This window comes from Mesocricetus auratus, unplaced genomic scaffold, assembly GCF_017639785.1.
Source record: "Mesocricetus auratus isolate SY011 unplaced genomic scaffold, BCM_Maur_2.0 Super-Scaffold_100014, whole genome shotgun sequence".
Lineage (NCBI taxonomy): Eukaryota > Metazoa > Chordata > Mammalia > Rodentia > Cricetidae > Mesocricetus > Mesocricetus auratus.
In genome coordinates this window covers 27394932-27455879 of record NW_024429197.1, presented here as the reverse complement: position 1 = coordinate 27455879, position 60948 = coordinate 27394932, and the positions used below count along the sequence as shown (strand labels likewise).

The window sequence follows — 60948 nt, the reverse complement described above, 5'->3', positions numbered from 1 at the left end:
ATAAGGTGATTCAGCCAATGGGCTCTTTAGAGCCTGGAATTGACTTGCCTTCTCTATTACCTAAAGGATGGTCTATTACAGTGATTGATTTAAAAGTTTGCCATTTTACTATACCTTTGCAAGAACAGGATAAAGAAAAATTTGCCTCCACAGTGCCTACTTATTTTTTAGGGATGACATAGGTTAATTTTATTGGGGAGAAATCACTTATATGAGAAACCCATAACCCAGGGTCAGCACTCCAAGCATCCAATCTCAGCTGCCATCTGAGATCTGACAGGAACCAGAGAGAGCCCACCTGCCTCTCCTTCAGCCTTAATTCCACATGCCCCTACGTACCTGTGGCCACACCCAAACAGGCATAGTAAGTGCCACGGGTACTTAGTAAGATCTCTCCCTACAATTCCCCTTTTAGTCTAAAGAAAGGATTTAGACTTGATACAAAACTATGTACAGAGATGGCAAAAATCAAGTATGTGCTAGGAGAAGGAAAAGCACAAACATACACCCTTAATAGCTAAAGACAGTAAATCAACAAGAGCAAATGGCAAGAACTATGTATCCAGGTCTAGGGTAAAGGCATAACAGAGATTACTATAGAGCTGTTCTAATCTGGAAAGTTTAAGTCTTGTACTTAATTATTAGTCTTAAATATTTTACATTGGTATGGATTTTATATATTAATACAAATTTGAGGATATTTTTGTTATGATATATATATGTATGTGTTTCTACTATTGTTGAAGGTATTTTTATATACTGATACAAATTTACTTTTGTTAGAACATACCGTACCTACATTTCTACTCTTGTTTAAGGTATTGTACCTATTTAGCTTTTTCAAACATAATCTAAATTTCCAGGCCTTAGGCCTTGAAAGTTATTATTACAAACTATTTAGGATAATAAAGAAATTTGGATTAGTAGTTAATAACTTATTATAATCAAACTTGTAGTCATGTTAGGTATGTTTTCAAGGTCAAACAGATATATTTTAGAGATCTACAGAATATGATATTCAAGATGGTTAAATAACAAAAAATTTTGATGACAATGAGACATCTCTGGTTCTGGAAGCACCAGTCCACTTCATAAAAGATGATAGACATTGAAGAAAGTCCATATAGAACACATGGAGGTTACTTTATTTGTGGTGAAAGCTAGCCACTGGGCAAGAAACTGCCTTTCTCTAGATTTCTGGCAGTATGGTATCTGAAGTGCACAAGCAGGGAGCAAAAGAAAGTGACTGCTGAAATTTGCCAAAACAAGGTGAGAGAGTCCTTAAAATTTTCCCCTTCACATAAAAGTGTGTCAGATATTCTAGGCTTAAATTCTGAAGATGGATGTCCCAATGTTCAATGTTGTAGATGAACCTTGGGTGACTATCCAGGCAGACAGCTGATTCTGTCATTTCTCTAGCTTTGGAAGTTGATTGCTCTGTATTTCCTGTTTACTCAGATAAAATTATAACCTTCTCAGGTATATGATTCTGTTGAAGACTAGATAGTTATAGTTTTCCTGGTCATCAAATTCAGAAAAGAAAATCACAAAAGAGGTGTAGCATGTATAACATTGTGTGACATCAAAGATAGCTTTAGATTGTAATGCAAGTTATGATAGAAAGTGAATCGGTACAATGCTTTGGAACTTCAAAATAGAATAGATAATGGAATATTTCATCTGAATTTGTCAAATGCATATGGACTAGACACTATTAATGTAATTCCTGCTTATATATATTTGAATATGTGGTGATATCTTGCTTGTGCAGATAAAACTTGCCTGATGGTCAGAGAATGGAGCTTGCTAGCAGCTAACAATAGAGATCTGGAGGTCTATACAGACAGACAGGAAGTGAGGTAGTTTGGCAGAAACTGGATATAAGCAGGGAGAAACAGGAACTCGCTGTCTTGCCTGCTGAGATGCTCAGAAGGTAAGATGTGACAGTGGCTTGCTCCTTCTCTTTGGTTTCTCAGCATTTTCCTCTATATCTGACTCTGGGATTTTATTACTTACACCAATTAAGAACACCAGTTACATATACAGTTATTATACATATTGTATATAGTTTTACTATGTTGGCTAAAGTCTTCCTTTCTTTTTAGACAAAAGGGAAAAGGTATGATATTTTAACTGTGTTCTGACAAATAAGGCTTGCTTGTATTTAAGGGCAGAGCTATCTACTAAAATTAACTACAGAGATTTTAGAGGACTCTATACATATAGGACAGGGAGTAGTAAAGCAGGGCAGAGAGGGATCTTGGCCCTTTTGGAAGAAGAAATAGATCAGGTAGGAGAGGACAGGTAGCTTCTCTGCTTCTCTAATCCATAAGGTTCTTACACTAATATCTGACTCCTGATTTTTTATTGATAAAGAATATTTAGGTTAATGCTTCAAAATAGAAAATTCACTTTTCTTTACAGCTGAATAATATCATTATCCTTTTGTCAGTTGATAGACACAACCTAGTATACATTTATCTCCTGGCTATCATTGATAGGACAGCAATGAACATTAATGAGCAAGTATCTATTTAGTAGGATATCACATCCTTTTGGTGTATGCCTAAAAGTCCTACAGCTGGAACTTCTGGCAAATATATTTCTAGCTTCTTGAGTAACTCCCACACTGATTGTCACAATGGATGTACCAGTTTGTGCTCCCACTAGCAGTGAATAATAGTTTCCCTTTCACCATATCCACACTAATGTTCTAGTACCATTTGTTTTGTAGGTCTTAGTCATTGATTGCCTGTAGCAATTCATCTAACATTAGCACACTTATGAAACTTTCCATATCCTCATTGTCATGTCAGTCTTATTTAGGCAGTCATATTGTTATTTTATGAGTGCAGCTTTCCAGTCATGTATAAGAAACACTCTCTCACAGTAGGTATCTGGTTCTTTTACTCTTACTATACTCATTAACTATCACAGTCAATTATTTTTGTCCTTTTTGTTTCCTTTTTATCTTACTAACTAACACTTCAGGTTCTGTGTTGAAAAGAATTTATGAGAGTAGATATCCTTGCATTCTGTCTGGTTTTAGATGAAATGTATCAACTTTTTCTCCTTTAGTGTTATATTGTCTATGGCTTGTTGTATATTGTCTTTATTATGTCATGCTACATCCCTGTATTCTTGGTTCCCCAGGCCTTTTATCATGATGGGATGTTTCATTATGTTCAAGGCCTTTTCTGCATCTAATGACATGATCATTTGGTTTCTATCCATTTAGTCAGTCTACATGTTGATTTACATCTATTGATTTACATATGTTTAACCTTCCTGCATTTCTGAAATAAAGCAGACCTGTTTATGGTGGATTAGTTGTTTATGCATTCTTGACTTCAAATTGTAAATATTTCACTGGGATTTTAAAATCAATTTTCATGAAGGAGATTAACTATAATTCTTTTTTGGTTGGATTTTTGTCTTGTTTGGGCATTAAGGTAATACTAGCTTCATATAAAGAATTTTGATTTTCTTTTTCCTGTTTTATATAATAATTGGAGAAGTATTGGTGTTAGTTCAATGAAGGTCTGGTAGAATTCTGTGCTAAGTCCTTCTGGCCCTGAGTTGTATAATTTATATAATCAAAGGAAGTATTGACTAAATTAAACTGTATTTATATAAATTTTTATTTAAATTAAAAACAATCTTACTTTACATACCAATCCCAACTCCCTCTCCCTCTTGCCCTCCCTTCCCCCCAACCAGGCCCTCATTCTACCCCCATCTACTCCCCAGGGAGGGTAAGACCTCCCATGGGAGATCATCAAAGTCTGTCACATCATTTGGGGAAGAACCTAGGCCATGTATCTAGGCTGAGACGGTATCTCTCCATAGGGAATGGGCTCCCAAAGCCCATTTGTGCACTAGGGATAAATACTGATATCATACTTCCTCTCCCCACTACTCACTCAGTGATCAAGATGCAAGAAGGGGCAAAAAGACTACAAGCCTCAGAGCGATTAGATTATTAAAGAAAATCACAAATCACTACTTTGCCTACATACAACACACTTCACACACAAACTCACACCATCTGGGACATAGACACAAGACTGTACAAGAGAAAGCAAACCAAAATTTCATCATGGATAATTTGGAGGTTCCTTAAGTCTAACCTTTAATTAAATAGCTATTGGCAACTGATGGCTACTTTGTAAGGAGCGGCTGGTGAGAGACAGTTTCTTTATTAATGTGGCCCCAAGGAAGATTTCATGCTTCAGAGACACTCTGGCACCCCTATATATATACAGTCATCGCTAAATAGACTCAGTGAGAATGAATGAAAGAGGACAGAGGGAGAATATATGAAGTTGGAAGGATATTATTATAAGGTATTCAGTTGTGGGTGGTGGATAATCTGTGCAATATGTTCTTGAATTCCGTTTGCATGTATTACAATTTTGCTCCTCTGTTCATCAAAAATATTGACTTAAATATTTTCTTTTTTTATAAATTTTATTTAGCTTAGAAACAATTTTATTTTACATATCAATCCCAGTTCCCTCTCCCTCCCATCCTTTTCTTTGTTGTATCTTCGTCTGGTAAGGTTAATACTCCAATACAGGTTTCAAAAAGGAAATCTGAAAATGCTTCTTTCTTTCCTAGTTTCTAAATATATTAGATCTTCTTTTGAAGCCTGATGGGATTCTGTGTTGAATTTGTCTGGGCCTAAGATTTCTTTTTTAACTAGGAGATTTTTAATTACTGCTTTGATCTTATCAGGTATTATAGGTGTATGGGGGTATTTATTCTATATTGCTATAACTCATTGTGTGTGTGTGTGTGTGTGTGTGTGTACTTTTGTCTACATAGTCCACATTTCCTAGAAGAAAACTTACTGCTATTATTCTGATAAATGCCACAATGTTGATCTAACTCTTGATGAACTATTTCTATAATCATAAAATAAGCTTATCTCAAGCCTCGGGAGAGAAGCTAATATTTGCAGTAGATGGTGATTAACACATAGACCATCAACTGGCCACGGTGTAGAGAATAAGAGACAAGGAATATTCAGCCTTAAAAAAGACATCTAAACTCCTCCCCTCATCCCAAAGCTTAGGAATCGTGGAAGAATTGGATGAGTACATATTCCAGAGATGTTACATTAACACAAGGAAACAGTGTCTTCTGGACACAGAAGGACAGTTACATATATGAACTCTCAGTGGTCAAAACAGCACATGCAAAACCTATTCAAGTTCAAGCCACACCAAATCCCAGCATGGAGAAAGATGTTTGGTATGAAATTGCTCCCCATAGTTGAGAAGTCATTGACAAATGATAGCTGCTGTAAGAGGGAGAGGGGGGGTCTTCTATAACAGTGTAGTCCATGCCAAGACAACTGTACTAGGGTAGAAGACAGTACATCCAAAAATATTGAATAGCACAAATTTGTCTTAGTTTGTTTATTGGTTATAAATTATAAACTTAATACAAACCAAGACATATCATGGAAACAGGAATCCTAACTGAGAAAAGGTGTTCATAAGATTGGTCTGTAGACAAGAGTGTGGGACTGTCATAGTTAGTTATAGTTATTGATGTGATAGAACATTATGTGTTGTGACAACCCTGGGCATGTGGTAAGAAATCAAGCTGAACAAGCCATAAGGAGAAATGCAGGAAGCAGTTTTCTCTCCAAGGCTTCTGCTTTAGTTCCTGCCTCCAGGTTTCTGGTTTTGTTTTTATCATTGATGGAATATGACCTGAATTATAACTGAAATATACTATTTCCTCCCCTGTTGCTTTTGGTCTTGGTGTTTTATCACAGCAATAAAAATGTTTTTTTTAGATTTAGGACACAAAGTTGGTTGGGTAAAGAAGGGCAATGGATCTGGGAAGAACTGGGGGTTATGTATGCTCAAGCTACTTTTTACAAAAAAACTCAAAGAACTAATAAAATATATTTAAATCATTTATGTGTGTGCATTTATAACCACTTACACATGAATAATAAATTTACTGAGAGTTATATGACTTATTTGTGGAGATATAATTACATATTTGGTGAAATTTAATTTTATATGTGTGTATATAAGTTTCTAATGCACCAACATATATAGCTAGTCTATACTTATTTGTGGCATATATGTTAAATATTAATACATACTATATATATTAAAAGATATATAAACACACACTTAGGTATGTCATATATGCTTCCTAAATTTTCATAACTTTCCCTTATTTCTTTCTGAAACTCACAAACCTTTCTCCCAGTAGCTACTGCAAATTGCAGGAGTATTTTGAATTGACTGCTCTCATGTCATTCAGATAGAGTTACTCTGTCAGCCTGGAAAATCACTGTCCTCTTTTGCTTAACTGGACTAACTGGTTATTTTGCTTCAAGGTTATCTTCATTTATCATTAAGTGAATGACATTTCATGGAATGTTTCATCTGAACTTAAAGCCAGTTATTTGTGATTCTACAACTCCCTCTCCTTTCTTTGTATACATCTAGCATTCAAAGATCATTCATCATAGCTTTTCATTTGGCACTCAGTATATGACAGGTATGGATCAGGTTTAGTTTTTCTTCTTCTCTAGTCTTGCTAGTGTTTGAATAATACCAGATGCAGTCACTGAGCAAAACAAAGATCTCATTCGTGGGTTGATATATCAACCCCATAGGAACTTCCCTGGGAAAGAGACCTAAGTATCAGGCTTACAGAATCGTGGCGCCAGACTTTCAGGTTAGGAGAGAGAGCGTTGGTAGTTATTTTACCTGATCTCCATCTAACTCTGGCATGCTTGGTGGTTTCAGTAAAACTGCTAGAGCATTAGCAGGAACTCAGATAACTCAACTTATGCTTTCACAGGGAGAACAGAGCTGATTTGTGATCCTCAGATTCAGGTATGTAGGGGATTTGTTAAGTTTTTAGGCTATGGTTTTATATTTACAGATAATTTCTCTACCTTTTCTTCTTCCTTGTGCCTGCTGGAAGGAATACCTCCCTAGAAACAAGTGACAAAGACTTACACATAAGTATATTTAAGGATTAGTATCTTGGAGTTCAGAAAGATGGAGAGTTAGTAAGTTTTCTTAATAGATCACTTGAAAATGATTCTCACATTGAATCATAGTGGATACTGAGATCAAGTTCTGGAGTGTGGTTTGATTAGGGTTACAGAAAATGTATTCCTATGTCTAATATTTCTCAGTCTCATAAAATGGGACTTGTGCCCATCCCATGTTCTTCTCAACAAGAAAAACTTCTCTATTGTATCCAGTTATAATAAACAAAATCAGAAAGGGATATACCATGTGATATGTTCCTGTTGAGTTTTTACAAAGTGTCTTTAAGATCAATTTCTAAAATAGGCTAGCACAAAAAAAGACAAATACTTCATGTTCTTAGTCATACATGGAAATAAAAGTTTATTTCCTAGAAATAGCGACATAAGTAAGACTGGATCAGTGGCATTTAATGGACATGTTAGCATAAAAGGGAAACTTTCTAAGAGTTAAATGCCCAGAAAAGGAAATACAGAATACTAATGATTCCTGGGAGAAGGATAATTAGGCTCTAGCAGGAATGAGCAACGTTATTGGTTGTCCAATGCAGTGGTCAGTCTTGAAACCATGCACATACAAACCAGAAAAGATAACAAAGTATGCTATGTTTATATATATTTGCACATATATATGTGTATACATATATACATTTTCTTTATTAGTTTTGTTTTAAGTTATTATTGTATATTGCAAGGTAATAATGTTGATACATATATACATTTGTGTAAATATGCATATTCATATGTGCATGTGTGTATGTGTGTGTATGTATATGTGTAACAATAATAAAGACTATGGCTTGAGAATGGTGATATCAAAGAAGCTGTATGAGTGAGGGGAGAGGAAAAGGGGAATTAATATAATTCTATTTCATATGCAAAATAATTTTTAAAAGTTGATGTCATAGTAGAAAGCAGAATTATTGTCATTAAAAATCTAGAAAAGGGAAGGAGATGAGGAAGTGAGAGATATGTTCTTTTAAAATGTTTGAAAATACAATTATTTAGGAGAAATATTTCTAGTGGGACACGTATGATTATAAGACCTGCACGGAATTAGTGCCATCATTTGCCATTGTGGAAGCAGGAATAACTACAAAGACCTCATCCCACTCTGAGGTTTTATAGGAAGTAAATAATTGCTGAAGAGGAAAAGATACACTTTTTCAGTGGTGTGACCACTGGTGAGCCATGTTCCTGTAAACAAACCTTTACAATTGTCCTGTAAAATTTCCTAATTAAACTCAAAGGATTATCATATGATATTATAGCAGAAAGTTGTTGGAAAGAGGAAGGTTAGCAGGACTGGGAGTGCACAGGAGAGGGCAATGGTAGTGAATACAAAGTATATGCATGTATGGAAATGTTCTAATAGTATCCATTATACATAATTAATATATACTAACAAAATACAAAACAAGAACATAGAGGGAGATGGATCAGTAATTAAACGTATTTTTTCCTTTTGCAAAGGACTCAGGTTTAGTTCTGGCATCCATACTGTGGTCACAACCATGTTTAACTCCAGTTCTAGAAGATCAAACAACCACTTCTGACCTCTGTGGGCACCAGGAATGCAAGTGGTACATATATATATGCAGGTAAAACACACATACACACAAATAGATTGAGGAAACATAGCGTATGTATGTATATATATATATATTTCATTCAAAATTTAAGAAGCATATGTCATAAATATTTTGATTTTTCTTAAAATAATTTACTTAGTATTTTGGCCTTTGATCCAGCATTCAAATGTGATAGATTTTTATATCTGTCATACACACACATCAGGTACAATATTAGTGTTATAGTAAAATTGGAAATTGAATGGAAAGCTAAAATAAATCTAATTCAAATTTTCATCTAATATGTTTCATCACAGGTATAATGGGAGCTAAAGGGGTACTTGCCACACACTGTGTCATCTTGTACCTCCTTCAGATGGTGGCACTGAGTTCAGGTATGATTCTCTCACTTGCCTGAAGAGCCTTAACAATGTCAAACATGCCAGGAAAATCAAGGTATGGTACAAAGAACAGGGTATTTATATCATCGCCCCCAAAGTTTGAATGTAGCAGTGAAGTGAAGACATTTATAAGAGTATCCAGATTAGAGGAACAATTAATTATGTCTAATCAGCAAATATACTTTACTTCAGTTTGTTTCAGCTTCCAGGAAGAAAGTACAATGATAGAGATTGAAAACTTCCCTTGAGAACTCAATATTCATATTGAATGCACAGAATTTACATGTCACTTTTACACTGAGGAATTGGTACAGACTGCAGATACATATTAAAATTCATCTGAGTTAATACAGTAGGGGGAAAAGTAGAAGGAAGATGAAACAGACTTGGAAAAGGAGAATTTGACATTGTAGGGAAATCTGTGTAAAGCACGAATAGGTACAAATTACTTGAAGACATTGAAAAGAAAAGACAGACAATGATTGGTATAAAATGTTTAGAATATTATAGGAAAAGCTGATTTTCAAATGACAAATCTCACTCATTCACATTTACTTGGTCTCCACACTGATTAGGCTCATTCCTCATACTGGAGACTTCATTTGGTGGCAGGTATCTATTTGTGACTTTGTCACCCTTTCATTTAGACTGCCTTCATGTATGCATAAAGCAACTTTAGTGCTCTCCTACTGTACTGGGTTTCATATGGCCCCAGAAATGGGCCTCAGTTTTGGCTGCCCCTCCTTGTACTTCCTCCCCTTTCCTTCCTCTTGCCCTCCCTGTCCCTTATTGATCCTTCCATTACATCCCTGTCATCCATAGCTACATATTTCACTTTTCCTTCTTAGGGAAGTTCATCTCTAACCATTAATCCCTTAATTTATATATAACCTCTGTGGGTATGTGGATTGTAGCTTTCTTATTGAAGACATAAAACTAATATCCACATACAAGTCAATGCATACTATTTTTGTCTTTCTTGGTTTGGCTTACCTCACTCAAAATGTTTTTTCCTAGTTCCATCCATTTGCCTGTGAACTTCATTTCATTTTTTATTTTTTCTGCTACTTTAATTTTAAATAGCTTGCTTCATATGTCAATCCCATTTCCCTCTACCTCCTCTCCTCCCGCTACCCCCACTATCCCCCCAGCCTCCCACCCTATCCCCACTTCCTTCCACATAGGGGATAAGAAACAGAAGTATATACACCATTTTCCCTCGTGAACACCGATGCAAAAATACTCAATGAAATACTAGCAAATTGGATTCAAGAACATATCAGAAAAATCATCCACCATGATCAAGTAGGCTTCATCCCAGGAATGCAGGAATGGTTCAACATTAGAAAATCTATCAATGTAGTCCACCATATAAACAAACTACAAAAGAAAAACTATATGATCATCTCACTAGATGCTGAAAGAGCCTTTGACAAAATCCAGCACCCCTTCATGATAATGGTCCTAGAGAGATCAGGGATAACAAGAATATACCTGAACATGATAAAAGCAATATACAGTAAACCAACAGCTAATATCAAACTAAATGGAGATAAACTCAGCACAATTCCTCTAAAATCAGGAACAAGACAAGGCTGTCCACTCTCTTCATATCTCTTCAATATTGCACTTGAAGCTCTAGCTAGAGCAATAAGACGAGAAAAGGAGATCAAGGGGATACAAATAGGAAAAGAAGAAGCCAAGCTTTCACTATTTACAGATGATATGATAGTTTACATAAGTGACCCAAAAAACTGCAAGGGAACTCCTAGAGCTGATAAACACCTTCAGCAAAGTAGCAGGATACAAGGTTAACTCAAAAAAATAACTAGTCCTATTATATACAGATGATAAAGTGGCTAATAAAGAAATCAGAGAAACATCACACTTTACAATAGCCATAAACAGCATCAAATACCTGGGGATAACGTTAACAAAAGAAGTGAAATATCTGTATATCAAGAACTTTGAGTCTCTAAAGAAAGAAATCAAAGAGGATACCAGAAAATGGAAAGCAATTCCATGCTCTTGGATTGGTAGGATCAACATAACAAAAATGGCAATCTTGCCAAAAACAATTCACAGACCTTGAAAGAACAATAATCAACCTTATATGGCAAAACAAAAGACCCAGGATAGCCAAAACAACCTTATACAATAAAGGAACTTCAGGAGGCATCACTGTCCCTGACTTCAAGCTCTACTACAGAGCTATAGTCCTGAAAACAGCTTGGTATTGGCACAAAAATAGACAGGTAAACCAATGGAGTCAAATTGGAAACCCTTATTTTAATCCACACACCTATGAACCCTTGTTTTTTGACAAAGAAGCTAAAATTATACAATGAAAAAAAGAAAGCATCTTCAACAAATGGTGCTGGTATAACTGGATATTGGCATGTAGAAGACTGCAGATAGATCCATGTCTATCACCTTGCACAAAACTTAAGTCCAAATGGATCAAATACCTCAACATAAATCCAACCACACTGAAACTCTTAGAAGAGAAAGTAGGAGATGCTCTTCAACAAATTGGTACAGGAGACTGCTTCCTCAATGTAACACCAGTAGCACAGACACTGCGATCAACAGTTAACAAATGGGACCTCCTGAAACTAAGAAGCATCTTCTGTAAGGCAAAGGACACAGTCAACAAGACAAAAAGGTAGCCCTCAGAATGGGAAAAGGTATTCACTAACACCACATCTGACAGAGGGCTGACCTCCAAAACTTACAAAGAACTCAAGAAGCAAGTCTCCAAAACACCAAAGGATGCAGTTAAAAAATGGGGTACAGAACTAAATAGAAAATTCTCAATAGGGGGGCCTGCCCTGAGCGAAGTGACATTTCATATTTTTAATGGATGAATAATAATACTCCACTGTGTAGATCTAAAACATTTTCTTTATCCATTCATCCACTGAAAAACATACAGGTTTTTAATTTTAAATATTATGAATAGAGTGTAATTAATATGGTTGGTCAAGTGTCTCATATTAGGATAAAGCATCCCTTGAGTATATTATCAAGAGTAAAATAGCTAGACCTTTGGGTAGACCTATTCTCAGCTTCCTGGGAAATTAACAGACTGATTTCTTTCATGACTGTACAATTTTGAACTCCCACTAACAATGAATGTTTGTGCCTCTTACTTCACAACATCACCAGCATGAACTGTCATTCATTTATTTTATTGATAAATGTAACCAAAGGATATACGGTGAAATATCAAAATATTTTTAGTTTGCGTTTCCCAGTTGGCTAAAGGCGGTGAACAATTCGTTAAGTGTTTCACAGTCATTTGGTTGTTCTCTTTGAGAATTCTCTGTTGATATCTTTACCCCATTTTTTTCATTGAGTTATTTGATGTCTAGATTTTAAATTCCTTATATATTAGCCTTGTATCAAATGTGTAGTGGGTAAAAAATTCTTTGTGCAAGTGATACTGACCTTTTTTCTGTACGTAGTTTTTCAGTTTCATGAGGTTTCATTTCTTATTTGTTGTTCTCAATCCCTGTGCTAATGGAATTCTGTTCAGAAAAACTTTTCCTGTGCTAATGAGTAACTAAGAGTCCTGGGTGGAAAATGTTTCTAGGTACTGGGAGATGACACTAAGGAATGGAAATGGATTAAAAGGGTTGGCTGAAAGGGTCCAGTGGTGGGAGGAATGTTAGTTGTGTTATCAGGATCTGCATAGATTCCCCACCTCTGTAGCAGGTGGTCTACTATAGAGCTGAAGATGAGACTGGGAGATGACTGGAACTCAATCACATTGTGTTTCCAGGGAGTGCCTTTGGGAGCTGGCAGTTGAGATAAAAGGATGGTGTGGTGGGGTAGGTTGTAGATCTGCATGACTCACTGGGCATTGGAACAGAGAAGGGAGGCTTTTGGAAATCTCCATTATAAACCCTGCCCAGATGTTTGACTGGAAACTGGGCCCCACTCCTCTCATTCCAAATCCCACCCTTGGAAAACACCCAAGGCAAGTTCTCTCCAGCAACTGCGCAAGACTGTGCCCACAGAGTACTTAAGCTCTGGTACCTATAGCTGACAGGTGATTTTTCTCCTGCTTCCCCCAAGAATCACTTGGGGAGTTGCATGGTCATTAAACCCGTACTTTTAATTTTGCCTGATCTGACTTATTGCGTCATCAGAGAAATCTAGTACTAGGGACTTCAAAATACTTATCAGAGGCCACAGCAGATGGTCTGTTACAGAGCTAGGAGTGAGACTGAGGGATTAGAGAGATGAAGGAAAGGATGGAGAATGAAGATCTCCTAACTGATTCCCTTGCAAATGGGTTCCAGGGAGTTCCTAAGGGAATTGGTGCTGAGACAAAATGATTTTTTTCTTAGCTTTCAGGTATAACCTTTATTGCATTTTACATTTATATTAATGGGTAACTGAATAACTTTCAAATTTTTTCTTTTATTTGAAGTGTTGTTGATGCTCTAAATTCTTATTTTCTTTTCATTAGTGGTCATTTGTTACTTGCTTTTTTATTTATTAAATTTGTTCTGTAAAAATTTTATACATGTCTATAACACATTCTGGCTACCCAACCCCATCTTTTCTTGTCTTCTTCCTACCCTTGTCAATTCCTCATCTTTCCTACAGGTCTCTTTCCCATGTTCGTGTTTTATGTTTTAGGGGTTTTTGTTTGTTTGTTTGTTTTTGTCTTGTGACCTTCTAGTTATTAAATTTTTTCATCTCTTCTTCTAGGACATTGCCTGAATATATGGAGGTAGTTTAGATACATATATTAATGCATGTCTCTGATGTATAAACTTAGATGTTTAGGAACCAATTTGACACCACATAATAAATTTAGCTAAACAGCAATAGTAAATTACTCCCTAGGACACTTGACCTTCCTAACCGTAAGTGTTTGGTCAAATTTACAGTGTCAGACTTGAAATCCTTTCTACAGAGCAGGGTTTGAATCCAATTGGAGTAGCTACTTCAGATCATGCCCTTTATATCACCACAATACTTTCCACTCCATCATTATGTCTTCTTTTTGTGAGTTCAATTTTTTGGTTTCTAATTTTTATTTAAGTAAAATTTATATGTAATATGGATTTCCCACAGGGATTAGTTTACTGCATTGTTTCCCCCCCCTTCCTTTTTTCCTTTCACCCTTCCCATGTACAGCTTCCCTCAAATTCATTTCCTGTATTTCTTTAATTTTTGTTGCCTATAAATATAAATACAACCTGTTCTGTCCATTGTTTTCAATATTTTATAAATAAGATGTTTTTGTTCATTCAGTGCCATCCAGCTTTGAATGGTGTGTAGGGTTCTCATGCTAGACAATAACAAAATCCCACTGAAACTGCTGATGCTCTTCAGAGTTCTCTCACCAGGGATTCCCACCTGTGCTGTGGAGAGGTGTCACACAAACAAACACACAGAGACACAGCACAGACACAAACACACACACACACACACACACACACACACACACACACTTTTCCCTATGACAGAGCATTGGTGCTATATCCTGGCTAACAGTCTTTTGAGGGCCTTCTCCTGTGAAACTGCTAAAGTGCTTCCTAAACAGAAGAGTTATATATGCTACTTTTACCCTGAAGTTTTACCTTTTTTCCATGTAACTCATTCCTGTTTAAAAATTATTTCTTGAAAGCAAAATTTAATGTAACCTGCTTTCATCATATTTGCTTCAACCTCAGTTCCTCCCAGATCTTCTTCACCTACTCAACTTTATAATCTCTCTGTATGTATGTGTGTTTGCATGTGTGTGTGTGTGTGTGTGTGTGTGTGTGTGTGTCTTTCTCTCTGTCTCTGTCTATCTATCTATTTTCTCTCTTTTACTCTCATGCTTGCTTTCTCTTTTGGCATCTTTCTGTCTCACTCTCAATCTACATCATGTGGAACAGTTGCTTTCAAGCCAATTACTAGGAAGAGTGACTCCATTTCACAGTGCAGCAGTTTGTTACATTTTGAGTTCACATGATGACTCAGAATAAGTGTATACATTTGTGCAAGTAAAGTATCATAACCAACCCAGTATGAATCACTAGGAACAAAATCACAAATAACTTATTCATGCAAGTAAAGAAAATAACACCTATTAAGTTATCAGCATGGGTCAGGAACACCTAGGAAAATGGGAATGTCAAGACTATATCATAAAATCCAAGCCTGTTAATGAGCACGTAAGTCCTATGGATGTGACAACCCCTTCATCTATACCACATAAAAGGTCAATAATTTAACATAAAGGGGCAGCAGTGCCTGCACACTCTCATCTACAAACCTTGTGCAAATATCACAAGACACAGGCTGTACATTGCCTAATGTCCCTGGAGCCCTCGTTCAGCAAAATTTCCACTACATGGCCTGGCCTATTCATATTGCAGTTTTCCCAGCTGAGGCTTCCACACTGCCTTGAATTGTCTTGAATCCATCCTGACTTGAAGTGGCTCAACACCTGCAATAGTTACTTAAAATCTTCTCTAACCATTTATAGTAACACTTTCTACTTTAGTATCAATTAAGTAATTAGTAATTAAAATGCCTTCAGAATAAACAAAGTGACCTTCCCTGAAGTATGTGTGGACTTTTGAGAGAGAGAGGAAGAAGACAGAAGAGGGATTAACAGAGAGAATTATTTCAACAAAAGGTGTGGATACAGTTACTAATTCACATTCTTGTCTTTTGATTATTCTCCTTTACAGAAGAATTCACCGTGGCTGGCTTGACTGGGCCAGTCTTGGCTCCATTGGGTGGAAACCTTGAACTGAGTTGTCAGTTGTCCCCACCACAAAATGCACAGCACATGGAGATTCGCTGGTTCAGGAACCTCTATACACAACCTGTGCACCTGTACAGGAATGGTAAGGACCTGCATGGGGAAACTATCTCCAAATATGTGGAGCGGACTGAACTCCTCAAAGATGACATTGGGAAAGGAAAAGTGACCCTCAAGATCTTTAACGTGTCTGCTTCTGATGATGGGCCATACCACTGCATCTTCAAAGATGGACAATTCTATGAAGAGCACATAATAGAGGTTAAGGTCACAGGTAAGCATGGATTCCTATACGACTGCTGTGCACCCATGATTCAAAGCCTATCTCGGGTTGAGTAGTTGGAATATTATCAGTGTTTGACTCTTATAGCATGGTTTGATTAGCAAGATGAATTCTATACAGTTAGTTTATGAATTGGATATCACGGAAGATCAAAAATGAAAACTACTACAGTGCAGAAAGTGGTTCTATTAGTAAATACTTTCTTTTTGTGCCTACATACATTGTTAGGTTTCTAAAATACAATCAGATTCTTTTTGGGTTGTTTTATTATCCTTTCAAATGTCTCTAACAACACTTCAGTAATTTTCCAAATGAAATGAATTTTTAAAATATGCTTCTCACTACAAAGTTGGGTGGGTATGGAGGTGGGGATAATATGATAGGACTGCAGGGAAAAACATGATCAAAATTATTGTATAGAAATTTTTAATGAAAGAACGAAAAATATTCTTTTGATTAATAATACTTATATCCATTTCTCTTCAAATCAATTCACCGAAAACTTCATACACATTTAATTTTCCTAAATCTGTTTTAAAAGATTTTAACTACAATCATCACTATCTTCAGATATAACAATGTATATGAAGTATAGGTGACTATACAGCCTTTATGCTACTTCCTTACTCAGAATTATTCTGGATGATAAATAAAAGGAAGGAAGGTTAAGAGCTTAAGATAAAAAACCTGAAAAAATCCATAGATGTATGCATATTCATGTAGGGCTCTAAACTCAGATGATTAATCTTCATTGGATATCATCAACACTCACCTCTGTAGTCTAGAGCAGAATTACACAATGTAGCTCAATGATATGCCTAATGGTCAAATGAGACACAAAGCTAACTATTGCTATTTTAAGTAGTCTTATGGGTCACACAGCAACTGTGTTAGCATGAACACACACACACACAAGACATATATTTGTGTGGTGTGTGTGTGTGTGTGTGTGTGTATAATATTTGTGTTATTCCTAGGACATTTTTCTAGACAGAGCAGCTTTGGTAAAGTGCTTTAAATCTCTGTTCATTCTTTTTTGGCCTATGCATTAGGCAAGTTTGTTTTTTGTTTTTGTTTTATTTTAGAAGCACTCTTATTTAAATCAACCCCACCATTCCCTTGCCCTCCCATCCTCCCATTTTCCCCATGGACCACCCAACCCACTCCCTACCTAATCCCCAGGGATGGTGAGGCCCTCCACAGGGGACCATCAAAGTCCCTCACATCAATTGGGGGAGGGCCCAGGCCCTCCTTCCTGTATCTGGGCTGCAATAGTATCCGTCCATAGGTAATGGGTTCCTAAAGTCCATTTGAGCTCTAGGGATAAACATTAGTTCCACTGTTAGAGGTTGCATAGACTGCCCTAGCCTCCTAGCTGGTACCCACGTTCAGAGGTCTTGTTTGGTTCAAGGCTGGTTGCCCAGATTTACAACTAGGGTCTCCATGCTCTTACTAGGTCAGGTCAAATGTTTCTGCAGTTTCTTCAGCACTGTCTTGGTTCCTTTGCTCATCCCTCCTTCCTCTCTGAAACTGGATTCCACGAATTTGGCTCAGTGTTTAGCTGTGGGTGCCTGTTTCTGCTTCATTCAGCTACTAAATGAAGGCTCTAGGAATGGCAACCAAGGTAGTCATCAGTCTCATTATAGGGGAAGGGCATCAAAGGCAGCCTCTGACCACGGCCTAGATTCTTAGTTGGGGTCATCCCTGTGGATCCCCTAACGTTTCCCCTGTGCCAGACCTCTCTTCAAACCTGTACTGCCTCCCTCTATCAAGGCATCTCCTTTCTTGCCCTCCCCTTTTCCTCTCCCGTTTCAGTCCTCCTGTTCTCCTCCCCCATCCCCTTCTCCCTCTCTCTACTTCCTACCTCTCCCTTCTCTCCCCCATGCTTCAGATTTTCTCAGGGGTTCTTATTCCCCTCCCCTTCTTTGGGGGATTATGCATTGTTTTCTTGGGGCCCTCCTTGTTTCCTAGTTTCTCTGGTGGTGTGGATTGTAGTCTGGTAATCCTTTACTCTATGTCTAATATCCACATATAAGTGAGTACATACCCTGCTTGTCTTTCCGTGATTGGGTTACCTCACTCAGGATGTTTTCTTCCAGTTCCATCCATTTGTCTTTGAATTTCAAGATTTCAATTTTTTTTGCACTGAGTAATACTCCATTGTGTAAATGTACCACATTTTCTCCATCCATTCTTCGGTTGAGGGGCTTCCAGATTCTGGCTATTACAAACGACACTGTTAAGAATATAGTTGAACATATGTCCTTGTTGTATGAATGTGCATTCTTTAGGTATTTGCCCAAGAGAGGAATTGCTGGATCTTCATGTAGACTGATTCCCATTTTCCTGAGAAACTGCCATACTGATTTTCAATGTGGCTGTATGAGCTTGCACTCCCACCAGCAGTAGAGGAGTGTTCCCCTTTCTCCACATCCTCTCCAGCATAGACTGTCATTGGTGTTTTTTATTTTAGCCATTCTGGCCAGTGTAAGATAGTAACTCAGAATTTTTTTTGAGTTGCATTTCCCTGATGGCTAAGGATGTTGAGCACTTTTTTAAGTGTCTTTTCAGCCATTTTGGTTTCCTCTATTGAAAAATTTTTATTTAATTCTGCAACCTACTTTTTAATCGGATTGCTTGGCATTTTGGTGGCTAGCTTCTTAAATTCACTGAATATTTTGGAAATCATCCCTCAGTCAGATATGGGATTGGTGAAGATCTTTTCCCACTCTGTGGGATGCTGTTTTGTCTTGAAAGAAAGCATCTTCAAAAAATGGTGCTGGCATAACTGGATGCAGACATGTAGAAGATTTCTGATAGATCCATATCTATTGCCATGCACAAAACACCAGTAGTACAAACATTGAGATTAACATTTAGTAAATGGGACCTCCTGAAACTCAGAAGCTTCTGTAAGGCAAAGAACACAGTCATCATTAGGCAAGTTTTATGTCTCAGTAAATATGATGAAATTTTTCAGACATGTTTATTTTCTCTAAATTAGTATGTACTTTTCATATTATTGATGAGTTGCCTGTTTTCTATTAAACACATTTTAATATAATTTTATTGATTCTTTAATAATTTTTTATCATTCACTCCAACACTACTCACCTCTCAGTCCCTCTGTATCAGTTTCATCCCTGTATCATCTCCTGCCCCCCACACAAAAGAAAGGTTAAAAAAACAAAAAAAGAATAAAGATTAATTTAAAAAACAAAAATAACAAGAAAAGTCAAAAAACAAACAAATACTTTTTTCCTACATCTTTGCCACTTCTGCTTCACCTCTTCATCTATTTAGTGTGAATAGCAGCTACACACAGCATACACTCTTCTCCAAATAACTTTACTTGCAAATGTTCATAAGTTATAAATTACCTACTATAGAAATACACAAAGATCCAAGAAGAGTCCCACAATTGTGCTTATAATGAAATTCATTTTCATGATCTACTTATAGTGACTCAAATTAGGTAGTGACTATGATTAAAGAAAAAATTAAATTTTAATTTATATAATGGTCAAAATCTTGGTCTGTTCATCATAATCCAAAAGATGTGGGTTAATTACTCACTTTTAGTAAACAACTTAAATATGTTTTAAATAAATGAACAAACAAATTAAACAACCCTTTCCTGAGCTGACCTAGCCGGGCAGGTTGCTAACTGTTTACTGTAGCCTCTCCATGCAGCTCTTGCCATTTTCATGAGATTCTTGTGGCAACCAGTATCCTGTATGCTTCTGATTACTAATGTATCTTTTGAAATTGGGATTAAAACTGGAAAAGCTTTTATTTTTCTGTTCTTTCCTCTTCCATTTAAACCTAACAATACTGTTTTTCTCTTTGGTTGAAAACCAGTCACAAGCTCAGATATACAGATTCTTATGCATCCCCCTAATACCAAAGGTGTGATGTTGGAATGTCATTCAGGAGGTTGGTTCCCACTGCCTCATATGGAATGGAGAGACAGCAAAGGAGAAGTCATTCCAGCAACATCAAAATCCCACTCACAGGACATAAACAAATTATTCAACGTGAAAATGGTCCTTTTTATTGAAGCTTACTACCACCGAAACGTCACTTGCTGCTTTCGAAACCTTCTAACTCACCAAGAAGAAAGCATTAGTATTGTCCTATCAGGTAAAATAAGTCTTTGTTCTTCAGTAACAGACATTATTGCACATACTTATTGATTCTTCCTTGTTGTTTTCATTAGGCCTTGAATTCTCTGGAGCTTACTTACAATCTAGTTTGTTGTCTCTCTTACTCTCTTGGATATACTTATTTTCTCAATCTATATTCTTGACCATTTTAGTTTGCTTTTCTGTCACTGTGATAAGGCATCATGGCCATAAACAAGTTGGGGTAGGGAAAGTATCTATTTGGATTAAATACCTACATTTTAGTGCTTCATCAAGGAAAGCCAGAGCTGGGGCTCAAAGTAGGAACTTGGAGGCAGGAACTAGAGTAGAGACCACAGAGAAACACTGTTAACCAGCTTGTTCTCCTTTGTTTGCTTTCTTAATACAACCCAGGAACACCTGACCAATGATGACAACACCCAGCCCCAGGGATCTGGTCCCTGCCTCATCAATAGAGAAAATGCCATCCACACATGGTCTAAGTCCAATCAGATGGAGGCAATTCCTCAATTAGGGTTTCTCCTTCCCAGATGACTCTAGTTTGTGACAAGTCAACAAAACTAACTGGCATATTGACATTGAAGGTTGCAAGGCATAGCTTTTGAGGCCTTACTTTCTTCACACTTCCTTTTATCTCATGATGTTAAGTACCATCAGGACTCTCTTCCTTGAGATATGTCTCCTCTATCCTTCTGCTCTAATCTGAAAACTCATAAGTCAACCCAAAAGCTTAATAAATATCATAAAATGAGCACAGTAAGAACTAAACTCTCATGGTTACTCCCAAGCTTGTTTAATTCAGTGCTTTGGAGTAGCAGTTCATATTTTCAGTTCTCAGAACCAAGTCATTAAAGTTACCCATTACTTGAATTTTCTATCACATTCACATATACAGAGAAATAATGCTGGGTCTACTGTTAAAATATACCAGAGTTCCAAGGTCTTACCTTCCCTGGGAAGCAGAAAGTGGATGGGATAGGGAGTTAATAGGAGGTCAGGGGAGGAGGGGAGGGAAAGAGAATTGAGATTGATATGTAAAACAAGCTTATTTCTAATTTAAATAAAATATTTTAAAAATAAAAAAGCTCAAGCCAATACATTTGTATCAGAGTTCCACCATTACTCGAGTGTCATGACAGATGTCTGACTCAGGGTACCAGACTGTGGTGGGTCCAGTGACCCAGATTTAGTCACACATCCTAAAAATAAAAATGGGTGTAAAACCGCAAAAAAAAGAAGACAATTTAGTTTCACTCAGGCCACATTGATAGTACAAGTCTAAAGATGCCCTAACTGTGACAATATAGACCTTGAAATATACAGACATGAATGAACAAAAGCTAGAGTTGAGAGGTTTTCAACAGCCCAGCGAATATTCTTTCCACCAAAAAGGTTCATATATATAACCTTTGCTGGGAGTCACTCTCCATTTGGTGTAGACCTGGAATCATGCAATTTAAGATGAAATTAGAGATCCAGTCAGAAAAGAATGAATCCTAGAGAAAAATAATCAAGTCAATAACTGAATTCTCCTTCTTCATCGTGTCTCACCACCTTTCCACAGCCATCTAAGCCTTAACTGCTGATTATGCTTTGTGATAGCTAATAGCACCCTAAAACTCTCCTGTTTCCTACCTGGTTTATGGTAGTGTATCCTGAGCATAGGGATAGAATAAATTACATAAAATACTAGCTATGTTAAGTACTCTGAAATTGGTCCATTTTGGGTTATAGTTAAACAAACACCAATTTTTTCAGTTATCTGTGCTGCTGTTACTTTCATTGCTTCACCTCCTAATGCTATCCTTCTACACCTCATCTATTCACACATCCATGTAGATGAGCTCTGTCTTCAGATTTTACCTCTAGTTATCTCTTCTAACACAATGTAAATTCACCTAACTTTCCATATCTCCTTCAATTCCGTATTCAAATCTTACTTCCTCATAAGCATTACCTTGATGACCAACTTGAAGCATGCAGCCTGCCTCTACACATACGGAGGTCCCTGTTTCCTTACTTGTTAAACTTTGCTACCTTTATTATTAGTCTCATTTTAGCTATTATGCAACTCTATTGTTATGCTGTTTCTCTATATGTGTACCCTTTCAAAAAACAAATCTTTGATGATTTTTATATACTGACTCTCCCAACTGCTACAAAGATTGGATGCCACATTATAATTAAACAAATAAAACATAATACATTAAAGGAACAAAATAAAATCAAATGAATGTGTTCTAAGTATGCATTAGTATCGGTATATATCCATGAAATTAGGCAGATACTTTCTAGAAGATACATCTAAAAGGATTAAAGGCACTGATTTGGTAGATATATACACATATGCATATGTGTATATTATATAAATAAAGAAAGGTAAAATTGAAATATTTGTTAATGTATTACAACTTCATTGAATAACAAAATGTACGTGTTATGATCTAATGTTTTAAGTATTTACAAACTCTAAGCAATGTGTTTTAAAATAATTACAATAAATACAAACTTGGGACACTGTTGCACTTTTAGGAAAAGGAAAATATTTAACCATATGTTCCATTCATAGAACATAAAAAAATCAAGTTTGATGACAAAGAAAAGATCATGATCAAACTTACTCATGCAGGAATTTGTTGCTGAATGACTAGCAAGCTGGCAAGGCTCCAATTGGATATCATTGATTTACAAAGCATGAGAGTTTATCTGGGATAGGGACTAACACCAAGTAATTACATGCATGAAAGTAACAGCTCAATACAGGTTTATTCCACAACAAATAAACATTCAAAATGATATAGGAGAATTCTTAGTGGGTTCTAAGTTACCTCATCCTAGTCACAGCAACATGTTTTAGATGGTGTAGAATTTTTATCTGAGAAGGAAGATTGGCCAGTAGCCAGGCAGGTAGCATAAGTGGGGCTACCAGATGGAGAGAATACTGGGGAGAGGAAGGCAGAAAGTAGCGTTGAAGAGACACCATGCTGCCGAAGGTGTACGCTGGATTACGGGTAAACCACAGACTCATGGCAATACATAGATTAACAGAAATGGGTTAATAATTAAGACTGAGCTAGGCAACAAGAAGCCTGAGCTATTGGCCAAACATATTATATTTAATGTAAGTTTTTGTGTGTTTATTTGGGCAAAGAGGTTGTGGGATCAGGTGAGACAGAAACCTCCATCTTCAAAAAAGAGAAAAGGAAAATTTATGCACACTAAGTCCCTAGATATATTCAGGAGCAGTAGTCTCAGAGTGCACCAACGAGTGCACTGATAGAGCAGGGCACATATCATGGAGCTTCAGATATGAACACTGCAGCCCTGCTTTGGACTAGCTTTATGATTCTCATTGGCATCCTACACTTGAACAGAAGGGAAGATTTAGCTCTGTCTCTTCCTTTTCACCCTGGAAGCTTATGAGGCAAGATTAGCAGGAAGAAACGAGAGAAGTGGCTTCCACAAACCTTTCTATCCACCTTTCTCTAAATCATATCTGGCTTATTTGACTCTAGAAACAGTCTGTTCTTTCCCCAACCCATCATAACTGCCTCTCCACACTTGCCTAAACCTAATATTCCAAGGTGGTAGACTTAAATTACATCAAGCTTCAGACGAATCACTATTCCTAACAATGTATGTACAAACAAGTTTTCTCAGTGATAAGATTTGTGACTCACATTTCAGATGAACTGTTTTCATGGAGAAGAGTTTGGATAACGATTCTGAGTTTAATAGCATGTGTGCTGATAGCCTTCCTCTTGACTTCCTGTGTTCAGCAATATCCCATATTTGGTAAGTAGGTTAGAGTGGTGTGGAACTAAATGGGAAATAGCTGAAGCTATTCAATCATTGCTTCCCACACCATTCTGCCCAGGAAGTCCTTAACTCTTGGGTCTTATGTTACATAGGTATGTTAAGAGAAGCTTTTTCTTTGAGAGAAGCTTTCCCGCCAGCTTGGTTCCAGATCCGCATCAGTCCCAAATAAACACACAGGAGGCTATATTAATTATGAAGCTGTTGGCCTTGCTTGTTTCTTACTAGCTAGCTCTGACTTAAGTAATTACCCCATAATTGTTAATCTAAGTATGTTTCTTACCGGAGAGGTTTCCAGGCTTCCTACCCCAATGGCGTTACATCTCGAACTCTCCTGTGTTTCTCCTTCCCAGAATCCTCCTGGACTCCTAGCCCCACCGATCTAGATTCCTATTGGCCAGCAGTAATTTATTGACATATACACAGGACTTTCCCAACATCTCCTCTTTTCTGTTTAAACAAAAGGAAAGGTCTTAACTTTAACATAGTCAAATTATATATAACAGAACAGTTACCAAGTAAGAACATAGTTACAATATTTTAGCAAGATTTAAAGAAAATATCATCCATCCCATCCTTGTGAGTCCAAAGTTCTATATATAGCTTATCTTTTATCATAACTAAGGAAAACTATAATTATAGCTATCTGTCTTCAACTCCATCAAAGACCACAGAAGGATAATATATAAACACTAGGATTGATAGAGATATCTTACTGCCTGGACAGTCACCCGAAGTTCCACTGTAACGTTGGGGCATCCATCTTCAGCCCATAGGCCACAATGTATCCAGAAGATTTCTCAGCCAAGCAGGAAATTTCAAAACTGTCCATCTGCATCAGCAGTCTGTCAGTCATTTTTCTGTGTCCTGCAGAATGTACCGTAGACTCTTCCATGAAGCAGGAACCCTGTAAAACTCAGTTCAGCAGTCACTTTCCTGTGGGTCCTGCATGTCCAGATTATACAACAACAGTCAAACAGTCTAGGTAAGAGCAGTTTCTTGCCCAAATGGCTAATCTTGCCATGTTGAAAGCAAACTCCATAACGAGTTTCTTCGATGCCCATTTTCCTCTCATACGTAATTGGTGCTGCCAGGAGCAGACATTTCTCATTATCAAGAAAAACCCTAAACTATTTTAAATGCCATTTTCTGAAGGTCTTTGAGAGATTTGAAGACTGTTTATGTCAAATATATTTCTGTATATCTAAAAAACCTAACTTAACCAACTACAAATTCTGACTATTATAAGTAACTATCTATAATCTGCATTCAATTATGCATTACGTTGTAAAAGATCAGTATAAGCACAATACTTAATCAAAAGGAGAAATATACACATCACAAAATTGACCTTGAATTTGTATCAATAAATGAAAAACCATACCCATACCATAATTCCCCTTTTTACCATTAAAAGAGATTGGTTGTGATCATTAACCAATTATAAACAATCCCATTTAAATGAAAACAAAGATTTATAAACAAGATGGGAATTGGGACGTCGCTCATTCCAAACTGCTTCCTGCTGGAAGGGGGCGCTGTTTTTACCATGGGGATCATGACAAAACTCAGAAACCTGTATAAGTCCATATTTTCAGGGTCTGTAAAGCTGTATCATCTTAACTGTTTCGATTGTTGGAACACCTGGTCCACTGCTTCCGGGGGTCTTGGTTCGTCGAACCACAGAAGCCTGGAAGGAATTCTCAACTTTTCATTTTCTGTAGAAACATAAATGAAAACTCCTTTTCCAAGTAACATATCCTTACACTTAAATTTTGAAGTCAAGGCATTTTTAAAAGATAGAAGTTGGATTAATTCAGCAGCATTTATAATCAAGTGTACTTTAGTTGTTCCTTCCTTAGTAATGAAAAAACTGAAAAACACAATAGCGTACAGTGTCCAGACTCTCTGTGTATTTTCCATCTTTGCGTGGCTTATTTATTTCTATTATTATTTTATTTCTTTTACTTTTATTTATTTTTCTTTGAGACAGGGTTTCTCTTTGGAAATCTGCCTGCCTCTGCCTCTGGAGTAAATCCTACCGGCGTGCGCCACCACAATGCCGGCTTTTGTATTTATTTACCGCTTTGACGTTTCATTTTCTCTCTCAATCTCACGTATATTTTTAAACACACTGTAAACCTTTAGAGATTTTCTTCATCCAAGTCTGACTTTACTGTAAATCTTTATGTTTTTCTGGCCACGTGTCTTAACTGTAAAACTGCGGCTGTTTTAAACTTCTGTTTCAAGATGGCGGGCGTAAGTGTGACTCCAGCTTACCGCCTCAGTCCATGCTGACCTCCAGCAAAAGCTGCCACTTCCAGCTGTACGTACAACTTTTAAATCGTTAGCAGAGTCTCTTAAAACAACCTTGTTGGCTGTTTGTTTGTTTTTTTTTCTTTTTATGCCGAGTCAGGAAGACTCCTGTAAGCGAGCCGTGTGAATCTCGGCTTGTCGATAGCAAAACAGAGCACACCTGAGAAAAATGCTGCTACCAAAAATCTGTGCTTCTCTCCGTTCTTCTGTTTCTAAAATTCCTTTAAAGCTTTTGTTATTTTGCGTGGAAATTCATGATCCTACTCCTGATCACCATTCTGTAAAGAGAAGCTTTTTCCTTGAGAGAAAAGCCTTCCCGCCCGCCTGGTTCTAGATCCACATCAGTCCCAAATAAACACACAGGAGGTTATATTAATTATGAAGCTGTTGGCCTTGCTTGTTTCTTACTAGCTAGCTCTGACTTAAGTAATTACCCCATAATTGTTAATCTAAGTATGTTTCTTACCGGAGAGGTTTCTGGGCTTCCTACCCCAATGGCGTTACATCTCGAACTCTCCTGTGTTTCTCCTTCCCAGAATCCTCCTGGACTCCTAGCCCCACTATCTAGATTCCTATTGGCCAGCAGTAATTTATTGACATATACACAGGACTTCCCCAACAATAGGACCTTACCTATGAGTTTAAATAAGTCTTAATAATAAAAGCCGAGAGTGAAATACAGAGGTAAATGTTGAAAGTTCAGAGAGACAAAGGAGCAAACCACAGACACACCTAAACACCTTAACCTCCCAGGCCAAAAAAAAAGTACTCTTGTCTCCTCCCACCTTTACATTCCACTCTCTGCCCAGTCACATCACTTCCTGTCTCTCTGTATGAATCTCCAGACCACTATGGTAGCTAGTAGGTAGCTCCACCCTCTGATTTTCAGGCAAGCTTTATTTTGTTAGAGCAAAAAATATTACCACATTTCCCAATTTTGTCTAAAATAAACAAGGTTATAACTAATATAAGAAAAAATATATAATAAGTACAATAACTATATACAATATATACAGGCAATAAACACACAATAAGGCTAATCCATTAGCAATTGACAAATCTAGAGAAATTATTTCATATCTATCCTACCTTGGTGAGTCTAACAGGTTTTACCTAATTCATTTTTTATCCTTACATGCATTACCAACACAAAAATTGTGTTTTTTATGTTTCTCAACTTTATATATTTTCCACCTCTTTGGTAAATTTCTTTAATGAAGCAGGTAATAAGTAAAACTATAACGATAAAGTCTTCAACTCCATCAGAGACCCAAGAAGGAAATAATATTAGCTGAGTAAGCAAGAAATTCAAGAAAGTGGCTGTGACAGAAACTGCTGGTTGCCTAGACAGTCACCCAAGGTTCCTCTCAATGTTGGGGCATTCATCTTCAGCCTATGGTCCTGGCAAATCTGGCAAATGTTTCTGTGAAGCTAGATATTCTAAAGGGCTGTACTACCCTGTCTTGTCAATGTTTGGCAGTCATTTCTTTTGTGTCCAGCTTGTCCAATTTGGACAGCATACTATCAACAGTTGTGGCGAAAGCAATCTCTTGCAGAGTAGCTTATTACAAAGAAAGTAAACTCCATGTGGAGTTTCAATGTCCATAATCTTCTTTGAAGTAATTTGGTGCTGCCAGGAAAAGACACGCCTGATTGTCATAAAAAAAGGAGCCTATGTTATTAAACATCTTAAATGCCATATTCTGTTAGTCTCTGAAGTATTTAAAGATGACCTGCCTATCTAAAGTGTATCTCTGTTTGAACTTGAAAACATACCATATATGACTACAAGTTTGATTGTAATTGGTGACTAATTGCAAACCTGCATTTCTTTATCTGAAATAGTTGGTAATAATAACTCTCAAGGGCTAGAAATTTGTATTACATTGTTAAATGAGTTGCATAGGTGCCATGCCTTGAAGGAAATTAGAAATGTATGTACAGCATGTGCTTACAAAAATAATTTCAACTTTATATCAACATGCAAAAAATGCAAGTCAACTTAAAATATTTAAAACTATTAGTTGTTTTTGGTTTAAAAGTACATTCAATAATCTACATTTTTATTTTGTTTCTATAGGTCCCTTTTCCTTTTCAGAGTAGATTCTATAATCTACCCTTATATCCTATCATACACTTATACCCTGGCATTCCCCTCTCTAGCGATTTCCAAAATACACTGGAAATAATCCCTCTAGAAAGGAAAAGGAAAAATGTTATAATTATATTATAATATACAAAATTTAAAATACAACTTTAAATAACTGACACAGAGAGTAGCTCTTGCTTTCTTGATGTAGTTTTTTTCAATATAACATGCCCCCATATAAATTTCAAGTGATAATAACATTATTTTTTTGTTTAGGGAGGTGTCCTTGGAAAAAGAGTGCAATGCTATTCATGATTTCAATGTTTGCAATTGGAGGAGTCAATCTCATTTTGTATCAAAGGCAAAGAGGTATGTGAAAGCAAGAGGTGGATGCCACCTTCCCAATTACCCATTAAGATATTTAGCAAAAGAGGAGTGGCCATTACTTGAACTACAGTGCAGGGTCAATAGGCCATAAGAACACATGCCACAATGTCTAGATTATAGAACTCTGAATTTTATAGACATAATAGTAGATGCAGCTGGCTATTTTGTCTTAGAGAAATAATTTCTTTCAAATTCATAGTGTTTTTAACTTTTTTTACAAGTTCAGCAGTCATCATTATCCAATAAATTGTTCTTACTGCATTATGTTTTTAGCATAAAGGAGATAGTAGTTCAATATCTTAAACTTCTTTTCTTTTTAAACTGTACTTATGTTTTTGGTTACTTTACATTCATGACTAGTGTTTGTGTGAGCCAGAAGAAAGCGTTTATTCACCAAATGGCTAGTAGTCACCATGTGGGTGCTGGAAATTGAATCCAGATCCTCTGAAGGAGCAGTCGGTGCTCCTAACTGCTGAGCCATTTCACTAACTCTATGTCTTAAACTGTTTGAGTCAAGTTCAAAACGTTAAAAGTCCAGCATTGAAGTATCAGGAGTTGCTGGGGCTGCATCTCTAACTGAGGAGCTATTAGCAGTTAATGGATGGTGGGAGAGAAAGTATCAGCTTTCTTCAGAAGGGTGGCCATTGGTACGCTGCCTGTGCCTCAGTGTATGACTCCATACCTTGCATAAAAGCAGCACCCATTAAACTCATTGTTTGCCAAAAAAAGAGGACATGAACTTGGGAGGGAGATGTGTTAGAAAGCTCAGAGTGAATGTGTTGGAGGGAAGGGGAGTGGATGTGATCACAATACATTGCATCAAATATGAACCTTTCTAAAGCCAGAGAGTAAAAAGCTTAGAGTTGGGTGGGTGTGGAGGTAAAGAGGAGCTGAGAGTAGTTGGAGAAGGGAATCCTTAGTCAGAATTTACAGTAAATTTGTTCTCAATTAAAAAATGAACTTCTCAAAGACTAAAATCAAAATAAATGTATTCACAAAAATAAAATTAATTCAAAAAATTATCAAAGTGTAATGCTATTTGCTATTTTGAGCAATGTTTTGTATATTATGAATTTAAAAACACATGTCCATTGTAAAAAGATACTTTTAAATTCAAGCATTATTTTTGGAGATGGATGCAGAGCAAAACACACCACCATGAATGTTAGCTACTTTTCTAACAAATTTTGATTGATTTTATATTATTCATTGATGTTTTGTTAGGATTTCTATTGCTGTGAAGAGATACCATAAAAACTCCTTTTTAAATTTTATTTATTTTTATTTCATGTGCATTGATACTTTTGCCTGCATGTATGTCTGTATGAGGTTGTTGGATCCCCTGGAACTGGAGTTACAGACACTTTAAGTGAAGGTGCTGGGGATTGAACCTGAGTCCTCTGGAAGAACAGCCAGTGCTGTTAACCACTGAGCCATCTCCCCAGCATCCCCCATGACAACTCTTATAAAATAAAACATTTAATTGGGGTGACTCACCTGCAATTCAGATGTTCAGTACTATATCATTATGGTGGGACATGGCAGCATGTGCTGGAGAGGTAGTCCAGTGTCCTACATCTTTGCTGGTGGGGAACAGGAAGTGGTTTCTCTCACTGGGCATAGCTTGAAAATGTGTGAGAGCTCAAGGCTCACGTACACAGTGACACACTTCCTCCAATAAGACCACACCTTCTCCAACAAGGTCATAATTCCTAATAGTGCCATTCCCTTTGGGGGCCATTTTTCTTTCAAACTACCACAATAAACAACTGGAGTCATTCTTTCTTTTCATCAGTGAGGGTAAAATTAAACATGGAAATTAAAAATATAAGAGGAACACATTTTAAGACATATTTCCAATGACCTTAGGAACTGAGACATTGCTCATTGGCAAAATTACAGTTGTGAAGCAGCAAAAAATATAAATTTATCGTCCGTGGTTCTTAATACCATTGGAAATATGTGTTTTCCAATGGTTACAGCCCATAGGCTGATAAGTGCTGCAGTATAGTGAGCCAGAGATATAGCTCCAAACCATAATGCAGAATCACAAGGTTGGGCTGAACTCTTTGGAAGAATTTTTCATTCATTTTCTCCTAGGAAATGAACATAACAATAGCCTTAAAGCAAATGAGAGTAAACTGCAAACTGGACAGCTTGTTATCTACATAAATGAGTTTTAGAGCCTTATACTCATTAAAATAATCCAGTCATAAAAAGACACTATGACATATTATTATGAGGCTATTAAAGTAGTCCAGACATTACAAATAGGAAGAGTGGAGGTTTGCAAGAGCTAGAGGTAGGAAGAGGGAGGTGGATTATTGTTTGATGAATACAAAATTTCAGTTTTAATAAAAGCATTTACAGAGATGAATGATTATGAAAGTTGCACAATATAAATATATTTAATTGTTACAAAACTATAAAGAAGAAAATGGCTAATGTGATAAATTTAATATCCTGTACCTTTGCCAAAATGAAAATATATTTCTGTTTTACAAAATAATCTGTTATAAACATGAAAACTCAAGTCACAGACCTTATAAACATATTCACAAACCAAATGTAGAATATTTTATTTCTTCTTTCACAAGGCAGCTGGGACAAAGCTTCACTTCCTTTTCATGCTAGTTTGACTTCCGTTTGTAGAATTGTTAACCCTGATGGTTTAGACAAGACTTAAAGAATAATAGTGTTGATTGTGCATATGTTCATAATTGGCTATAAGTCTTCTGTAAACACAGGCATACAGATACCTCTTCTAGGATTTCTTGTCCATTCTTCTGGGCATATGTCCAAAAACTGAGTTTCTAGGCCATATGTTAATTCTGTTTTTTCTTGAGGAGATGACATACCATGTCTCACAATTTGGCATTCCCACCAACGGTGCACAAGAATGCTCAATTACTCACATATTGCCAATGCTTATTATTTTATTGTCTTTTAATCCTACCTCACCAAACTGTAAACTTTGTGGGGATCTTTACTCCAGTGGGTTCCATCTCTAAGGCTTACTAGTGGTTCCGATGCTGACTAGGGCAGTAGATGACGCCCAAGGTATATTGTTGAAATTCTGAGCAAGATAATACAAAATACGGCACTTCAACACATTGTGCATTTATACTGAAAAGTATTCCAAATGGCATTAGTGGGAGTCCTTTCCACCTTTGCTCTGCCTCTACTTCCTCCTTCTCCCATGTCTTTCCAAAGCAGCTCCAAAACCAGAATTTCTCTTTTAAAAATTGGATCTGGAACCTCGTTATTTTTTTCCCAAATTTGGAAACCATGCTCTAACTTCTGCAACTCTTCCTTTTAAGAGCTAGCCAGGCCGGGCGGTGGTGGCACATGCCTTTAATCCCAGCACTTGGGAGGCAGAGGCAGGCGGATCTCTGTGAGTTCGAGGCCGGGCTAGACTGATAGCCTCCAAAACAATACAGAAAAACCCTGTCTCGTAAAAACCAAAAAAAAAAAAAAAAAAAAAAAAAAAAAGAGCTAGCCATGCAGCTCTTGCCTGAATTTGGCAGTAGGCCATAAGAACTTCATCTAAGAAAATATTTATCCTATGTCAAGGAGGAAAAACAATAGAAGTCCTAAACAACCCAATGTTTATGCAATATGTCTGTTATTCTCTCTTTTGCATAATTTTTAAATTTTATTTTGCGTACGAGCCACAGTTTCCCTCTCCCTCCTTTCCTCCTGTTCTGTCCCCCTGCATCTATTTTACCGCCCCCTCCCCCAGCCTCTCCTCTGTCCCTGTCCTGATGGGGTAAGTCCTTCGATGGGAATCAACAAAGCATGGTATATCAATTTTAGGCAAGCCCCTCTGCATCGAGGCTGAATAAAGTATCCCACAATAGGGAATAGGTTCCAAAGAGCCAACTCATGAATCATGAAGAGTTCCTGGTTCTATTGCTAGGGCCCCCCAAAAGATCAAGCTATACAACTGTCACCCAGATGCAGAGAGCTTAGGTTGGTTCAATGCCAGCTCCCTACCTTTCTGTCCAAAGTCTGTGAGCTCCCACAAGCTCAGACCAGCTGTGATTTTCCCCATCAAGATCTTGATGCACCCTTGCTGATATAATCCCTCCACCCTCTCTTCGACAGAACTGCCAGAGCTAGGTCTAGTACTTGGCTGTGTATCTATTCATCTACTTCCATCAGATACCAGTCGAAGGCTCAACTAGGGTAGTCACCAATCTAATTACAGGGGAAGGCCAGTTCAGGTACCCTCTCCATTATAGATAGGAGTCTTAGCTGGGGTCATCCTTGTGGATACCTGGGAGTTTCCCTGGTGCCATGTTTCTCACTAACCCCATAATGGCTCCCTATATCAAGATAACTCATTACTCTCCCCATCCTTCCCACCCCCAACTTGACCATCCTCATCTCTCATGTTCCCATTCCCCCTCCCTTCTTTCCTACTACCCTCCCACCCCCAGCTTACCCAGAACATCTCATCTTTGTCCTCTTCCCAGGAAGATGCATCCATCCCTCTTAGGGTCCTCCTTATTACCTAGCTTTTCTGGGGCTGAGGATTGTAGCCTAGTTATCCTTTGCTTTACATCTAATATCCATTTATAACTGAGTACATGCTGTGTTTATCCTTATGTTTCTAGATTACCTCACTGTGAATGATTTTTTTTCTAGTACCATCCATTTGCCTGCAAATTTCATTCCATTGTTTTTTACTTCTGAGTAATACTCCATTGTGTAGATGTACCACATTTTCTTTATCCATTCTTTGGTTCAGGGACATCTAGGTTGTTTTCAAGTTCTGGCTATCATGAATAATGCTGCTATGAACATAGCTGTACATGTGACTTTTTGGTATGGTTCAGCATCCTTTGGGTGTATTCCCAAGAGTAGTATTTCTGGGTCTTGAGGTAGAGTGATTCCCAATTTTCCGCAAAACCACCATACTTATTTGCAAAGTGCCTGTACAAGTTTGCACTCCCACCAACAATGGAGAAGTGTTCCTCTTACTCAACATCATCTCCAAAATAAGCTATTATTAGTGTATTTTATCTTGGCCATTCTAACAGGTATAAGATGGTAACACAGAGTAATTTTGATTTGCATTTCCTGGATAAATAAGGGTGTTGAGCACTTCTTTAAGTGTATCTTTGCCATTCGAAGTTCTTTTGAGAATTCTCTGTTTATGTCTGCACCCTATTTTAAAGGGTTTATTTGAAATTTTGATGTCTAGTTTCCTGAATTATTTATATATTTTGGATATCAATCATCTGTAAGATGTGGAATTGATGAAAATCTTTTTGCATTCTGTACTTTGTCTTATTGTCAATCTCCTTTGCCTTAAAGAAGCCTTTCAGTTTCAGGAGGTCCCATTTATTAATTGTCAGTCTCAGAGTCTGTACTACTGGTGTTATATTCAGGAAATAGTCTCCTGTGCCAATACAGTCAAGGCTACTTTCCAATTTCTCTTCTATCAGCTTCAGTGTAAATAGATTTATGTAGAGGTCTTTGATCCACTTGTACTTGAGTTTCATACATGGTGATAGATATGTATTTGTATTCTTCTACATGCCACCATCCAGTTATGCCAGCAACATTTGTTGAAGATGCTTTCTGTTTTACATTGGTTTTTTACTTATTTGTCAAAAAACAGATGTTCATAGGTGTGTGGGTTTATGTCATGTATTCAGTTAGATTCCATTGATCCACTGTCTATTTTTATACCAATGCCAAACCTCTTTTATTACTATAGCTCTATAGTAGAGATTGAAGTCAAGGATTCTGATACCACTAGAAGTTTCTTTATTGTATAGGATTGTTTTAGCTATCCTGGGTTTTTATTTTTCCATAGAAAGTTGAATATTTTTCTTTTGAGGCCTGTGAAGAACTGTGTTGGGATTTTAATGGGGATTGCAATGAATCTATGTATTGTTTTTGGTAAGATTGCCATTTGTACTATGCTTACTGACCCAGGAGCATTGGAGCTCTTTCCATTTTCTAATTTTTTCTCCAAATTCTTTCTTTAAACATGTAAAACTCTTGTCATATAGGTCTTTCAATTGTTTGACTAGAGTTACCACCAAGATATTTTAAAATTTGTGACTATTGTGAAGGGTTTTTTTCTCTGATTTCTTTCTATGCCATCTGTAATGGACAGAGGGCTACTGATTTTTTTAGTTAATCTTACACCCAGTCAATTACTAATTGTGTTTATTAGCTGTAGGAACTCCCTGGTAGAATTTTAAGGGTCACTTATGTATATGTTGGCATGTGGTATATATCAAGAAAGCTGTCCATTTATTTTAGATTTTCCAATTTTGTGGAGTACAATTTTTTGAAGTATTATCTAAAGAATCTCTGTATTTTAGGTCCCCCTTTTTGTTTCTAATTTTGTTAGTTTGGATAGTCTCTCTCTGCCTTTTGGTTAGTTTGTATAAGGGTTTGTCTATCTTGTTGATTTTTCTCAAAGAACTAACTCTTGGTTTAATTGGTTCTTTCTATTGTTCTCTTTGTGTTAATTTTATTGATTTCAGCCATGAGTTTGATTATTTCCTGTGATTTCTCTTTTGGATGAGTTTGCTTCTTTTTGTTCTAGAGCTTTCAGGTGTGCTGTTAAGTTACTTGTGTGAGATTTCTCCAAATTCTTTTTTTTGTTTGTTTTTGATTTTGTTTTTGAGACAGGGTTTCTCTGTGACTTTGGAGGCTGTCCTGGAACTAGCTCTTCTAGACCATGCTGGTCTCAAACTCACAGAGATCTGCCTGACTCTGCCTCCTGAGTGCTGGGATTAAAGGCGATCACCACTGCCAGGCGAGATTGTTCCAAATTCTTTAAGTAGGCACTTAGTTTTTTTTATGAACTTTCCTCTTAGCAGTGCTTTCATTGTGTCCCGTAAGTTTGGATATGTTGTGGATTCATTTTCATTGAATTCTATTAAGTCTTTGATTTCTTTCTTTATTTCTTCCTTGACCCAGTGATGGGTCAGTTGAGGGTTGAAGGCTATGTGTAGCTTGTGTTGTTGTTGAACTCTAACTTTAACCATGATGGTCCAATAAGATACAAGAGTTTAGTCCAGTTTTTTTCATCTGTTGTGATTTTCATTATGACTGAGTATGTGGTCAGTTATTAACAAGGTTCCATGAGATGCTGAAAAGAAGGTTTATTCTTTTGTGTTTAGGTAAGAACTGTTCTGTAGATGTCGATTAAGTCCATTTTAGTGAGAACATCTGTTAGTTATCTTGTGTTTCTATTAAGTTTTTGTCTGGCAGATCTGTACATTTGTGAGAGTGGGGTGTTGAAGTCTCCCACTGTTAATGTGTAGGGTTTGATACATGATTTAAACTTTAGTCATGTTTCTTTTACAAATATTCATGCCCTTGTATTTGGGGCATAGATGTTCAGAATTGAGACTTCATCTTGATGGATTTTTTCCTTTGATGAATATGGTATATCCTTCTCCATCTCTTTAGGTTAATTTTAGTTTGACGTCTAGTTTTTTGGATATTAGGATAGCTAAACCAGCTTGCCTCTTAGCACCATTTTATTGGAAAATATTTCACCAACACTTTACTCTGAGGTAATATCTGTTTTTGAAGTTGAGGTGTGTTTTTGTATGCAGCAGAAGGATGGATCTTGGTTTCATATCTATTGTGTAGGTCTGTGTCTTTTTATTGGTAAATACAGCCCACTGATATTAAGAGACATTATCATCCAGTGATTATTAATTTCTGTTATTTTGGGGGTTGGTGAAGATGGTGGTACTGTGTGTGTTTTCATTCTTTGAGTTTTTCTGTTATTGCCTTTGTTTTGTGGATGTAACTGAGTTCCTTGGGTTGGAGATTTCCTTGTAGTACATTTTGTAGTGTGGGATTTGTGGATAGGTAATGTTTAAATCTGGTTTTGTCATGAAAAATCTTGTTTTCTCCATCTATGTTGAATTAAATTTTGCTGTGAATAGTAGTCTGGGCTGACATCAATGGTTCCTTATTGTCTGTGAAACATCTTTCCAGGACCTTCTGGGTATGAGTCTCCCCTGAGTAGTAGTCAGGTATAATTCTGATAGATCTTCCTTTAAATGTTCCTTGGCATTTTCCTTTGCAGTTCTTAAAATTCTTTCTTTATTCTGTATGTTGAGTGTTTGATTATCATGTGGTAAGGGGACTTTTTCTTTTGATCCAGTCTATTTGGTGTTCTGTATGCTTCTTGTGCCTTTATAAGCATGTCATTTGTTAGGTTGGGAAAGTTTTCTTCAATGATTTTATTAAATATGTTTTCTGTGCCTTTGAGATGGAATTCTCCTTCTTCTATCTCTATTATTCTTAGGTTTTGTCTTTTCATAGTGTCCCAGATTCCGGATGTTTTGTGGTAGAAACTTATTGGATTTAATATTTTTTGACTGATGAACCTGTTTACTTTAGCATATCTGCAATGCCTGAGATTGTCTCTTCCATATGTGGTATTCTCTTGATGATATTTGCATCTGTAGTTCCTGTTCCCTTCCCTAGATTTTCCATTTCCAGATTTCACTCTGATTGTGTTTTCTTTATTGTTTCTATTTCAGTTTTCAAGTCTTGAACTGTTTCCTTCAACTGTTTGACTGTTTTCTTTTGCTTTCTTTAAGGGATCTATTGACTTCTTCCATTTTTTAACCTTATTGGGTTCTTTTGTTTTTTTAAGATTTATTAATTTACTATGTATAATTTTGTTCTGCCTGCACACATAAAGAGGGGACCAGATATCATTATAGATGACTGTGAGCCACCATGTGGTTTCTAGGAATTGAACTCGGGACCTCTGGAAAAGCAGCCTGTGCTCTTAAACTCTGAGCCATTTCTCCGGCTCTGATTTCTTCCAATTTTTGTTTGCCTTTTTATCAAGTTCTTTCAGGGAATTTTTCATTTCCACTTTAAGCGCCTCTGCCATCTTCATAAAGAACCTGTTAAGTTCATTTTCTTGCTTTGGTTGCATTGGAATCATCACGTTTTGCAGTTGTAGGATCACTGGTTTCTGGCGGTGCCTTATTGGTCTTTCAGTTGTTGATTGTATTCTTTGTTTATTTTTTATTGAACGCTATTACTTTAATTTTAAACAGCTTGCTTCACATGTCAATCCTAGTTCCCTCTCCCTCCCCTCCTCCCACACCTCCCTATGATCTCCCCCCCAGCCTCCCACCCTATCCCCACTTCCTTCCACATAGGGAATATCCAGAGTCTGTCACTTCCCTCAGGGCAGGGTCCAGGCACTCCCGTAAGAGTCCAGGCTAGAAGATCATCCCTCTTTGTGTTATGGATACACAAAGTCCATTTGTATGCCAGGGATAAATACTGATCTACTGCCCAGGGCCCCATAGGCTGCCCAGGACTCCTCACTAACTCTCACGCTCAAGGGGTCTGGATCAGTCCCATGCTGGCCTCCCAGCTGTCCATCTGGGGTCCAAGAGCTCCACCTTGTTCAGATCAGCTGTCTCTGCTGGTTTTGCCAGCCCATTCTTTGCCAATTTGCTCATCGCTCCTCTCTCTCTGTCACTGGGTTCCATGGTTTCAGTTCAGTGTTTAATTGTGGGTGTTTGCTTCTGCTACCATCAGTCACTGGATGAAGGTTCTACGATGGCATATAAGGTAAACATCAAGTTCATTATCAGGAATGTGTATTTAAGGTAGTCTCTCCACATTTGCTTACCATGCCAGGTGGTGTCATCCCTTAAGATCGCTAGAGGTCTCACTGGTGCCAAATCTCTCTTCAAACCTATGACTCCCTCTATTATGGTATTTCTCATCCTGTTCTCCCCCTATTCTACTGCCCACTCAACCTTCCTGTTCCCCCATGACCTACTCTCTCTTCCTCTTCTCCCCCTCTCTTCTTCCCAGCTCCTACTCCCCTCCCCCCTTTGTATTCCCAATATGTTCAATAGATCTTGCCTCATTCCTCTTCTCTGTGGTCCATGCATATCTCTCTTAGGTTCTTTCCGGTTTCCCAGACTCTCTGTCAGTGGAATTGCAGACTGGAACTATCCTGATCCATGTCTAAATTCCATATATGACTGAGTACATACCATGCTTGTCTTTTTTGTGACTGAGTTACCTCACTCAGGATGGTTTCTTCGAGTGCCATCCATTTGCCTGAGAGTTTTAAGATTCCATTGTTTTTTTTTCCACTGAGTAGTACTCCATTGTGTAAATGTACCACATTTTCTTTATCCACTCTCCAGTTGAGGGGTACCTAGGTTGCTTCCAGGTTCTGGCTATTACAAATAATGGTGCTATGATCATAGTGGAACAGATGTCCTTGTTGTATGAATTTGCATCTTTTGGATATATGCCTAAGTGTGGAATTGCTGGGTCTTGTAGTAGATTGATTCTCATTTTCCTGAGGAATCTCCATACTGATTTCCAACGTGGCTGTACGAGTTGGCACTCCCACCAGAAGTGGAGAAGTGTTCCCCTCTCTCCAAATCCTCTCCAGCATAAATTGTCTTCGGTGTTTTTTTATTTTAGCCATCCTGACAGGAGTAAGATGATATATCAGAGTTGTTTTGATTTGCATTTCCCTGATGGCTAAGGATATTGAGCACTTTCTTAAGGGTCTTTCAGCCATTTTAGACTCCCCTATTGAGAATTCTCTGTTTAGTTCTGTATCCCACTTTTTAATTGCATCCTTTGGTGTTTTGGAGACTTCTTCTTGAGTTCTTTGTAAATTTTGGATATCAACCCTCTGTCAGATGTGGGGTTAGTGAATATCTTTTCCCATTCTTTGGGCTACCTTTTTGTCTTGTTGACTGTGTCCATTGCCTTACAGAAGCTTCTTAGATTCAGGAAGTCCCATTTATTAAGTGTTGATCTCAGTGTCTGTGCTACTAGTAATACATTGAGGAAGCATTCTCCTGTACCAATTCGTTGAAGAGTATCTCCCACTTTCTCTTCTAAAAGTTTCAATCTGGTTGGATTTATGTTAAGGTCTTTGATCCATTTGGACTTAAGTTTTGTGCAAGGTGATAGACATGGATCTATTTGCAGTATTCTGCGTGCCAATATCCAGTTATGCCAGCACCATTTGTTGAAGATGCTTTCTTTTTTCCATTGTATAATTTTAGCTTCTTTGTAAAAAAATCAAGTGTTCATAGGTGTGTGAGTTAAAATCAGGGTTTTCAATTCAATTCCATTGGTCTACCTGTCTATTTTAGTGCCAGTACCAAGCTGTTTTCAGGACTATAGCTCTATAATAGAGCTTGAAGTCAGGTATGGTGATGCCTTCTGAAGTTCCTTTATTGTATAGGATTGTTTTGGCTATCCTGGGTCTTTTGTTTTTCCATATAAAGTTAATTATTATTCTTTCAAGGTCTGTGAAGAATTGAAGAATTGTGCCAGAATTTTTAAAGGGATTGCATTGAATCTGTAGATTGTTTTTTGCAAGATTGCCATCTTTATTATGTTGATCCTACCAATCCAAGAGCATGGAGATCTTTCCATTTTCTGATATCCTCTTTGATTTCTTTCTTTAGAGACTCAAAGTTCTTGATATACAGAGCTTTCACTTCTTTGGTTAATGCTATCCCCAGATATTTGGTGTTGTTTATGGCTAATATAAAGGGTTATGTTTCTCTGGTTTCTTTCTCAGCTACTTTATCATCTATATAATAGGGCTAGTGAATTTTTTGGAGTTAACCTTGTATCCTGACACTTTGCTGAAGGCGTTTATCAGCTCTAGGAGTTCCCTTGCAGAGTTTTTTGGGTCACTTATGTAAACTGTCATATCATCTACAAATAGTGAAAGTTTGACCTCTTCCTTTCCAATTTGTATCCCCTTGATCTCCTTTTCTTGTCTTATTGCTCTAGCTAGAACTTCAAGTGCAATATTGAAGAGATATGGAGAGTGAACAGCCTTGTCTTGTTCCTGATTTTAGAGGAATTGCGTTGAGTTTCTCTCCATTTAGTTTGATTTAGCTTTTGCTTTACTGTATATTGCTTTTATTATGTTCAGGTATGTTCCTGTTATCCCTGATCTCTCTAGGACCATTATCATGAAGGGGTGCTGGATTTTGTCAAAGGCTTTTTCAGCACCTAGTGAGATGATCATGTGGTTTTTCTTTTGCAGTTTGTTTATATGGTGGATTACATTGATAGATTTTCTAATGTAGAACCATCCCTGCATTCCTGGGATGAAGCCTACTTGATCATGGTGGATGATTTTTCTAATGTGTTCTTGAATCCGATTTGCTAGTATTTTTTGAGTATTTTTGCATGGTGTTCATGAGGGAAATTGGTCTACAGTTCTCTTTCTTAGTTGTGTCTTTGTGTGGCTAGGGTACCAAGGTAAATGAAGCCTTGTAAAAAGAGTTTGGCAGGGATCCTCCCACTTCTATTGTGTAGAACATTTTGAGAAGTATTGGAATTAGCTCTTCTTTGAATTTCTGGTAGAATTCTGCACTGAAGCCATCTGGGCCTGGGCTTTTTTTTGGTTGGGAGACTTGATGACTGCTTCTATTTCATTAAGGGTTATAGGTCTGTTTAGGTTGTTTATCTGTTCTTGATTTAGTTTTGGTAAGTTATATCTATCTAGGAAATTGTTCATTTCCTTAAAATTTTTGAATTTGTGGAGTACACGTTTTCAAAGTATACCTTGCTGATTCTCTGGATTTCCTCAGTGTCTGTTGTTATGTCCCCCTTTTCATTTCTGATTTTGTTAATTAGCATGATCTCTCTCTGCCTTTTGGTTAGTTTGGACAAAGATTTGTCTATCTTGTTGATTTTCTCAAAGAACCAACTCTTTGTTTCATTGATTCTTTGCAATGTTTTCTTGGTTTCTACTTGATTGGTTTCAGTCCTCAATTTGATTATTTCCTGGAGGCTACTCCTCCTGAGTGAGTTTGCTTCTTTTTGTTCTAGAGCATTCACTTGTGCTATTAATTCTCTAGTGTGACTTTTCTCCAGTTTCTTCATGTGTGCACTTAGTGCTATGAACTTTCCTCTTAGCACAGCTTTCAGAGTGTCCCATAAGATTGGGTATGTTGTGTCTTCATTGTCATTGAATTCCAGGAACTCTTTAATTTCTTTTATTTCTTCCTTTACCCAGGGTGGTGCAATTGTGCATTGTTCAATTTCCATGAGTTTGTAGGGTTTCTGTGATTTGTGTTATTGTTGAATTCTAATTTTAATGCATGGTGGTCTGATAAGATACAGAGAGTTATTCCAATTTTTTGTTGAGGTTTGCTATGTTTCCTATTATGTGGTCAATTTTAGAGAAGGTTCCATGTGGCACTGAGAAGAAGGTATATCCCTTTGTGTTTGGGTGGAATGTTCTATAGATGTCTGTTAAACCCAGTTGGGACATAACTTCTATTAGTTCTTTTATTTCTTTCATAAGTTTCTGTCTGGAAGTCCTGTCTAATGGTGAGACCAGAGTGTTGAAGTCTCCTACTACCAGTGTGTAAGATTTTATGTGCAATTTGAGCTTTAGTAATGTTTCTTTCATGAATGTGGGTGCCTTTGTATTTGGGGCATAGATGTTCAAAACTGAGACTTCATATTGATGGATTTCTCCTTTGATGAATATTAAATGTCCTTCTTCATCTATTTTGATTGATTTTAATTTGAAATCTAATTTGTTAGATATTAAGATTGCTACACCAGCTTGTTTCTTGGGTCTGTTTTATTGGAAAATCTTTTCCCAACTCTTTACTCTGAGGTAACGTCTGTCTTTGACGTTGAAATGTGTTTCTTGTATGCAGCAGAAGGATGGGTTCTGTCTTTGTATCCATTCTGCTAGTCTTTCTATAGACAAGTTCAGATCATTGACGTTAAGGGATATTAATGACCATTGATTGATGATTCTTGTTTGTGCTTGATTTATTGGTAGTGGTGTTATTGTGTGTCGGTTCTCCACCCTTTTTCTTTTGGTGTTTGGTAAAGTGTGATTATCTATTGCCTATGTCTTTGTGAGTGTAGTTATCTTCATTGGGTCTAGGCTTTCATTCCAGCACTTTCTGTAAAGCTGGACTCATGGATAGTATTGTTTAAATCTGGCTTTGTCATGGAATATTTTGTTTTCTCAATCTATGTGAATTGAAAGCTTTGCTGGATATAGTAGTCTGGGCTGGCATCCTTGTTCCCTTAGTGTTTGTAGGACATCTGTCCAGGATCTTCTGGCTTTCATAGTTTCCATTGAGAAGTCGGGTGTAATTCAGATAGGTCTGCCTTTATATGTCTCTTGACCTTTTTCTTTGGCTGCTCTTAATATTTTCTCTTTATTCTGTAGGTTTGATGTTTTGATTACTAAATGGCAAAGTGACTTCTTTTTCTGGTCCAGCCTATTTGGTGTTCTGTAATATTCTTGTATTTTCATAGGCATATCCTTCTTTAGGTTAGGGAAGTTTTCTTCTATGATTTTGTTGAATATGTTTTTGTACTTTTAAGCTGTATTTCTTTGCCTTCTTCTATACCTATTATTCTCAGGTTTGGCTTCTTCATGGTGTCCCATATTTCCTGGATATTTTGTATTAGGGATTTGTTGGTTTTGAGATTTTCTTTGGTTGATGACTGTATATCCTCTAATGAATCTTCAACACCTGAGATTCTCTCTTCTATCTCTTGTATTCTATTGGTGATAATTGCATCTGTAGTTCCTGATCGTTTACCCAGCTTTTCTATTTCCAGCATCCCCTCATTCTTTGTTTTTTTATCATTTCTATTTCATCTTTCAATCCTTCAACTGTTTGAGTTGTTTCCTTCATTTGTTTGGTTGTTTTTTCTTGGTACTCTTTAGATTCTTTAAGAGATTTGTTTATTTTTTGAATCCCTTAAAGAAATAGAAGAAAAAACAAACAAAAATACATGAAATGGAGGAAAAGATGAACCAAAAAATTCTTTGTAGTCTGTTGTTTTCCCAAATGATGTGATTTGTGTCTGTGCCAATTAGTCTGCTGCCATTGTAGGGAAGGGCTGGCCATGGGAAGGATGTTCATGTGCCTGTGGTTGTGCAGCAGAGTGGGTCTTGGCTAGACAGAATCCAGTTGGTGGTGGGGATTTGGGAACATCCTGAAGACTGATCTCTCACCTACCTGCAGACTGGTTGGGACTGCACCAGAGAGGTCTATACTTTTCACCTATGTATCTGTCTCTTTTTAACCCATTTCAGAGCTAGTCCAAAACCTTAGGAGGGACAAGGAAACTATTCTTCACTTGATATTTTTCAGAAGGATGGACTGAATGAGTCTGTGTCTTACATTGGAGAGTGCATCGGTAGGTAGATGGAGAGGAACCAAACTTCCCTCTTCTCAGGATCTAGATTTCAATGAGTGGGTTTTCAGAGGATACTATGGTGAGAGAGGAAATAGGACAGATAGGTATCAGGGAAGATGTGTAATACATGGAATGTCAAGACAGAGAGGAAGATGACAATGGAGCGAGGATGCTTCCTAAGGTACATGGTGCTTAAGAATTGTAAAACTTCTTCCATTTCACAGATACCAATCATCTAAGAATGTTCTGTTGCAGGGTGTTCTATATGGTCCAGAACTCATGAGGAGCCTCAATACTAAATAAAACAAATAAAAATGTAATCTATCCATGTGCTCTTCAGAGAGACTTGTAAGAGCAGAAGCCATGCTGCTTGAGGAGAAAAGGTACCTGCCTCTTCATAGCCTCTTCCAGGCTTAACAAAAACATGCTCATCTCCAAAATCATGTAGGGCAACTTTCTTTTGCATTGTTCTTGTACATGTTGGAAGCATGGAGCATCAGGAACCTGAAAAGCAAAGTTACATTTCATGTGTAATCCATCCATCTTCTTGGCTGCAAATATCCTGATTCTTTCCTCTTTTCCCAGTCCCAGTTTCAGATCCACATTTTGAACTGGATACTTTGTGGGTAGAAGATATTAGTGTGGTCCTGTGTGTGCTGATAGTGTTCATCATCAAGCTCATTTCATTTATTTACTTCAGATTGAAAGGTAACTATGAAAGAAATGCTAGCAAGAAGATCTGGTTCATGTAATTGCTGCTCAGATATCCAGAAGGTTTCCTTTCCAGTCCTTTGTCTTAGTAGCTATAAGAAAATCAAAATGAAAAACTGTGTATTGCATAAAGACTGGCAGATTATACCCTCCTTCTTTGGACTACTGAGTCTTTCACTGGTATGAGTGTTGGTGACTCACACACCAATGTCTGTCCCAGCTCTAACTGGACAATTACAAAAACCATCCCAGGTACTGTTAGGAAGGCAATTATTTTATTTACACATCCAGGAAAACCTCTATTTTCTGAGCTCTCTGCAAGAGCTGTATAATTTTTTTAAAAAATCATCTCTGGCATTTTGGACTGAAATTGGGGGGGTAGATTAGAAAAAAATATTATTTTACATATCAATCCCAGTACTCTCTCCCTCCCAACCTCTCATGCCCCTACTGACCTCCCCTATCCATGCCCTTTTTGCTCCCCAGGGAGGGTGAGGCCTTCCACGGGGGATCATCAACGTCTGTCACATCATTTGGGGCTTGGACTGAAATTTTAAGAGCACAAATATTCATTTAAATTTTAATAGTTTTCTTTGAAAACCATGTAAAAGCCACTAAGAACCAGACCATCAGCATTTATGAACCGTGTTCATGAAGGGTACATCTTTGAAGAATCCCCTAACTCAGGTGTAAAGCTAAAAGCCATCTTTGTTGAGCAAACACATTTTATATATGCGCATGGATGAGAGCATAGAACTTATAACCCAAGAAGAAAATTTTCCATAATAGATTCTTGTGATTTATCAATAACATAGAATCCTAAAATATTTCATTAGAAATGTACACATGTGGGGCTACTAATATGGCTTATCAGTAAGAGCACTTGCTGTACTTTTTAAAATTATTTGTTTTGAGAATCCATATATGAGTACTATATTTATGTCACTTCCTATAGGAGAAATGTGGGTATTTGTGTTCAGAGATAAACATTAGGGAAACCCAGAATTTTAAATGCACAGGGTTATCTCTTTGAAGGGAGATCTGCATTATCTGTTTTCCACTCTGAAGGCTGAGAGAGGGAGTGATCACCTGGAGATCTCAGTGCTATCTGTATGGCCAGGTCACACCAGCTCCCCTAGACTCTTATCTCAGTAAATCTATATCTCTGCCCTCCCCCAGACCATTACCATGAACTTTGTTTACATTGAACCTACTTCCTTAGTTGATGTTTAGAATCTATCTTTATGGAAGTTGTCACTTGTCTTTCATCACAGTTTTGATGTAATTACATCTTAAGCTTTGTTTTATACTTGGGATTGATGTAATTATCACTGGCAAAATATTTTTCAAATTGTGCTGTCCTTACACATGCCTAAAATAAACTACCTGATGTCTGACTCCCTAAGCTTGAACCAACACTGATTATTGAGTCATGTTTAATCAAACTGCCTTCTTATCTCACACAGATCTCTCTGCTGGCCGTAGAAGTAGTAGAAACCCCCTTCAAAACACACAAACAGTGAGAAATTCAATGCTCAATGGAGGTAAGAATATTTTTTCCTTAAATAGAAGCAGGGGATAGGAGCTTGATCCTATCACCCAAGGGGTTGCAATCACAAGTGAGAGAGGAAAATAAACATGGTTTCTTCTCATTCCTTTGAGACAAAGCATTTTAAATAATTATTGAAATGTTTGTTAAGATCTAGAGGAGCAGGATTATCAGAGCAACAGTTCTACAGCTTTGTAAAATTCAATCCTTGGTTTCCTAAAGAAGGAACCATAGATAATTGTTAATTGAAAGCACATAGGAGTCAGTGTAGAGATTTCAACTGGATTACAGTAATTTTTGCTTGGACCCTCTCAGAAAGATCATTTTAAGAGAGAGAGGAGGGAGAGAGTAAGAGAGAGAGAGAGAGAGAGACAGAGACAGAGAGACAGAGAGAGAGAGAGAGAGAGAGAGAGAGAGAGAGAGAGAGAGAGAGAGAGAGAGAATTCTCTGCATGATGTATCTTACAAGTCTTCTCTGCATGATATATATTACAAATCTTGGCAGGGCAGCATTTTCGACTGCTGAGGTCCATCCAGATCAGCATCTGTTACAACACCTGAGTTCCAAGGAGGGGCAGCTGGGGTTCCATAATCCCCACTTGAGCTCCAGGGCTCATCTGTCCCATTGCTTAGCTTTTTGTTTTCCTTCACAGCAGGAACGACACTAAAATTGATGAAAGGTTCCTTCATGGGGAAAAATTCAAACTATCCCAAAGTCTAGGTCAGGAACAATTACAACTAGGACATATAGAACCTATGGTCAGTTCTTGAAATTCCCCTATTTTTGTAATGTACGAAAAGGTAAAAAATAAATTGTTATATGATCTCAGGTACATAAATAAAACTATGAAGACAATGGGGACAGTTGCTCCCTGCCCCTACTATGATTCCTCAAGGACATTACCTTATTACACTTGACTTAAAAGACTTACTTTTCTCTATTTTTACATTCTAATGATAAGGAAGATTTTGCATTCTCTTTTCCTACTTTAAACAATCAATGGCCAATGACCTGATATCAGTGGAAAGTTTTGCCACAGAGGAAGGAAAATAATCTCACTGTGTCAATGTTATACACATAAAGCACTTATGACAATGCTGGTTAAATTTCCTGAGGTAATGGTCATTCCTTATATGGATGACAATCTCCTCTCCTGGTCATCATACTCAAATGAGTTCTTAACTTTTATGGTAAATAAAATACAAAAGCAATCACCTTTAATTATTTAGGTTAAATTATAACTCAGCAACAACTTCTCCACTGTCCTCTCAACTTAAAAACAATGTACTGTCAATTATTTTTTAAAAAATGGCCGGGCGTGTGGCACATGCCTTTAATCCCAGCACTTGGGAGGCAGAGGCAGGTGGATCTCTGTGAGTTAGAGGCCAGCCTGGTCTACAGAGCAGTTCCAGGACAGCCTCCACAGCAATACAGAAAAGCCCTGTTTTGAAAAACAGAAAAAAATAAAAACAAAAAAAATGGGTCATGTCAGTTGGGTACACTCTTATGTACATCATTACTGATAATTTGGCTATATGCTTTAAGTTGCTTTCTGGAAACTCTCAGTTAAACTTCACCAAAGCAACACTAAAAGCATGGCAAGTTATTAGTTTATTAGAAAATACTACTGCTACAATCATAGCTCATAGAAGTAATCCCTTACTTCCTTATCAATTACTTATCCTTCCTTCCTCCTCATTATATATCAAAAAGGTATTGTTTTAGAAAAATTTTATGGTATAGGGTGGTGGTGGTACTGGGCTTTAATCCCCACACTTGGGAGGCAGGGGCAAGCAGGGACAGGCAAATCTCAATGAGAGTTCAAGGCCAACTTGGTCTACAGAGCAAGTTCCAGGACAGCCAGGGCTACACAGAGAAAGCCTGTCTTCCCCCCCACCAAAATGCCAAAATTTCCATAACAAACTTTTATTCCTTATTACAAGAAGCTTTAGGCTTGATAATGTTTAGAAGGACACATCTTAAACAACTTACTGGTAAAGAGCCTACAGAAATCATTGTGCCACTGAATAAAATTCAGGTTGATAACTTGTTCCACACTGATAAAAACTGAGAGGTAGCATTAGCATTTTACTCAGAATCTATATATAGTCATTACTCAAAATATCACCCTTTAAGATTTTTTATAAGATATCAATGGGTGTCTAAATTTGTATCTAAAAATACTATAGAAATCTTCTTTAATACTTTTATAGATATTTCTTCAAAAGGACAAGGAGTATGTTTTATATGCAAATTCCACATATGCTCTACAAAGTCAGATTGTACCTGCCCCTGGTTGTACATCTCAACACTCCAAACTCACTGTAATCAATCTGCTTTTATTTGATGTTTCTCGGCCATTGAATATTTTAACTGACTTCTTGTATGAATTGGCATATAAAAGATAGAGATGCACTGAGAATGGAAACTGGTCTATTCTGAGAGATAAACTATGTTGAAAAAGGGTTGAGTGTCGAGAGGATTAATGGAAGGGTGGAAACATTTGGAATGAGGTCCTTGAGGATGGAGTCTAGTAAAAGAGAAGTGGAAACGATTGGGATATGAAGTGTGCTTGTTCAGCTGATTTTCTTTGCCTTGAAAATAAAAAGTAACTAAAAAATAAATCCAACCTTTTTGAAATCTGACAGTAACCCTGAACTCTGACACCTCTGTCTCTAGAGAACACAAGCAGAAAAATCTGTCTAGGAGGAAAGTCAGAAGCAGCTGTGCCTGTCACTGGCAGAAAGCTGCTGCCAAGGTTTTGTTGAGTTTTCTGTTACTGAAACTATAGGAGATGCTTTTCCTGCTATTGCCTGGTCAAGTTATGCATCCTTTCAATGGTGAAATCCCACAGTTAACAAGGAATTCATCTTGTGGTTCTTTTGCATTTATAATAAATAAAACTACATTTTTCAATTTTTGCATAACCATGAAAAATGGAAACTGTAGCTAAACACTGAACTGGACTCCTAGAACCCAGTGACAGAGAGGGAATAGTGATGAGCAAAGGGATCAAGACTGGGTTGGTGAAACCCACAGAGACAGCTGACCTGAACAAGGTGAAGCTCTTGAATCCCAGACTGATGGCTGAGAGGCCAGCATGGGACTGATCCAGATCCCCTGGATGTGGGTGTCAGTGAGGAGGTGTAGACAATCTATGGGGCCTTGGATAGTAGATCAATATTTATCCCTGGCACACAAATGGACTTAGGGTGCCCATCCCACAATGAGTGATGCTTTCTCAGCCTGGACACTTGAGGGAGGGACTAGGCCCTGCCCTGAACGAAATTACAGACTCTGGAGATCCCCCATGAAGGGCCTCACCCTCTCTGGGGAATGGAGTGGGGGATTCGGTGAGGGGCTGGAGGGCTGGTGGGAGAGGAGGGGAGGGAGAGGGAACTGGGATTGACATGTGAAGCAAGCTTGTTTCTAATTTAAGTAAAAAATTTTAAATGGAAATTAACAAGGAAAACAGTTTTGGAAATACTTAAAAAGAAAAATAGGGTAAAATGGCATCAAAAAGGGTTTTTTTCCTTTTAAAAAATATTTCTTCAGGATAATGCAATGGCCAAGGAATGCAAATATAATTATGTGTTTCAAAAGTTCCTTCAGAGGCTGGAAGGGGTTAAACAACACTAACAATAAATAAGAGTTTGATTATCTTGAGTTTTCACCTAAAATTATTTTTGAAACAGAATGAGAATCTGTTACAGCAGAGTGTCTGTGAAATGTGGTAAAAACTAAAGCCTCCCAACAAGTTCTTCATCCATGGAACTGTAATTCTTTGATACTCTTCATGGTTTTTGTTTCATTTATAGCAGTGATTCTCAACTTGTGGGTCATGACCTGTTTGGTGATCAAACAAGCCTTATTTATAGGGGTCACCTAAAACCATTGGAAAACACATATATACATTATGGTTCAAAACAGCAGCAAAATTACAGTTATGAAGAAGCAATGAAAGTAATTTTATAGTTGGGGCCACCACAGCATGAAAAATGTATTAAAGGGTCTCAGTATTGGGAAGATTGAGAACAATATCAGCTGTATATGCATTTTCATGCTTGAATGAAAATGAAAATTGTATTCTCTTTCAACATTTTCTGTGATTATTTCTCAGGTACTTCTGAATATCCTTTTACCTCATAGGAGAGTCTTATTATGCTCAAAATTAATATTTCCATAAAATTTAAAAATCCTAAATGTTATATAAAAGCTTTAGACTTAAATCTTTAGAAATTAATGACCATTGTTAATTAAGTCGGTTTTGTTGTTTTTTTTTTCAGTTTTGTGCTTTCTCTTGGTCTGACATGGATGATCAGACTCTGGGAATGGTGGAAGTTAAGGGAAACAAATCCTATCCCATAGTGACTTTTGCACAGTATTCCATGCTTCTAGTACATAATTAGTGTACTGTACCTAAGACTGACTATGTCTGAGGACTACTCAGATGGATAGAAATCCATGCTTGAAATGCACTACAAGCATGCACAGTGCCAGTTCCTAACTAGTTAGCTGTAAAATGCTGCCACAGACATGACATGGGACTCTGGGGGCTCCAGGAAAATACTATTGTATCACATGGAAAACTTCTTGTCAAATAGCTCGTTAGACATTTCTTTTCTAGGACTCCGATTACAACTAAATATTGATAATGGTCCGGCTTGAATTAACAAATGTTTTAAAACATTTTACAGTTTATAATATATTAATCATGTTACTGAAACCCCTTATAATCCACATGATGAAGCTATTGTGGAATGATACCATCAAATCTTTAAACAATAGATTTTAAAAATAAAAGGGGGTTATATACACCTGCCTAAATACCTACACACTATGCTACATGTGGCCATGTCAGAGGAGCAGCAGATAGCAATTGACTTAGGGGATTGGCCTACCAGAAAACAAAACTCTGATGGGTGAATCTCAGATAGGCAAAGCCCTGAGTGCCTTGGCCCTGAAATGGTTTTTTCTACTGTTGTGTCTTTGTGTGTTTGCCACCACAGTTTTCTCTGGTGTACGTACCTTGTATCTTACTCTCTCAAATTTCTCTTACTCTCTCAAATTAAAAACAAATCTTAGTTCACCAACTCCACGGATCTCAATCAAGCCCTGCACTGCTAGAGACTGGTCCCCATGGCGGCAGTACAAAAGCATTTTGTAGATACAACCTAATGTATATGTTAAGAAATTATCTAGAAACTAATCAAAGGAAAGGGCCTGATGTCCTTGTAACATCAGGATGAGGTTATGCTTGTGTCTTTCCAGAAAATGAATGAAGTTCCAAATGTCTCCTGATTCGATGTATCCAACCAGAACAGCATCCCAGAGACCACCAGGCAAATGGAACACCAGGCAAAACTCATTTGGTGGAAACATTTCAAAACAAAGAAGAAGCCAATAACTTTGGGGAGACATCTATACTTTAATGCTTTGAACTTAAACCTTGGAGAAACAATAATGACCAATCATATGGCTTTCCCTTTTCATTGGCCTTCTGTTAACTATTCCCTTATGCTTGTCTATATTAGTTAGACTATCCACACAGGCCTCTTTGGCCTCTATTATAGCCATTATTTTTTTCTTTGAAAAATTAGCAGTAGGGAGATATAGAAGATACATAGGTACTTGCGTTCACAGATAAGCACTAGGGAAACCAGGAATGTTAAATACACAAAAATTATCTCTTCAAAGGGAGATAATATTACCTGTTTTCCACCCTGAAGACTGGAAGAGGAGGTGATTAGTAGTCTGGTGACCTCTGTGCTATCTGTATGGTCAGACCACACCAGCTCCCCCAGACTCTTTTATCAGTCAGCCTATAGCTCTGTCCTCCCCAGACCTTTATCATTCTCTTTGATTACCTTGAACCTGCTTCCTTGGTCACTGAAGATGTTTCTTGTATTTCACAAGAGCTTTGATGTACCCATGTCTTTCTCTTTGTCGTGCACATGGGATTGACTTAAATATGACCAGGAAACTTTTTTCCAAATTGTACTTGTGCTTAAATATGCCTGAAATTTAAAGCTACCTGTTATCAGACCCTTAAAGTTTGAACCAACACAGTCTACTGAACCAAACTGCCTTATCTCTCATGGATTAACATTTTGGTAGAATTAGTGGTTGCATAGACCCGCCCCACATTTTCCTTCCATCCTTCTCATCCCTCCAATTTTTCCCTTTCTGCAAGCCCCATTTCATTTCCATTTCATGGTCTCTTGCTCTTTCAGGTTGTTCAGTTTCCAGCATCAGCATTATAGTGCATAACAACCTATAACACCAGTTCTTGGAGCTCTCCTAAAATTCTTCTTCTAGCCTCTATGGGTATCAATCACACAAACATGTGTCTGACATACATACAAGCTAATACTCATACACATAAAATTAAATTATTTTATCTGAAATTTTATTAAAAAGCAAAAGTTAGATATAAAGTTATTATGACAGTCTTTGTGTATGTATATTTTTATTTTTATTGAAAATAGATTCTTCTCTCATGCAATATATACTGACAATAGTTTCCCCTCCCTCCACTCTTCCTAGCCCCTCCCCAGATCCATTCCTCCTCCATTTCCTCTATTTAAAAGAGCAAGCATCCAAGAAACACCAACAAACCATACTGAAACAAGATTCAATAAGGCAAAAGTCCTTCTGTCAAGACTGGATAAGGCAAACCAATAGAAGGAAAAGAGTCCCAAGAGCAGTCAAAAAAAGTGAAAGGAACAAACATCCCCACTATTAGGAGTCTCACAAGAACACCAAGCTAACAGACATAAGATATACACAGAGGACACAGCGCAGACCAATGAAGGCCCTGTGATTGCCACTTGAGTCTCTCTGAGCCCGGATGAGCCCCCTGAGTACTTGATTCAGTGGGCCATATTTTCCTGGTATCCTCCATCTCCTCTGACTCCTATAGTCTTTCCTCCCTATATTCCATGGCATTTCTTGATCTCTGAGTATTGGTACCCAATAGAGACCTCCAATTTAGACTTGCTGTATAATATGTGACTGTGTGTCTCTGTATCTGCTCCCATCTGCTATCTGATGAGGGATGCTCTTCTGTATATATGTTTCTCTTATTGGTTGGCCAATAAGGTAGGCAGAAAGATAGACAGGGCCACCAGACTAGGAAATGGTTGGAGAGAAGAATGCAGAGAGAGGCTGCCAAGAGATGCCATGTAGAGACTGGGAAGATAGGACACGCTAGGCATTCTCTGATAAGATAAGGCCATGTAGAAAATGGAAATCAGTCTACCACAAGATCCAGCAATTCCACTCTTAGGCAAATACTCAAAAGATGCACATTCGTACAATAAAGACATCTGTTCAACTCTGTTCCTGAGTGAAGTAACCCAGTCACAAAAAGTCAAACATGGTATGTATTCACTCATATATGGATTTTAGACATGCATCAGGGGGTTGCAGCCTACAATACCACCACTAGAGAATCTGGGAAACAGGGAGGACCCTAAGAGAGATATGCACCCAGGAGAAGGGGAATAGGAACAGATCTCCTGAGGGGATTGGGAGCATGGGGGGATTGGAGGGGAGAGGGAGATGGGAAAAGAAAGGGAAAGAAGAGGAGGGGAGAGGAGGACATGGGGAGCAGAAGGTTGAGTCAGGGGAAGAATAGAGAAGAGCAGGGAGCCATTAGAGGGAGCCATTAGAGGTTTGAGAAGAGATCTGGCAGTAATGAGATTTTCAGAGATCTACAAAGATAACACCAACTGGCAATCTAAGCAATAGTGGACAGGCTACCTTAAATGTTTTTCTTATTTGTTGATGAATAACACTATTTTGGCCAATGGACAAGCAGGATATAGCCAGGCAGGGCTACCAAAGTAGAATGCTGGGAAGATCAATGCAGAGAGTGAGTCTCAGGGGAGATGCCAAGTAGCCACCGAAGGAGTAACATGCCAGAGAATTCAGGTAAGCCATAGCCTTGTGGCAATACATAGTTTAATAGAAATGGATTAATAGTTAAGAGAGAGCTAGCCAAGAAGAAGCCTGAGCCACCAGCCAAACAGTTTATAATTAATACAAGCCTCTGTGTATTTATTAGGGGTTAAACAGCTGTGGGACCAGGCAGGACAGAAAATCTTTCATCAAATGGTGATAGGTTTTCAGCTTTCATACAGGACAGAGGGACTTAAACTGTTAGATGCAAGTCTGAAAGAACTTTTTCTGTAGAGAAACTTGGGAAAATTGACCTTACATTGACTGGGCAAAATAGGGAAACCAACCAAAAAGTATTTACAGTCCTGGAAGCAGGCAAGGCTTGGGACAATTTAGGGCAGTGATTAGCATTATAACAATTTAGATGGAGTCATCTTCATGTTCTGTGTCATGAGAGAGAACATAGGTATTTGTGGGGTTTTGTAGGATTTTATTTTTGAGATCATAGTGCCTTTTGTTAGGCATGAATATGTTCCTATAATGGAAAGTTTAAATATTTTAAATGTCATATTCATCAGACCTTTAAAGAGTTTGAGGATTATCTCTCTAACATGTTTGATTTCAGGCTTAATTTTGAATACATATGTATTCAAAATATTTACACACACATATATATATGTGCTCATATATGTACATACATACATACATACATACATACATACATACATACATACATCAGGTAAGTGTAGTCCAAGGAAGTGATAGAGAAGGTGGAAAAAAGAGAGATAAGAGACTTTTGAACTGTAGAGTGTATTAAGAGTAAGATATGAGATTTTGGGGATTCTGTGTTTGTTTAAGTTCAAGGAGTTTAGAAGAAGTGAGACTGCAGGTGAGAGCTGAGAAACAGCATAGTGTGTAGGTGAGCCTCTAGTTACAGAACAGGAAAATGTTAAGAAAGTGGCTAATGAGGAGAGAAAGAAGGTAAGAAAGGTATGAAATGACATGACCATAAAGCATATTGCAGTTCCTGGGGAAAGAAACTATCCTAGTTAGGGTTTCTATTACTGTGAAGACACACCATGACCACAGCTACTCTTATAAAAGAAAACATTTAATTGATGTGACAGCTTACAATTCGGGGGTTCAGTCCATTATCATTATGGCAGGGAACATGGTGGCTTACAGGCAGTCATGGTACTGGCTGCATCTTGATCAGAAGGCAACAGGAAGTGGACTTAGACACTGGGCATGGCTTGAGCATATGTGAGACCTCAAAGTCCATTGACACACTTCTCCCCAAAGAGAATACATACTCCAACAAAGCCACACTTTCTTATAATGCCACTCCCTATGAGCTTCTGGGGACCAATTACATTCAAACTATAACAGAAACCTGGAGAGAGAGAAGAATGAAAGAAAAAAATTCAGAGTGCCAATTAGAAGCAGGCAGAGTAGCAGGTGAGACAGGCAGAGCTTAGAAGCAAGCAGGGACAGTTGAAGAGGGAAGATAAGTTGGGAGGGGGAAGCAATTCTTTCCTTAGTCTCTGTGCACATTTTGTTGTATTGTAAAGATTGTCATTCTATTTGTTTTTTAGGGAATATACAGTCTTTTGATTGTTAGAATGCATCAGTAACATTGGGTGTGTGTTGGAGTTTTCATTTGGGATGGAGGGAGCAGAGTCCCTTTGCTACTGGTGGCTGGTAGCCAAGGTTGAAAGCTGAGGGTGTCCCCTGGCCTTCAAGTGGCTAAGGAGGCCCCTATGAGGGAGGGGTTATCGCCCAACATCCATCACAAAGAGATGGACACAATTGTTCCCAAGGAGAAATCAAGAACCTGTCAATAGGATTTTGATTGTTTGATTGTTTTGCCTCAGGAAGGAGTCAGTGGGGAAAGCCCTTGAGGCTAGCTTTATAAATGTAAGCTAATGGCTTTTAGCCAAGGTGAGAAAAGCAAAAGGCAAAACCTGTTGGTGCCATGTTTGCCATGCCTGGGACTGTTAGATGGCCCTTCAAGTGGTCTGAATCTCGCTGGGGCCTCCAGAAAATGTTAATACCATTATGAAGCAAGCTGTATTTAATACTGGCCAGGATGATGACTCTGGCCAGGTCCAGGGTTCCCAGAAAATGGCCACAAGTCACATTTTTCAGAGGCTTATAAAGGCAAACCCATAAAGTCACATATTTCCCACCAGGTCCAGTCAGGGGCAAGCATATACACTTATGCCCTTCCTGCCTACATACCTCCCACCTACATGTGATCAAGCACACCCAGTGCAGTTGAGTCAAGCACACTTGTTTGGTGGAGCAAAACCATGAAAAATATAGCCTCCAGAATTTCAGGCAGTATCTGTACTTAGGTAGGGTACTTAAAGATTGTTTGTTTCATGGCTCTCTGAAGCACAGCAATTAAAACTTAAAACATAACTTTGGCTATCACTGTAACCCTAGCATTTAGTGTTTCATTCATTGGAAGGCTGAATTTCCCATTTCCAGACTGTTTGGAGGACTAGCTCTTAAGATCTCCCCATCCACTACCTTCTTGTATGCCTCTATCAACTAGCTTTGCCACATCAAAACCAGAGTACTATCTTGTTTTTTCCAACCACAACTCTATCCTTGGGCCCTTATTCATTGGGAATAGTCTCTACTTGTGCTCTTCCATATCATTTAGAAGAGAATAAGCTGGCATTGAATTTATTGAACTTTTGTTTGATTCATGTCAGGATTGGGAATATTCCCTGTGTTTCATGTTAAGCTCAAATTTAGTGCTATGTGCCTAAATCTAAATTGTGATGGTGTTTCAATCATGTTGGTTATATGCTTTGAATGATGGCTGTAACACTATAAACAGTTTTGTTGTTGATGCTGACTTACTTTAAGAAGAATTCTTACTTCATTTTCATATAACAGCAATTCTTCACTTGGTTACTGAAGTAATATTGTCCACTTCTTTCTGTCACTATAGTAATAGTTGTCACATAAAGTAAAAAATCTTCCAGTCAATTTTGCCTCTTTGGCAGAGGAAACTTCTGCCCATTTCCATAGTTGCATAACAATGAACACTTTTTTTAAGTTTCTCACCCTGTGAGAGACTACAAGCTTTTTTATGTCTATATATTCTAGGGATTTATTCATTATGATAACTTACACTTTGTTTATCTAGCTGAATGAGACTAGAGAGAAGGGTCAGAAGTTAAGAGCACTGACTGATCTTTTAGAGGACCTGGGTTCTATTCCTAGCACCCACATCTAGTTTACAACTGTCTATAATTCTAGTCCCATGGGAATCAACCTCTCTCCTAGCATCTGAGTGCACTGTGAATATGTGGTGCATAGATGTGTGTGCAGGCCAAACATGCATCTACAAAATAATGTAAAATAAAATAAAAATTTTTAATTTTAGCTGAAGTCTTCATGCATGTTTATACAGTGATTCTTAGTCTTCAAATGCTCTGTCCCAAGACACCATGATTTTATCTCGGCTATTAAGAATCTTCAAGCTGTTTCCTTAAAAAGTTACGAGAATCAAGTTGTTGAATAGTCAGGTGTTGTTGAATAGTCAGTCCCACCTATCTTGCTTCCCTATTGGCCAATAGTGCTTTATTGACATATACACAGGACTTTCCCATCAGTCAGGTTTTACTTGTTCTTAATGTGGGGATGGTACCTCAGACTTTCCAAAAAAATCAATAATCTTTAAAATTGTGTGAAGATTGGTAGATGTTTTAGGTTGGATAAGATTCTGTCTTTTAAAAATCAGTTAGGATTATTCTTATGTGACCTACAGACTTTCTAAAGTCATATGATCATTCACACTTTAATTAGAGCAGGGTTTTCTTATCTCTGATTTTAATTAGAGTCTGACTGATTATCAGAGTAGTGAGAAACTCAGTGAAAATATTTTCATTTACATATTAAACAAGTAGAGATAACAAAGCATGGATCTCCTTCTTGTTTGCAACATTAGGCAGGTTTTTCACCAAACAGAAATCTCACATGCATAAATATAGAACAAGGGTAGTCTTGTAATATTTGATCTGGTAAATTTAGAATTGATTCCTAGCATTCAAATTAGTAAAGATATCATTATGCATTTTATTATTATTCTTACTAAAAATTCTCAAAATTTTTAAGGCAAATAAATGTATGTTATGTATAGGTGGATCACTTTCTACCTAAGTTTCACAATACAATGCCCTAGGGCTGTTTAAAAATAAAGAAGGCACACCCTATGCTGCTGGAGTTCTCAAGTTCCCCAGATGAGTTTTAAAAGAGGAGGGCCACTGATGAAGTCAAATATACAACCATGCCAAAAGTACAAGATTAACTGGAAAGGCTAGGAAAGAAATATGAGGCACAGACATTTCATAAGAAAAGAAAACTTAATCATTTAAAACAAGTTTTGTTGTTTTCTGAGAGTCAAAGTCTTCTGGCAGAACTCAGTGGTAGCTCCAAAGCCCTCACCTAAAATGGCAGTACTGGTGATATTGTCCTAAACAGAATGATTTCTGAGGGATAAACAGAAGGATTTGTTAGGTAAAGAGGCCTAAATGGTTTCTGTTTACCAAAAATAGCCGATCTCCTAAAGAAGGTCTCTTTCTGCCAGAAACCATCCTTAATCATCTAGAAACCTGTGGGTTTTTGTCTTTAGAAGGCCGCCACCCAGCTCCCAAATAAATACAGAGACTGCTTAGTCTTACTTATGAATGTCCAGCCTTAGCTTGGCTTGTTTCTAGTCAGCTTTTCTAACTTAAATTATTCTGTTTCTCTTTAAGTAGATTTTGCCCCTGGACATTTCACCTTTTCTTATTCTGTATATCTGCCTTTCCTTCTTACTCCATGACAGGCTGACTGGCTGGCTGTGTGGCTGGTGGCTGGCCCCTAGCATCCTCTAACACATCTCTTTTTCCTCACTGCTCCCTCTTCCCTAGATTTCTCCTCCTATTGATTCTCTCTGCCTGACAGCCCCATCCATTTCTCTCTCCTGCCTAGCTATTGTCTGTTCAGCTCTCCATTAGATCAATCAGGTGTTTTAGGCAGGCAAAGTAGCACAGCTTTATAGAGTGAAACAAATGCAACATAAAAGAATGCAACAATCTTTGCATCATTAAACAAGCATTCCACAGCATAAATGAATGTAACATATCTTCAGCTAATATTCCACAAAAGGCTCCACCTTTAACTTTCCCACAAAGGTTAATTGCCTTGGCCAAGGGTGCCTAATTCTTTGTAAATCCTGACAACCTGTATCATCTCAGATACTCACCTTTCTGACTGTCATATAAACTCTGCTTGTGTCTGGGGCTAGAGAGATGGCTCAGAGGTTAAATACATTGGAAAGTCTTCCAAAGGTCCTGAGTTCAGTTCCCAGCAACCATGTAATGGCTCACAGCTTCTATAGTGACTGCATCTGGAGCCTTCTTCTAGCATGTAGGTACACCTGCAGATAGAGCACCATGTACATAAAGTAAATAAATATTTTAAAACTTATTTAAATGTTTTACTTCTGCTTACTTTTCCATCATTTTGCTCTTCTGTCTGAAACCCCACCCTACCCCAGGATAGCTTTGGCAATTTGATTTCCTAATAAACCTTTCTTTCTGCTTATGAAGTGGTCTTGTTTGGTAGCTTCTCTGTGTCATTGCTGATACTTAGGTTGGCCTCTAACTTGCCATTTTCCTGCATCTAACTCAAGAGTACTGGGATTACAGAGATATACCATTACACCTAGAAAAACGTTTTATTCAGGATTAACATAAAAAATCACCTCAAGAATTATTCCAGTTTAATATCTCTTGAAGAACAGAGAAATTTTCAGTTTCTATCTCAAGAAATTTCATGGCAAATATTTTTTGTAAATAAAAATGGAACAAACTGATGGCTGTGCTGCATAGTCTCTCACAGATCTCTTCAATTCTTTGTCCAAGGCCATGGGAGTATATAGCAAGTGACAATTACTGTTCAGAAATAAACTCACCAGAGGAATGATTCTCTGATGGAGGAGAATCCCATTCAGGTAAGGCTAACAGGACCACAGAAACTGTTGCTCTGGTCTGTAATTTCACATGTACCATGGTATCTCCCCAATAACTGCACTGTAGTGTGTAATCTCAGGTGATGGGCATACATGATGTCATTATTGCTTCTCAATTTTATGGGCACATATATCTGTGGATAATGAGGAAGATTACTTCTCACTAATTGTATAATTTTGATATATAGAAAATATATTAGGATATGCTTCATAACTAGATCTATTGTCCCACCTGGACTATAGGACACTTAAAAACCTGCTTTGTTCCTTTAACTCATACTAACATAGAAAATAACAATTTCTCCCCAGTCGAAGACAAACTACAAGCAATTAGCTAGCTTTTTAACTCAGAACAAGTCCAAACTAGACTGAATGTTTCTGTAAATATATCATAAGTTAAAATATTTACAGATATGTACAAAGACATAGTCACAGATGTCTAATCAAGGTTATTAATACAAAACAACCAAAGAGACTATGCCAGTTCTTCACTTGCTAAAGTCTGGCTGGCAAAGACCTGATTCTGTGCAGATCTCTCTGTAGCTTGTCTCACTGGGCACTGTGCCTCTGGTCACAGTCTTATACCTGAAACCTGAAAACCTTGGGTAACCACAGTAAATGGCTCTGTCCCTTATGTTTACTCAAGGAATGTGCTATGATCTTCAGAGGTAGCTTCGTTTTTATTATCGCAAAAAAGCCTCCTTTAAAATAGACATATAGCTTTGTAGA

The 60948-nt window shown here is 37.6% G+C and overlaps 1 protein-coding gene across 1 annotated transcript; it reads left to right on the top strand.

Moving 5' to 3' along the window:
- Positions 1-8923: 8923 nt before the first annotated feature.
- Positions 8924-44775, top strand: LOC101835067 (selection and upkeep of intraepithelial T-cells protein 2-like). The gene is made up of 7 exons (XM_040757422.1): positions 8924-8999; positions 15707-16054; positions 19925-20206; positions 23896-24007; positions 27776-27790; positions 28710-28798; positions 44609-44775. The coding sequence occupies exons 1-7, from the start codon at positions 8927-8929 to the stop codon at positions 44773-44775; spliced, it is 1086 nt and encodes a 361-aa protein (XP_040613356.1). The 5' UTR covers positions 8924-8926.
- The last annotated feature ends 16173 nt before the right edge of the window (positions 44776-60948 follow it).

Excerpts from the sequence above, each read along its gene's own strand:
- LOC101835067 (XM_040757422.1), top strand. The coding sequence starts at position 8,927 with ATGGGAGCTAAAGGGGTACTTGCCACACACTGTGTCATCTTGTACCTC. Across the intron at positions 9,000-15,706 it reads GATGGTGGCACTGAGTTCAG|AAGAATTCACCGTGGCTGGC; the intron begins GTATGATTCTCT and ends TCTCCTTTACAG. Across the intron at positions 16,055-19,924 it reads AATAGAGGTTAAGGTCACAG|TCACAAGCTCAGATATACAG; the intron begins GTAAGCATGGAT and ends GTTGAAAACCAG.